Consider the following 72089-nt stretch of genomic DNA (forward strand, 5'->3'; position numbering starts at 1 on the left):
TTTAACCTACTCTCTAGAAAGCTTCCCATCAACATATACAATTTGTTTTAAAATTCTGGCTAAGCCATATATAATTTAAAGATAAAACCCCCCAAAATGTGTAATGCTTCCAAAGCCAAATAAGGTTAATTTGGAAATTCCATGCTCTTCTGGGTAGGTATTGAAGCAGCAGTACTATTTCCTATAATTAACTGGAATGACTAAGTATTCATGTAAATAGCTTTCACCAGCAGTCAAGCACTTGTAATAGGCAAGTAGAAACAAATCCTTATATTTCACCCATCAAAATACAACAAATAACTATAGAATGAACAAAGAAGACAAATATTCTTATTTAATATGAATGTTCTACTTAGAACCGAGAGCATCACTCATTTCCAGAGATAACTTAAATATACTATTTTATATCATTAAGTAGTGTTTGGTATATATGAACATTAGTTTTACAGCAGTAGAGGTACATAAGATTAAATATGTCATTTTTCCTAATGTTGTACTTTCTAATAGAAATTGAGTAACACAAATCCTTCAAAAATATCTCCTTTCAGAGTCCAGGATGAAAAAACTCACAAGCAGAAAAGTCAGTCAGAGAAAGCATACACCTCATTTGAAAGGCACCGTGTTTTATTGAAAATTTTTTTCCATGTTGTATACAAAGTGAACTTTTAAATTAAATCCAAGTACACGTTTACAGTAATTCTAGAGTTGAAAGGCACAGTGCAAGTATAAATGACTACAAATCAACAAAATTGAAAATGATTTAAAAAATTTGGGGCATTTTCTTTAAGTAAAAGTAAATTCAGAGCACTACACCGTCACCAGAATACGCAGTTTGACACAATTCTTTCACATTCATCTTCAAGCTGGATCAATACCATTATTATTTTTTATTATATTGTTATTATTAACCATAATATTGTGGAATGTTCAGCATTTATGTTTGGTAACCAGACATATATGATCTGTATAACCACACTTAGAATTGAATTCGTTCAGAAGAGTTGGTGAGTTTGGTATACTTTAACCTGGAGAGACTAAGAGATGGTAACATAAGATGTGATGGAGGAAGTCTCTAATGCCAAACTTAGTAGAGATCAATTAACACTTTAGACAAAAACCTAAACAAAGGAGATCTGTGGATGCTTTCAAACTATGACATGTAAAATAGCAAATTGAATAGATTTTCTTACTAACTAGATGCTCACAATTTCAAATCAAGAAATTACTAGCCACTCTAAAAATAGAATTAGGGAAGAAATGTGATTTTAGAACAGTCTTCCAGTCTTCCATTTCAACAGTTTTCACCAAGAAGAAAATATGAAATAATTTAATATATTCCAATTTCTGTGAAACACAAACAAGGAAGAAATCTGTTGAAAACATGGAGCACATTCTTATTTCTAATTTAAAATCTCCTTTTAGGTTTTATAAGCTTTGAAAAGCAAGTACAGCTTTAAAGCATCTTAGTGAGTAATTATAGATGAATAATAATGCAGTCTATATCTTAGGAGGCATCTGTAGGCATTTTAATTGGAAATAACCATTCTGAGATAATGCTAGTAGCAGTGTAGAAAAATGAAGTTAAAAAAAATTCGAAGTGTAGGGAATCCTCCTATCCTTTCTGGATCTTATTTTACTCATCTCCTCCACAGAGAATGAGCAGTACCTTCCTGTAGTCTCCAGATGTATCACCCTGGGGACAAGGAAAGCAGAGTTACAGTCAGATAAATGGTTTTAAAATAGAATACACAGCTCAAAGTCATCTAGGTTAACTTTTTCAGTCTTGCCGGGACCTTTCTTGGAGAGGTTTTTTTTTTTTTTAAATGACATTTGTTATTTTTTATTATAAAAAGAACACCTGTTCAATGTAGCAAATAGACATAAAGGAATATAAAAACATCATATATAATTCTAACATCTAGAGATTACTCTGCCTAACATTTTGGTTTTTGCATATCCTTCCAGACTTTTTTCTATGGATATAGATTCCTACATGATGGGATTGTAGTACTCTTCCATATTCTACTTTTTTACTTACTATAGCCTATTTCCTTATTTTAATTTATTAAATACTCTTCCACAACTTCATTCCTTAATGGTTACAGAGTATTCTATTGTACATAGGTAAAATAATTTATTTGATTACCCCCATTGGATATTTATGTTTTTTCCAATTTTTCACTATTATAAACACTGCTGCAATAAACATACTATATAAATTTTTGTGCATTTTTTTTTTTTTTTTTTTTTTGTGGTACGCGGGCCTCTCACTGTTGTGGCCTCTCCCATTGCGGAGCACAGGCTCTGGACGCGCAGGCTCAGCGGCCATGGCTCATGGGCCTAGCCGCTCCACGGCATGTGGGATCCTCCTGGACCGGGGCACGAACCCGTGTCCCCTGCATCGGCAGGCAGACTCTCAACCACTGCGCCACCAGGGAAGCCCAATTTTTGTGCATTTTTTAAGTGATGTATTCAGGATAAATTTTCATAAAGTGGGAATTACCAGATTAATGATCATGTATTTTCTTTTAATATAGGTTGCAAAATAGCCTTCCAGAAAGGTGCTATAATTTTTACATAGAATTTTTCATGGCCTAAATAATAGATCAATTTTTGCTAGTGCTTCATGGGCACTAGAAAAGATGGGATGGGATTCAAAGTTTAATGTATATCTATTAAAATCAATCGTAATACACCCTTATTTATACTTTGTCTCATTGATCTGCCAAAAGAGAAGGATGTGTTAAAGTCTATCTAGCATAGTATTTCCATCAATGTCTTCTTTTGGAGCCCCAAGTCTCTTATTTATATATTTGAATGCAATACTATTTGTCAACTAAAGTTTTATGGTAATTTAATCTTTGTTGTAAATTGTTGCTTTTATCAATATAAAGTGATCTATTACTTTGTCCTATTTAATGCTTTTTCCCCTTAAATTCTTCTTTTTACTTATAGTATAATCCCTGCTTTCTTTTTGTCAAATGTTCTTTTCCCTGGCCTTTTTTTTTAAAACTTCTTACATATCACTGTATTTCAATTGTTCCTTATAAACAGCATGGAGTAGGGTTTTATATTTTTACCTAACCTGAGAGTTTATTTATTATTATAACTTACATTTTTAATCTTACTTCTGTCTTTTTTCTATTATTTACATATTTTCTATTTCTATTCTGTTTCTTTTGACAATTTTTACTGAATGGGCAATGTATTCTTTATTTTAAATTTTTTCCAGTGTTGTGTGAGTGTGTGTATACACATATTAACATATTTCTATATATATACAAACATTTAATGTAAATGTATTTATTGTGCTGTTTCCCCTAGTCAATCAATTTTTTTTTACCCCATCATTTTAGTGTCTGTATAGTATTCCACTGGATAGATTTTCCATAATTTGAGTCATTCCCTATTGGTTAATAAAAATTAAAATAATGTGTAATAAACTCTGTAACCACTAAGCAAGAACTTCCTATTCCCCTAATCCTCCAGCCCCTGGTAAACTCTAATCTACCTTCTGTCTCTATGAATTTACCTAGTCTAAATATTTCATTTAAGTGAATCATATACAGTATTTGTCCTTTTGTGTCTGGTTTATGTCACTTAGCATGTTTCCAAAGTTCATCCATGTATCAGAAACTTTATTCACATTATGTGTGTATATATCACATTTTGTTTATCCATTCACCTGTCTATGGACCCTTAGGTTGTTTCCACCTTTTGGCTATTATAAATAATGTTTACATTGGTGTACAAATACCTGTTTAAGTCCCCGTTTTCATTTCTTTTGAGTATATACCTGGGAGTGGAATTGCGGGGTAATATGGTAATTCTATGTTTAACTTTTTGAGGAAGCACCAAACTGTTTTCCACAACGGCTGCACCATTTTACATTCACACCAGCAATACACAAGGTTCTAATTTCTCCACATCCTCTCCTACATATGTTATTTTCCATTTTTTAAAACTTATAGCCATCTTAGTAGGTACGATGTGGTATTTCACTGTGGTCTTGATAATGATGTTGAGCATCTTTTCACGTGCTTATTGCCCATTTGTATACCTCCCTTGGAGAAATGAAGATATTCAAATCCTTTGTCATTTTTTAATTGGGTTGTTTGTCTTTTTGTTATTGAGTTTTAGGAGTTCTTTATATATTCTGGATAGTAAACCCTTATTAGATATAATTTGTAAATATTTTCTCCCATTCTGTGGATTAGCGCACTTTTATCTTATTATTTTGCCTAAAGATATTCTTAAATATATAATAACTAAGTAAGGGGTATAGTTTATTTTTTAAACTTTATTGGCAAGTTGCCTCCCCGGAAAGTTAGACTAGTTTATAGTGCTGTCATAAGAGACGGTGAGATTTCCCTAAGCCTTTCCCAATGCTGGTTATGATCTCTTTAAACTTTGTTAAGATATTAGGTGAAAAATGATGACTTGTTTTTATTTGCAATCCATTGTATATTAGTGAGATTAAACATTGTACATATTTATTGTCCATTTGTGTCTCATCTTTCATGAAGCTCATGTTTTCTTTGTGTCCAGTTTTCCTTTTGGATTTTTCTCCTTGTTCTTAGTAATTTGTACAAGCTCCTCATATAGGGATATTAACCCTACATTATAAGTGTATGTTACGAATATATTTTCCCATAGCTTCATTTATGGTCACCCTTGAATCTTAAAATTGTTTTGCTTACAGCTAGCTATATTTCAGCTCTGCAAAAAACAGTGACCTCACAGACTGTACAGAAATACAAACAAGTTCCTAAATGCCTCGTAGACATAGTCATAAACTCTGCAGCTCAAATCACCTAGTAGTTAAACCTCTTCAAGCTATGAGTAGGGTCAGAATATTTAATTCACAGATCAAATCCTGATTGAACATTTACTGTGCTGGCAACACCAGCTTCTAGGGAAATGGGTTTGGCTTCATATTCCTGAGCCCCTCCTGGCTTCCTCAAGAAGCAAAGTCCCAGTAATGAGGGGTTTTGAGAGATGTGAATCATTTCGCATCACTCCCATGCCACGTTAGGACTCCTAGAAGTCTGGTGCCAGGTAAAGAATAGCAATCCAGGATGACTATCATGTTTTCCCATATTTTCAGCAGACCTCAGCTGGCCCTGGATGTGGTTCTGGATGACTGATTCAGTTGCTTCTCTTTTACTGTAAGCAGGTAGAAATGGAAATTCTGCTCTTAAAACCATTCATTAAAATATAATCTTTCTTGAGAGGCAGACGGTGGCTGTGTCTCACCGTGAGGACAAGGACACTGGCAGCAGAAGTTCTGGGAAGTACTCCTTGGCATGAGACCTCCCAGAGTCCACCACTACCCCCACCAAAGAGCCCAGGTAGGCTCTAGTGTTGGGTCGTCTCAGGCCAAACAACCAACAGGGAGGGAACCCAGCCCCACCCATGAACAATCAAGCAGATTAAAGTTTTACTGAGCTCTTCCCACCAGAGCAACACCCAGCTCTACCCACCACCAGTCCTTCCCATCAGGGAACTTGCACAAACCTCTTAGATAGCCTCATCCACCAGAGGGCAGACAGCAAAAGCAAGAACTACAATCCTGCAGCCTGTGGAACAAAAACCACATTCACAGAAAGACAGACAAGATGAAAAGGCACAGGGCTATGTACCAGATGAAGGAACAAGATAAAGCCCCAGAAAAACAACTAAATGAAGTGGAGATAGGCAACCTTCCAGAAAAAGAATTCAGAATAATGATAGTGAAGATGATCCAGGACCTCAGAAAATGAATGGAGGCAAAGATCGAGAAGATGCAAGAAACATTTAACAGATATCTAGAAGAATTAAAGAACAAACAAACAGAGATGAACAATACAATAACTGAAATGAAAACTACACTAGAAGGAATCAATAGCAGAATAACTGAGGCAGAAGAACGGATAAGTGACGTGGAAGACAGAATGCTGGAATTCACTGCTGCGGGACAGAATAAAGAAAAAAGAATGAAAAGGAATGAAGACAGAATAAGAGACCTCTGGGACAACATTAAACACAACAACATTCGCATTATAGGGGTCCCAGAAGGAGAAGAGAGAGAGAAAGGACCAGAGGAAATATTTGAAGAGATTATAGTTGAAAACTTCCCTAACATGGGAAAGGAAATAGCCACCCAAGTCTAGGAAGTGCAGAGAGTCCCATACAGGATAAGCCTAAGGAGAGACACATAGTAATGAAATTGGCAAAAATTAAAGGCAAAAATTATTGAAAGCAGCAAGGGAAAAATGACAAATAACATACAAGGGAACTGCCATAAGGTTAATAGCTGATTTCTCAGCAAAAACACTACAAGCCAGAAGGGAGTGGCATGATATACTTAAAGTGATGAAAAGGAAGAACCTACAACCAAGATTACTCTACCCAGCAAGGGTCTCATTCAGATTCCATGGAGAAATCAAAAGCTTTACAGACAAGTAAAAGGGAAGAGGATTCACAACCACCAAGCCAGCTCTACAACAAATGCTAAAGGAACTTCTCTAAGTGGGAAACATGAGAGAAGAAAAGGACCTACAAAAACAAACCCAAAACAATTAAGAAAATGGTCATAGGAACATATATATCAATAATTACCTTAAACGTGAATGGATTCAATGCTCAAAACAAAAGATACAGGCTTGCTGAATGGATACAAAAACAAGACCCATCTATATGCTGTCTACAAGAGACCCACTTCAGACCTAGGGACACATACAGACTGAAAGTGAGGAGATGGAAAAAGATATTCCATGCAAATGGAAATCAAAGAAAGTTGGAGGAGCTATACTTATATCAGATAAAATAGACTTTAAAATAAAGAATGTTACAAGAGACAAGGAAGAAAACTACATAATGATCAAGGGATCAATCCAAGAAGAAGATATAACAATTATAAATATATATGCACCCAACATAGGAGCACCTCAATACATAAGGAAACTGCTAACAGCTATAAAAGAGGAAATCGACATTAACACAATAATAGTGGGGGACTTTAACAGCTCACTTACACCAATGGACAGAACATCCAAAATGAAAATAAATAAGGAAACAGAAGCTTTAAATGACACAATAGACCTGATAGATTTAATTGATATTTATAGGACATTCCATCCAAAAACAGCAGATTACACTTTCTTCTCAAGTGTGCACGGAACATTCTCCAGGATAGATCACATCTTGGGTCACAAATCAAGCCTCAGTAAATTTAAGAAAATTGAAATCATATCAAACATCTTTTCTGACCACAACGCTATGAGATAAGAAATGAATTACATGGATAAAAACATAGAAAACACAAACACATGGAGGCTAAACAATACGTTACTAAATAACCAAGAAATCACTGAAGAAATCAAAGAGGAAATCAAAAAACACCTAGAGACAAATGACAATGAAAACATGACTATCCAAAACCTATGGGATGCAGCAAAAGCAGTTCTAAGAGGGAAGTTTATAGCTATACAAGCCTACCTGAAGAAACAAGAAAAATCTCAAATAAACAATCTAACCTTACACGTAAAGGACCTAGAGAAAGAAGAACAAACAAAACCCAAAGTTAGCAGAAGGAAAGAAATCATATAGATCAGAGCAGAAATAAATGAAATAGAAACAAAGAAAACCATAGCAAAGATAAATAAAACTAAAAGCTGGTTCTTTGAGAAGATAAACAAAATTGAGAAACCATTAGCCAGACTCATCAAGAAAAAGAGGGAGAGGACTCAAATCCATAAACTTAGAAAAGAAAAAGAAGAAGTTACAACAGACACTGCAGAAATACAAAGCATCCTAAGAGACTATGACAAACAACTCTATGCCAATAAAATGGACAACCTGGAAGAAATGGACAAATTCTTAGAAAGGTATAACCTTCCAAGACTGAACCAGGAAGAAACAGAAAACATGAACAGACCAATCACATGTAATGAAGTTGACACTGTGATTAAAAATCTTCCAACAAACAAAAGTCCAGGACCAGATGGCTTCACAGGTGAATTCTATGAAACATTTAGAGAAGAGCTAACACCCAGCCTTCTTAAACTCTTCCAAAAAATTGCAGAGGAAGGAACACTCCCAAAGTCATTCCATTAGGCCACCATCACCCCGATACCAAAACCAGACAAAGATACTACAAAAAAAGAAAACCACAGGCCAATATCACTGATGAACATAGATGCAAAAACCTCAACAAAATACTAGCAAACAGAATCCAACAACACATTAAAAGGGTCATACACCATGATCAAGTGAGATTTATCCCAGGGATGCAAGGATCCTTCAATATACGCAGATCAATAAATGTGATACACCATATTAACAAACAGAAGAATAAAAACCATATGATCGTCTCAATAGATGCAGAAAAAGCTTTTGACAAAATTCAACACCCATTTATGATTAAAAAAACTCTCCAGAAAGTGGGCATAGAGGGAACCTACCTCAACATAATAAAGGCCAGATACGACAAACCCACAGCAAACATCATTCTCAATGGTGAAGAACTGAAAGCATTTCTTCTAAGATCAGGAATGATGAGACAAGAATGTCCACTCCCCCCACTATTATTCAACATAGTTTTGGAAGTCCTAGCCATGGCAATCAGAGAAGAAAAAGAAATAAAAGGAATACCAATTGGAAAAGAAGAAGTAAAACAGTCACTGTTTGCAGATGACATGATACTATACATAGAGAATCCTAAAGATGCCACCAGAAAACTACTAGAGCTAATCAAGGAGCTTGGTAAAGTTGCAGGATACAATATTAATGCACAGAAATCTCTTGCATTCCTATACACTAATGATGAAAAATCTGAAAGAGAAATTAAGGAAACACTCCCATTTACCATTGCAAAAAGAATAAAATACCTAGGAATAAACCTACCTAGGGAGACAAAAGACCTGTATGCAGAAAACTATAAGACACTGATGAAAGAAATTAAAGATGATAGCAACAGATGGAGAGATATACCATGTCCTTGGATTGGAAGAATCAGTATTGTGAAAATGACTCTACTACGCAAAGCAATCTATGGATTCAATGCAATCCCTATCAAATTACAAATGGCATTTTTTACAGAACTAGAACAAAAAATCTTAAAATTTGTATGGGGACACAAAAGACCCCAAATATCCAAAGCAGTCTTGGGGGAAAAAAATGGAGCTGGAGGAATCAGACTCCCTGACTTCAGACTATACTACAAAGGTACAGTAATCAAGACAATACGGTACTGGCACAAAAACAGAAACACAGATCAATGGAACAAGATAGAAAGCCCAGAGATAAACCCACGCACCTATGGTCAACTAATCTATAACAAAGGAGGCAAAGATATACAATGGAGAAAAGACAGTCTCTTCAATAAGTGGTGGTGGGAAAACTGGACAGCTACATGTAAAAGAATGAAATTAGAACACTCCCTAACACCATACACAAAAATAAACTCAAAATGGATTAGAGACCTAAATGTAAGACCAGACACTATAAAACTCTTAGAGGAAAACATAGGAAGAACACTCTTTGACATAAATCACAGCAAGATCTTTTTTGATCCACCTCCTAGAGTAATGGAAATTAAAAAAAAATAAACAAATGGGACCTAACGAAACTTTAAAGCTTTTGCACAGCAAAGGAAACCACAAACAAGACAAAAAGACAACCCTCAGAATGGGAGAAAATATTTGGAAACGAATCAATGGACAAAGGATTAATCTCCAAAATATACAAACAGCTCATGCTGTAAATATTAAAAAACCAAACAACCCAATCCAAAAATGGGCAGAAGACCTAAATAGACATTTCTCCAAAGAAGACATACAGATGGCCAAGAAGTACATGAAAAGCTGCTCAACATCACTAATTATTAGAGAAATGCAAATCAAAACTACAATGAGGTATCACCTCACACCAGTTAGAATGGGCATCATCAGAAAATCTACAAACAACAAATGCTAGAGAGGCTGTGGAGAAAAGGGAACCCTCTTGCACTGCTGGTGGGAATGTAAACTGATACAGCCACTATAGAGAACAGTATGGAGGTTCCTTAAAAAACTAAAAACAGAATTTCATATGACCCAGCAATCCCGCTACTGGGCATATACCCAGAGAAAACCATAATTCAAAAAGACACATGCACCCCAATGTTCATTGCAGCACTATTTACAATAGCCAGGTCATGGAAGCAACCTTAGTGCCCATTGACAGATGAATGGATAAAGAAGATATGGTACATATATACAATGGAATATTACTCAGCCATTAAAAGGAATGAAATTGGTTCATTTGTAGAGACGTGGATGGATCTAGAGACTGTCATACAGAGTGAAGTAAGTCAGAAAGAGAAAAACAAATATCGTATATTAACGCATATATGTGGAACCTAGAAAAATGGTACAGATGAACAGGTTTACAGGGCAGAAATTGAGACACAGATGTAGAGAACAAATGTATGAACCCCAAGGGGGAAAGCGGCGGGGGGCGTGGGTGTGGTGGTGGGATGAATTGGGAGATTGGGATTGACATGTATACACTGATGTGTATAAAACTGATGACTAATAAGAACCGCTGTAAAAAAAATAAATAAAATAAAATTCAAAAATTAAAAAAAAATATGGACACTCCAGAAATATATATATATAATCTTTCTTTGTCTGGGGTCAACATGAAATAATTAACTCTATTTAGAAGGCAAACATTTCCAGCTTCAAACCAGGCAGAGATTTAAACATTTGTGGGAAAGGAAAGAGACTGGAAATATCTGAATTAGAGTACCATCCTTAAATGGAATGATGTCTGCCAAGGAGAGGATAAAATGTGTTTAAATACCTAGGTCAGAACCCCCTCCTTTCATCAGCACTTTCCTCTGGGCCAAGGCAAGGCTGCTGTGACCTACCTTGATGAAGGAGTACAGAGACTTTCCATAGAGCCTCTTGAAGTTTGCCCGGATGTCCAACATGTCAATCTCCGCTCGAGAAACCATCACTCTGATAAGGGTGTTGTCATCAGTGCCCAAGCCCTAAGGAAGAAACAAGATCCCTGCATACAAAGCTGAGCTAGTTTTCAGACAGTGCTCTTTGTTAGTCTATCAAGGTAAACTATGTATCAGTCTCCCGGTGACATCCCTTGTACTCTAACCTTAGAGGCCTGTGGAGTCTTGCACCTCACCATGGAGCTCGAGGGTTTCCCCAACTTATCTTTTCAACACTCAGTGTTCTGACCAGAGGAGACAGCTCTCTGCCCTTCTAGAGACATACCCTGTGTTCTCCAGCCCTCCTGCCTCACATACAGTGATCCACCCACCATGTCTTCCTCCCTTCCCAGCTTTACCATCCTTCCTACCATGTAAAACCCTCTGATGTAAAACTTCCTTTAAGGTCCTGCTCAAATATACCAATTTCTTTATATGTCCTTTTCTGGTCCTCACCCCCAAACAAATATTTTTTTTAAAACACCCTTTCCTCTGTGTTCCTATAATATTTGGATCCTCAACTACCGTCTTACATTCTGTTTTGTTCTTACTGGTGTTTTGCACATAGCTGCCTTCCTCTCAGAGCTAGAAGTTCTTTGAGACCAGGGACTGCATTTTGATCTCTCTTGCCCCTCCCATGGTTCTCAGCCAGGGTGCTTGCACAGAGTACAATGCATGGTTAGGAGCTGGGGCTCTGAAGTTGGACTGCCAGTGTTTGCATCCCTGCTCCATTCCTTTCCTCACTGAGGACCCTGGGCAAACTCCCTATCCTCTTTAGGCCTCAGTTTTCTCATCTGTAAAATGGAAGCTGATAACAGTACCTGCCCCACAGAGCTGTTGTGGGGATCAAATTATACATATAAAGTATTAGGAAGAGTGATCACACATTATAAGTACTCAATAAATATTACCCAGCATTATCATTAGCAAGCACTCAGTGAAGTATTTGAAGAGTTGAACTGAATAGCTCAAGCTGATTTTGGCTAATTTGCATGGGGGATATAAGTAAGCATATGAAGGTGGACACAAGACCCTCAGAGCCATTCAGATGCTAACAATGAGGCCATTTACCTTCATAGATTTATAAAGCCTTTCAGCAAAATATGCAGATTTGTTCCTCATGCACTTTACTGTCAAGAGATAAAAAGAGAAATGAAAAGATTACAGATAAAATCTGCAAAAAAAAAAAGTGACAGTTGTTCCCATTGTTCCTACAAGGTGTGAAGTAGTATCTTTTGATTGCTTTGTCGGAAAAATTTAGCCAAACAATGTTTTATGAGCATAGGCTATGCTAAAAGCATTTTCACAGATGGAAAGTACCCTCAATTTATTGTCAAGTTCCTAGAAAAATAATTAGTAAAGGCCATTAAAGCAAAAGGCAGCATAAAATTTCAAAAAGATTATTACTATCTGTACCATATGAAACTATTAGTTCTAACCATTCACAGACTTGCAAGATGCAGCTAGTATAGGATTAACCTTTCCATGTGCTAAGATATAAAGGCACAGAGGATATAAAATAGATAAAGCCACATGGTACAATAACAATCAGGTTATATATAATATTTCTCGCTTAAAGTTCTGGATCACACGGGACTTCTCTGGTGGCACAGTGGTTAAGAATCCGCCTGCCAATGAAGGGGACACGGGTTCAAGCCCTGGTCCAGGAAGATCCCACATGCCGCGGAGCAACTAAGCCCGTGTGCCACAACTACTGAGCCTGTGCTCTACAGCCTGCAAGCCACAACTAGTGAGCCTGCATTCCACAATTACTGAAGCCCACGCACCTAGAGCCCATGCTCTGCAACAAGAGAAGCCACCACAATGAGAAGCCCGCGCACCACAACCAAAAGCAGCCCCTGCTCGACGCAAGTAGAGAAAGCCCGTGCACAACAACGAAGACCCAGTGCAACCCAAAATAAACTAATTTAAAAAAAAATTCTGGATCACACGTCATGAGTGATTTAAGCAATTTTTTTATCCCTGAAAAAAAATTTCTACAACCCATGACAACAAATTGATAATAAGGAGGAAAGTCTATAAATATTTGTTTCTCCACTCCCCATCCCCTACCAGCTTACCTATGGCCAGCAGAGCTTCTTCGAAGCTACCAGATGTTTCAGATTTAATACTCTGTTCAATATCCTTCTGTGATATCCTTTTGTATTCATCGAACACTACAAACAATAACAAAATGAAATTATAAATAATAAAAAAAGAATAGAGGAAACTAAACTGTACGGAGAGAATGAGCATCTTTTAACTAGACTATACTATTATTCTTTGGCATATTTCAAGAGGAAACTAATTAGCAATGTGGGTGAGAACCAGGATGCATATGGCAAGTGGAATGGAACGGAGGAGAGGAGGAAGGAATATTGTGAATCTTGGAGGACATCAGGCAAGTCATTTCCCTTATGTGGGACCCTGTTTTCACTACATAAAGTAGAGATAACCTCTGGAGAGATTTGCTTTTTTTTCTCCTTGTTTCCTTAGTAAGCTTGGCAATCACCTGTATGTTCATCTTCCTTTCAGCACATCAAAACTAGAGTAATTCCTGTTTACAAGAGCCAAGACATGGAAGCGACCTAAATGTCCATCGACAGGTGAATGGATAAAGAAGATGTGGTGTGTGTATACACACACACACACACACAAACACACACACACAATGGAATATTACTCAGCCACAAAAAAGAATGAAATAATGCCATTTGCAGCAACATGGATGGACCTAGAGATTATCATACTAAGTGAAGTAAGTCAGACAGAGAATGACAAATTTTACATGATATCATTTATATGTGGAATCTAAAAAATGATAAAAATGAACTTACACAACAGATACAGACTCAAAGACATAGAAAACAAACTTATGGTTACCAAAGGGGAAAGGTGGGGGAGGGAAAAATTAGGAGTTTGGGATTAGCAGATACAAACTATTATATATAAGATAGATAAACAACAAGGTCCTACTCTATAACACAGGGAACTATATTCAATATCTTGTAATAACCTATAATGGAAAAGAACCTGAAAAAGAATATATATATGTATATACATATATACATATACATATAACTGAATCACTTTGCTGTACACCAGAAACAAACACATTGTTAATCAACTATCTGTCAATTAAAAAAATAACTAGAGCAACTCAACCTTTTCAAAACTTAGTCACATTTGGTAACAGTTGCTTGCATCTTTTAATAGACTTTAACATAATTAAAATTTAACAAAATTAAAATACTTTTTTACCAAGTATTTTTGAATATTATGAATATATTTTTCTCTCTTGCTGCCTCCTTCTGGAGCCTTCTTAGAGTGGATATCTGCTTTGTGTATCTTCTTAACACTGCCTTCTTTGGGATGCTACTCCACCCCCATCAGAGTGAGTCTCACAGGGCTGTCAATCCAGGAACACCCCTACCCCCCAACATACATGATAAGCTCTAACAAATGAGTGAGCAGTTCATCCAACCAGGGCCAGTCAGTCTTACTCTCCTGGGAATTTTTTAACTGAGCAGATATGATGAGGATGGCCAAAGGCACTGAGTCATCTTTAACTTCAGAGAACACAAGAATCACCTGGGAAACCTGTTAAACTCCTTGCGTGTCACTCTCAGAAATCCTAAGCTAGCCAGTCTGAAGTAGGGGTCCAAGAATCAGCATTTTTAATGGAGACCAGATTTTAGGAAACTCTGCCTTAGAAATAAATCCATGACTCCCTTCTACTGAGATCCCCAGAACTGCCTTGATTTCTAGTCTTTCTGGAGCTGTTCAGCTCTCCCTTCAATTCAATGGACCTCTAGTATTTTCCATTTTCCCTCTTGTCCCCTTCTATATGATTTTCTCTTTTCCTATGTAATTATTCAGTGCATACTGCTTGGAATTTAAAAATCTAATTGTCACATTTTCTAAGACTCAGTGTTCTCCACTGTAAAATGGGGAAAATAATGGCTGCTTCATTGGGATGCTGCAACAAACAATGCTTTTAATGTGCTTAGCACTGCACCTAGAAGATAATTAACAAAATCTTAGTTATTATGAATCCTCACTTTTATTGTTGGTTGGTAAGAAAATTATGATGTTTTCTTTATTCAAATAATGCTTAAAAGATTTTCTTCCAGTGGCTTACAAGCAAATGTTTTATAACTGCCCAACTATTGACTTATGCCTGGAAGCGAAAATTGTTACAAATATATTTGCATTAAATTGGCTTCTGAGGACCTGCAGTTCTTGGAGAATACCACCAGGGAGAGATTTGCCTTAGTAGTAATCAGGCAAGGGAAGGCAAAAAAAATAAGGATCTGAGTCAGAAGTTGGTGCATCTGATGACTGCCCATGACATTTATTAACTGGAGTAATCACCCTACTGTCACTGTGGAATATCTGAAATAATTGCAACTTCCAAATGTGTTGTAATTTTCCATTTTTTTCATGTCTTCAATTTAGCAAACTCATTCTTCTCAAATTTCCCACGAGTTTTATAAATTGTGAGTGACTATAAGGGCATGATGAGTTTATAAAATTAGGATATAGCATAAAGACCTCAAAAGCTTATATAAATGATGAAATATTTTATTAAACCTTTATTGCTGTTTACAAGAAGAAAATAAACCTGACAATAAATATTCTACAATCGTATAGTACATTTTTCCCAAAGAAGTTAAAATCACATTACAAAGACTAGCATTATCAGAAGCAAATTAGAAACTTTACACATAGGAAATAAAATCTGAAATCATACACTATTCATCTTATGCAACATACCCCCTAAAAAAATCACTTCTATTAGCATTTACAACTTGGATGTTAAATAGGAATAAATGTCAACCAACATTTCTATTTTATTGCTTGCTGATGTACTAAAGATTTTGTCTTATGTAACTAAATTTAAATGGAGCTGCTTTAGAAAAAGGACTGACTATGGAGGCCAGTTTCCTACAAACAGGAATTCCAAACTTCTATGAATATATCTGCTAATTATTCATAATTAATCTTTCAGCAATTGGCCCTCATGCATATTGTTGCACCCATAAATTTCCAAGGTAAGACATCTAAGACAGTTCAGTAAAATTAGATCTTTGTACCAAGTAAAGGGAAAAAGGTTATCAATTACAGGTAATATAGTTTTCACTATCTTTCAAATAGTTTCTTTAAACAATGAGGCAAGTGCCTTACCATGCAACAGATGATTTTGATTCCGGGAACAGAGAACAGTTAGAAATTTCACCTCATCTGTCCCCCATTTCTTCTCTCCAGCCTCATACAGGTCCTGAAGCCAAACAAAGCACAAGTTTAAAACACAATGGAGAAAGTGCCAGGACATATGTAAATATTTCCAGAACTTCAAAGAGCAGAGTTAGCTTAGTTTTATTTTGTTGATGATGGCGGTGGAAGTGGTGTTGGCAGTGAGTGGAAATGACTCAGGATTTTTCCTTAGGTATAAAACTAATGGGACTCTATAATATCTCCCTGAGAGTCAGGGCAAACACCAGCAGCTCCCTACATGCAGACTACATGTTTCTGTCTTAAGACCCAAAAGGAATGCCCTAGACTTGGGCTGTCCTATACAGTAGCCACTAACTACATGTGGCTATTTGAATTTTAATTAATTAAATAAAATTAAAAATTCAACTCCCCAGTCATACTAGCCACATTTCAAGTGCTCAGTGGCTACTTGTGGCTAGTGGCTACCCATACTAGACAGTGTAGATGTAGAACATTTTCAACATCACAGAAAAGTCTATTGGACAACACCACTCTGGAATGATCTGTGATTTGCTTGAGACTACAGAAGGTCTCACAGTAGAACCAGGACCCCATTAGTCATAGCTTATATTCCAACCTGGTAGAAATTGATTCTGGTTACTTTAATTATATTATTACTTTTTTTGTTTTTGTTTTTGTTTTTGGTTGTGCTGCAAGGCTTGTGGGGTCTTAGTTCCCTGACCAGGCATTAAACCCACTCCCTAAGCAGTGAAAGCGTGGAGTCCTAACCACTGGACCGCCAGGGAATTCCCTTTAACTATACAGTATTTTTGATAAATCAAAACTACTGTTCATAACACCTCACACCCGTTACAATGGCTGCTATTTAAAACAAACAAACAGAAAATAACAAGTGTTGATGAGGATGTGGAGAAATTGGAACCCTTGTGCTATGTTGGTGAGAATGTAAAATGATGCAGCTACTATAGAAGACAACATGGCTTTTCCTCAAAAAAAGTAAAATGAAATTACTATGTGATCTGGCAATACTACTTCTTGGTATATCTCCAAAAGAATTGAAGTTAGGATTTTAAAGAGTTATTTGTATACCCATATTCAAAGCAGCATTATTCACAATAGCCAAAAGGTGGAAGCAACCCAAATGTCCATCGACACATGAATGGATTAATAAAATGTGGTATATACACACACAATAGAATATAAGGCAGCCTCAAAAAGGAAGGAAATTCTGACACATGCTACAGCAGAGATGAGGCTTGAGGACATTACGCTAAGTGAAATAAATCAGTCACAAGAAGACAAATACTGCATAATTCTACTTATATGAGGCACCTAGATGCATCAAAATCATGGAGCCCAAATGTAGAATGATGGTTGCCAGTGACTGGGGCGAGGGGGCAATGAGTTTCAGTTGTGCAAGTTCAGAAAAAGTCCTGAAGATTGGCTGCACAACAATGTGCATATATTTAACACTACAGAACTGTATGCTTAAAAATGGTTAAGATTGGGCTTCGCTGGTGGCGCAGTGGTTGAGGTCCGCCTGCCAATGCAGGGGACACGGGTTCGTGCCCCGGTCCAGGAAAATCCCACATGCCACGGAGCAGCTGGGCCCGTGAGCCATGGCCGCTGAGCCTGTGCGTCCGGAGCCTGTGCTCCGCAACGGGAGAGGCCACAACAGTGAGAGGCCCGCCTACCGCGCAAAAAAAAAAAAAAAAAAAAAAATGGTTAAGATGGTAAATTTTATATGTATTTTATTTTAAAAAATTTTAAACCCTACTGTTCATTTATAATCAGCAGCTGGCTTGTTCATTTTCTCAAAATTCCCTACCTTGATACATTTTGTCATTCCTTGGGCTTACCTCCATCCACTCAGCTGTTTCTTCACTTCCTTCTCTAATTCCCACACTATTAAAGAGTCAGTTCATAGCACCGTGGAATTTTAAAGCTGGGAGGGCACAAAAGGTTCATCTAATTCAGTGTTTTTCAAACTTGAATCTCAGCAGGCTTGTGACTGCTTCAATCACTAAAACATGGTCGCAGTGACACTGATTTCTGAGGCTAGGTCATAAAGGTCAGGCAGCTTTGGTTCTTGTGGAGTGCTGCCTTTCCAGATGGTCCCTCTTGAAATGCAGCTGCCATGCTCTGGGAAGCCCATGCCACCTGGAGAGGCCACATGTAAGAGATCCTTTAGAAGCCCCAGATGAGCCCAGCCTTTGAGTCACTGCAGCCCAGACACCAGACACATGAGTGATGGAGCCTCCAACCCCAGCCATTTGAGTCACCGCCAGCTACGCAAGTCTTCCCAGCTAAGACCTCTGACATTGCAGAGCGGAGACAAGCCATCTCGCCTGTGCCTTGTGTGGATTAATGACCCACAGAATCCATGGTCATACTAAAATGGTGGTTGTTTTATGTCACTGAGTTTGAGGGGGTTTTTTATACAGCAATAGTAACTAGAACATGTGGGCAAGGAATGAACTTTCAATCTGTCACAGAATGATACTTTTGTAAAATACCATAAAAATGAACTTGAGTAAAGTTTTAGTAATGGGTAGAAGATGGTATCTTTTTGTGTTAATTAAAAAAAAATAACTAGTGAGGTTGGTCATTTTTTGGTGTATTTGCCATTTCTATTTCACTTAGCATAATGCCCTCCATCCACATTGTTGCAAATGGTAAGATTTCATCCTTTTTTTATGGCTGACTAGCATTATTCCATTGTACATATACACCACAATTTCTTTATCCATTCATCTATTGATGGGCACTTGGGTTGCTTCCATATCTTGGCTATTGTAAATAATACTGCAATGAACAAGGGAGTGCATATATCTTTTTGAGTGTTTTCATTTTTGAGGGGTAAATACTAGAAGTGAAATTGCTGGATCACGAGGTAGTTTTATTTTTATATTTTTTTTGAGGAAACTCCATACTGTTTTCCATAGTGGCTGCACCAATTTACATTCCCACCAACAGTGCATGAGGGTTCCCTTTTCTTCACATCCTCACCAACACTCGTTATATGTTGTCTTTTTGATGACAACCATTCTGACAGGAGTGAGGTGATATGTCACTGTGGTTTTGATTTGCATTTCCCTGATGTCTAGTGATGTTGAGCATCTTTTCATGTGTCTGTTGGCCATCTGTATGTCTTTGGAAAAATGTCTATTCAGATCTTCTGCCCATTTTAAAATTGCATTGTTTGGGTTTTTGCTATTGAGTTGTATGAATTCTTTACGTATTTTAGATATTAACCCTTTATTAGATATATGATTTGCAAGTATTTTCTCTCATTTAGTATGTTGCTTTTTCATTTTGTTGATGGTTTCTTTTGCTGTGCTGAAGCTTTTTAGTTTGGTGTAGTCCTACTTGTTTATTTTTGCTTCTGTTGCTTTTGCTTTGGTGTCAGATTAAAATAATTATTGCTAAGACCCATATCAAGTAGCTTATCACCTATGTTTTCTTCTAGGAGCTTTATGGTTTCAGGTCTTACTTTCAAGTTTTTAATTCATTTTGAGTGAATTTTTGTGTATGGTGTAAGGTAGTGGTCCAGTTTCATTCTTTTGTTTATGCCTGTTCAGTTTTCCCAACAAAACTTATCGAAGAGACTATCTTTTGCCCATTGTATATTCTTGGCTCCTTTGTCATAAATTAATGCATGGGTTTATTTCTCAGCTTTGTATTCTGTTCCATTGATCTGTATGTCTGTTTTAATGCCAATACCATACTGTTTTGATTACTATAGCTTTATAATATGAATTGCATGGTTTTAATAAAATCAAACAGACCTGGATTCAAAGAGCACAATTCCATCAGCTATGTGATGTTATACAAGTTATTTAAATCTGTGCATTTGTCTCCTAATCTATAAAACAGAAGTAATAACATCTACTTCACAGATTTGTTGTAAGGAAGAAATGTAAAGTAGTTAACACAATGCCTAGCACCTAGTAAACCCACAAAAAGGTGAGAGTGGGTATATATATATATATATATATATATATATATATATATATATATATATATATATATATATGGCAGGAATACATTTCTCACTAACTCTTCATTTAAATTCATGATTCACCTGGGCTGTGGAGGCTCCTTCCATCATGCCCCCAAATGCTCGCCTTGAGGTAGCTGAAATTCACATAAGCATCCGGGAGATACAGTGTTTTCAATATCTCTCCCTCCTCAAAGCTTCTGGGTTGAAGACAATTTCCTGTATCTCCTTATGGGATGTGCCTCCCTTAATCCTCAGACCTCTAAGGACCCATATACTCCTCTCCTTTCTAGTGAAGGTAAAAGGTTCTTTCCTACAGAATCCCTAGTGGTTCATACCTCACATACTGAATGGGACCGATCTCTCTGTAAGGTTGCATTTTGGTTAACAGTACAGAGTTTAGATCCAAACTGCCTGGCTCAAATCCCAGTTCTCCCATTTATTATCTGTGTGAACTTGAGCAAGGAACTTGACTTCTCTGAGCCTCAGTCTCCTTGTCTATAAGGTGGAGATAGCAATACTTACTTCATACGGTTATTGCAAAGATTCAATGACATACTTCATGTGATGAGCTTAGAACAGTGTTTTGTACCTGGTAAGGACCCAGTTTTTATTAGCTATTATTATTAGTGTTATCTGGCCACAGTAAATAGAACAGGGGTTGGTGCCAGGGCAGCCATCAGAGGGCTGGGTAACAGGGAAGCAATTGTCTCTTGGGGTTTGGTATTAGTTTTACCCAACATGGTACCCACTGTGCCAAGCTGTTTTACATAGATTGTATGAAATGTTCTCTTTGGGGAAGTAAAAGTGAGAGGTCAACAAAGGCAGGTCCCTTTATCTCCAAGTAATTCAAAAGACACTCCATGGTTCTGTGGGGGCAACCACACCATGGTCCCAATGTTAGGAAATCTGGAACCCAGGGATGATTAGAAAATGATGCCCTAAACTACCCCCAAGCCCAAGGTATCTCTGCAAGAAACTTCTGCTATTAAATATCATCTGCGGGAATCTTTTTTCATAACATATTCCAGCCTGGCCAATATACATTGGACTATAAGAGGGTGTCCACCAACTAGGGTCTGTCTTATTGGCAAAAGAGAAGAAAGAAGCTGCAGTTCTACTGACCTGGGCATCCTGTCTCATGAGAGCATCATCCAGACAATTTCCTTCATCCCTGCCACCCTGAGGATGAGAAAAACAAACCCTGAGCATGAGAAAAACAAGTCAAAGAGACTGAGAGAGGATCCAAGAAGATTTGGGAGCTCTGATAAGACAGAATGTGTGGGAACCCAAGGACATGGTAATTAGACAGACGGGGTCCTGAGTCCAGCTTAGGGAGAAAGGACAGACGTCTTTGAACGTGCTTGCGATATTCCCAGAGTTCTGAGCTGACCAACCAGAGGGCAAGCTCGGTGTGGCTCCCTGATGTTGTGTGGGCGTCTCTGCCAGTTGGAGGGGCAGGAGGACAAATATGGCCTGGTGACCGCTCCCTCTGGGACAGTCCCCTCCTCCTTCCTCCCCTCCCCCCACTCCCGTGTCTTCCCTGCTGACTTATGCCTTCCTAACTGGCAAATGTACACTGATCAATTCTGCCAAGTAGGAGCTGGAAAGACAGGAGAATCAAGAGACTCTGGGGCCCACGGTGGGGGCTTGAGGAGCAACTGAAAGTGCCCCATCCCTCACCAACACCAGCTCACCAGGAAGGCAGGACTAAAGCCTTGGAGGAATGCCAAAGAATGGCAAAACTGGTACTACTTTCCTCTGGTTTGTTATGCTATTTTATTACTGTGCTGTCTCAATATGCTATGATCTAGGCATGGCTCTGCAACGGTAAATCTGAGGAAAAGAAAAAATGGGTAGGAGGTAAGAAAAACAGACTGGCATTATTAAGTAAATATCAGAGACAGAGCGAAGTGGGAGTTGGAGATGATTTCTGGGGTTCTGCTTTGGTTGTTGGATGAACAGCAACAGTATGAATAGAAAAAGACGAGCCAGGAAGAAGAGCTGGTTTGGAGGGAAAATGAGTTCAGGTTTAGTTTAGGAGGACTGAGTTGAGGTGCTGACAGAATATCCATCAGGAAACATGCAAAAAGCAGTGAGAAATGAGAGTCTCACACACAGGAAGGAGGTTAGGGATAAAGATTAAATTGTGAAGCCATGTGAAATGTCTTGCAAATCCATCTCTCTTTTCTGGCACCCCTGCTCCCACACTAGCCCAGACCTGCTTTTTTCACGGTATCTGGAATACCGAGGTAACCTCCTGCCTGGGCTCCCCGCCTCTGGTTCAATTCATCTAACATATCGTTATAACATTACTCTTCCTGGGACTTCCGGGGCAGTCCAGTGCTTAAGACTTCGCCTTCTAACGCAGGGGTTGCAGGTGCGATTCCTGGACGGAGCTAAGATTCCCACATGCCTCGCGCAGACAAAAAAACCAAAACATAAAACAGAAGCAATATTGTAACAAATTCAATAAAGACTTTAAAAATGGTCCACATCAAAAAAAAAAAAAGAAGAAAAAACAACTTTAAAACAAACAGAAAATCACCTGGCATGTATCAGGTGCTTGTATGTATAAATGAGAACAAATGGGCCCACATGACTAGCCAGAGTCTTTAAAGGAGAGAGGATAAAATAACAGAGACCCAAGAAAAACACAGGCGAATATTCCCATTTGGGAGGTTGAAAAGATGAGAAAGCCTGGAAAAGTGGGCAGAGAGTAAGTGTCTCAATAACACCCACCCCCCCACACACAAAGGAGGGAGCGACTCACAGCGGACAGAGACACCAGCACGCGCTGGAACATAAGCGATGTGTCAGAGCGAATGTCATCTTCAAGGCTCCGCCCATATTCTAGCAAGAGAGTAAAATCAGAGACATCAGAGTAAAGAACCCTGCCCGGCACCGCGTCACACCCCAGAGCCTTCCACCCTCTTCAGGACCTGTCTACTGAAGCAGCTCCTCGTGAGGTTTTTCAGCCCACACACAGTTTTCCAAAAACTAAACTCTGGTAAAATGGTCAAGATAAGTTTAGCTTGTCATTAGAGGGGAAATGAGATGCTCCTTTTCCTTGAATTGGGCAGTTGAGAAGGTCGGGCTGTGATCCCCACTCTGTGGTTCCTACCGTCCAGGGGTTTGTCCTGAACATGGTCTGCAGTGACACAGAGAAGCAGCTAAGCAGCCTGTGGAAAGGCAAACAGAGTGGGGTTTCTGAACCTGTGTTTGGGGACAAGCAGGGGACTGTCCACAGGGAGAAGTCCTGTATTCGGCAGACGTGGGGAGCCAGCGCTAGAACCAGACTCCCGAGGTTTAGAATCTCCTGATCTGAACACTTACCAAAAAACTCTTACTGTTTTGTTTTCTTTCTACCAAAGTGTACATGTTTATTACAGAAAACTTAGGAAAAAATAACTAAGTAAAATGAAGGGAGGAAAAGAAAACCTCATCATGAATCTAATCACCCAGAAATAGTAATCAATGATAACATTTTGGTGAATATCCTTCCTCATTTCCCCCCATATACACATATTCTTTTTCTTTCTTTGAAAAATGGGATCATAGCATCCCATTTTATGATTTGTCTTTTTCACTTATCCATACACCATACCACTTATTGTAATTTAATAATATCCTTCAATATACATTTTGATGACTACATTGTGTGGGTGTACCATGTTTTGTTTAGCCAACCTGTTGGACATTTTAAGCTAATATAAGCAATACTGTGTGATCTAAACCTTTGTGCATTTTTATTATATTCTTAGGGTAAAAAGGTAGGCATCTTTTAAAGGCATGTATTGTTCTCTGGAGATTTTTTTTTTTTTTTTGCGGTACGCGGGCCTCTCTCTGTTGTGGTCTCTCCCGTTGTGGAGCACAGGCTCCGGACGCGCAGGCCCAGCGGCCATGGCTCACGGGCCCAGCCACTCAGCAGCATGCGGGATCCTCCCAGACTGGGGCACGAACCCGTGCCCCCTGCATCGGCAGGTGGACCCTCAACCAATGCGCCACCAAGGAAGCCCTGGAGACTTTTAAGAGGGGAGTAAGTGGCTATCCCTCTGAGGTGGCTGCAGGACCTACAGTCCAGTCTGAAGGTAAGAAGTTGGGCGAGACTGCTCCTCCAGGCCATTCCCTGGAATGCTAAGATTCAATGGCACCACCACTTTTGAACAAGCACCTTTGATTCTCTGCTTGATAATATGGAACCCCTTTCCAGCTTTCAGGGTAATAAAACCCTGGGTAGCCTAAGTAGAGTGGCAGGTGCACCTGAGAAGTCTTGAAAAGCCAACAGTCATTTGTGTAGACAGGGATCTGCCTGAAGGCAGAGCTTGGAACTGAGGATCCCTCATGGTCAGTGTGTCAGTGGGTAACCACCTGCTGTTAGTCTAGGTCTCAGAGAACAGGGCCTCAGCCAGGGCCACTGAGGATGCTACATACGCAGTTGGTAGGTCTGGTTTATGCGCCGGATCTCCTCAGGCGTCCGGGAGGCCAGGATCTCAATCAGGCAGCCCTCATCCGTGCCTGCTCCCTAAATGCAAAACCCAGAGGAGAGGGCTATGAGTCAGTTTACCAAGTTGAGTCCCAGACACAGGAGGAATTACAACCAGGAATCTGCAGAGAATAAAAACAACTCACCAAGTTCTAGCAACAGGATTTGCTCCTTTTTAACTGTCCGACCCAAATTCCAACATGTTTACTATAATCATTATTAGTCATAACATACATTTACAGGCTGTTTCTATGGGTTGGTTAGGGACAGTTTCTGCCCTCTGGGGGCTGTCTTTCCTTGCCCTCCCCTGTACTTTTCCTTTGCAGGGCAGAATCTTCTGGCAAAGGCTGTTATCTCTTTGTTTTTCCAGAGTCTAGCCCAGAACCTTCCACGAGGCTGAGTATTTATTGACATGGTGGAGGAGGGTAGTTGTATTTGAATTTCATACTTGGTCATGAACAATCAGCAGACCTTAGAGTAGGGCACAGTGGATCCAGCATCTAGGGACGCTGAGAACACTTTACCAGTTCTGAGCAGACAGAGAGGCCCCCAAGATGTCAGTCAAAAGTTTCATATCTCAAAAGTAGCTAATACAGCAAGAAAGCTTCTGGAGCTGCACCAAAAGCACAAGTTTAATCAGTCCCCAGTGAGCCACAGGAAAGAACGATTCCTTAACTTCTGGGGAAACAACTTTTAAATGACAGTGGCTAGAATGCAATGTCATGCTTTCAAGTTCTCATAAATGCAGGAAAATCTTTCTCCTATACCTCCTCCTCCCCACTCTCTAGAGGGGAGGCCCTATCCTCCCCTCTAGAGTGATAGAGGCCTCTATCACTGTTTCTTGAGAAAGCTCGCCAGCAGCCAGCATTTACACAAACAGCACCAAGAGCAGGAAGGGAGGATCACGAACCACCAAGGCCTTTCGCAGCTCCTGCACGTCGTACAGCACCGTGGGCGTCATCATCCCCAAGATCACCTGCTCAAAGTTGCCACTCAGTTCTGACTTCAAGTCGTCCATCAGGTCCTGGGACACAAGAAAGCACGCTGCTTAACTGCTGCAGTAACGGAAACCAGCTACCCTCAGTGGGGTCCAGGGACGGCTGGGGTCTCCAAGACCCTTTCAGGGGCTGGTGTGCGCGAAACCATCTTCGTAATAACACTAAGACGCTGGGATCTGACTTTACACTCTCATCCTCTCACAGTTGTCCAGGGAAGCTTTCCAAAGGCTACTCGGTACGTCTACAGATCTACAGTTATGTGAAAAGGCTATTAAAATACTCCTCCCTTTCCCAACTATCTATCTGTACAAGACCAGATTTCCTTCCTACTTCAAACAAAACCACATATCGCAACAAGTTGAATGCAGAAGCAGATATGAGAATCCAGGGTATTCCATTCAGCAGACATTAAAGAGATATGCAAAATGTTAAAAGAATGGCAATCTTCTCACTAATTTTTTTTCTTTTGGAATATAAAGCTATTTTTCCTAAAATCATTATTTATGTTAACATTTAATATGTTTTTATAGTTTTTTAAATAAGTTAACAAATACCTATTTTTAAATGTCCTTAATTTAATTAAGTTTTAATTTTTAAAATGGTTAGCATCAATAGATGTAACCCACAAAAAAGTCCTCAATAATTTAAGAGTGTAAAGGGGTTCCAACATCAGTGTATTCGCTCACTTAACAATATACCCTGAATGTATTTCCAAGTCAATATTTACCTACAACATTTTTAACAGCTGCAGAAATTTCCATATGTAGAGGCAATATAGTTTCTTTAATAAGACCCCCATTCTATTTTTCTACTATTCTTCTAAACAGGCATTTAGCTGCATCCTTGTGATCGTTCATGATTATTTCTTAATGCTCATTGATTAAAAAGAAATGCAATTATTTGGACAAAGGACCATTTTCTTTTTTTTTTCAAGTGTAAACAGCTCCATGAGTTTTTATTAGACATATTTTTTAATCCAGAAAAATGGAATTATATCAACCGCATTTTTCTTTTTTTTATACAGCAGGTTCTTATTAGTCATCAATTTTATACATATCAGTGTATACATGTCAATCCCAATCGCCCAATTCAGCAGAACACCATCCCCACACCCCCGAGATTTTCCCCCCTTGGTGTCCATATGTTTGTTCTCTACATCTGTGTCTCAAATTCTACTCTGCAAACTGGTTCATCTGTACGATTTTTCTAGGTTCCACATACATGCGTTAATATACGATATTTGTTTATTTCTTTCTGACTTACTTCACTCTGTATGACAGTCTCTAGATCCATCCACGTCTCTACAAATGACCCAATTTCGTTCCTTTTAATGGCTGAGTAATATTCCATTGTATATATGTACCACATCTTCTTTATCCATTCATCTGTCGATGGGCATTTAGGTTGCTTCCATGACCTGGCTATTGTAAATAGTGCTGCAATGAACATTGGGGTGCATGTGTCTTTTTGAATTATGGTTTTCTCTGGGTATATGCCCAGTAGTGGGATTGCTGGGTCATATGGTAATTCTATTTTTAGTTTTCAAGGAGCCTCCATACTGTTCTCCATAGTGGCTGTATCAATTTACATTCCAACCAATAGTGCAAGAGGGTTCCCTTTTCTTCACACCCTCTCCAGCATTTGTTGTTTGTAGATTTTCTGATGATGCCCATTCTAACTGGTGTGAGGTGATACCTCATTTTAGTTTTGATTTGCATTTCTCTAATAATTAGTGATGTTGAGCAGCTTTTCACGTGCTTCTTGGTGATCTGTGTGTCTTCTTTGGAGAAATGTCTATTTAGGTCTTCTGCCCATTTTTGGATTGGGTTGTTTGTTTCTTTGATATTGAGCTGCATGAGCTGTTTGTATATTTTGGAGATTAATCCTTTGTCTGTTGATTCATTTCCAAATATTTTCTCCCATTCTGAGGGTTGTCTTTTTGTCTTGTTTATGGTTTCCTTTGCTGTGCAAAAGCTTTGAAGTTTCATTTGGTCCAATTTGTTTATTTTTGTTTTTATTTCCATTACTCTAGGAGGTGGATCAAAAAAGATCTTGCTGTGATTTATGTCAAAGAGTGTTCTTCCTATGTTTTCCTCTAAGAGTTTTATAGTGTCTGGTCTTACATTTAGGTCTCTAATCCATTTTGAGTTTATTTTTGTGTATGGTGTTAGGGAGTGTTCTAATTTCATTCTTTTACATGTAGCTGTCCAGTTTTCCCACCACCACTTATTGAAGAGACCGTCTTTTCTCCATTGTATATCTTTGCCTCCTTTGTTATAGATTAGTTGACCATAGGTGCGTGGGTTTACCTCTGGGCTTTCTATCTTGTTCCATTGATCTGTGTTTCTGTTTTTGTGCCAGTACCGTATTGTCTTGATTACTGTACCTTTGTAGTATAGTCTGAAGTCAGGGAGTCTGATTCCTCCAGCTCCGTTTTTTTCCCTCAAGACTGCTTTGGCTATTCGGGGTCTTTTGTGTCTCCGTACAAATTTTAAGATTATTTGTTCTAGTTCTGTAAAAAATGCCATTGTTAATTTGATAGGGATTGCATTGAATCTGTAGATTGCTTTGGGTAGTATAGTCATTTTCAAAATACGGATTCTTCCAATACAAGAACATGGTATATCTCTCTATCTGTTGGTATCATCTTTAATTTCTTTCATCAGCATCTTATAGTTTTCTGCATACAGGTCTTTTTTCTCCCTAGGTAGGTTTATCCCTAGGTATTTTCTTCTTTTTGTTGCAATGGTAAATGGGAGTGTGTCATTAATTTCTCTTTCAGATTTTTCACCATTAGTGTATAGGAATGCAAGAGATTTCTGTGCATTAAATATTGTATCCTGCAAGTTTACCAAATTCATTGATTAGCTCTAGTAGCTTTCTGGTGGCATTTTTAGGATTCTCTATGTATAGTATCATGTCATCTGCAAACAGTGACTGTTTTACTTCTTCTTTTCCAATTTGTATTCCTTTTATTTCTTTTTCTTCTCTGATTGCCATGGCTAGGACTTCCAAGTCTATGTTGAATAACAGTGGGGAGAGTGGACATCCTTGTCTGATTCCTGATCTTAGAGGATATGCTTTCAGTTCTTCACCATTGAGAATGATGTTTGCTGTGGGTTTGTCGTATATGGCCTTTATTATGTTGAGGTAGTTTCCCTCTGTGCCCACTTTCTGGAGAGTTTTTATCATAAATGGGTGTTGAATTTTGTCAAAAGCTTTTTCTGCATCTATTGAGATGATCATATGGTTTTTATTCTTCAGTTTGTTAATATGGTGTATCACATTGATTGATTTGCTTATATTGAAGAATCCTTGCATCCCTGGGATAAATCTCACTTGATCATGGTGTATGACCCTTTTAATGTGTTGTTGGATTCTGTTTGCTAGTATTTTGTTGAGGTTTTTGCATCTATGTTCATCAGTGATATTGGCCTGTAGTTTTCTTTTTTTTGTAGTATCTTTGTCTGGTTTTGGTATCAGGGTGATGGTGGCTCATAGAATGAGTTTGGGAGTGTTCCTTCCTCTGCAATATTTTGGAACAGCTTGAGAAGGATGGGTGTTAGCTATTCTCTAAATGTTTGATAGAATCACCTGTGAAGCTATCTGGTCCTGGACTTTTGTTTGTTGGAAGATTTTAAATCACAGTTTCAATTTCAGTGCTTGTGATTGGTCTGTTCATATTTTCTATTTCTTCCTGGTTCAGTCTTGGAAGGTTATGTCTTTCTAAGAATTTGCCCATTTCTTCCAGGTTGTCCATTTTATTGGCACAGAGTTGCTTATAGTAGTCTCTTAGGATGCTTTGTATTTCTGTGGTGTTTGTTGTAACTTCTTCTTTTTCATTTCTAATTTTATTGATTTGAGTCTTCTCCCTTTTCTTCTTGATGAGTGTGGCTAATGGTTTATTGATTTTGTTTATCTTCTCAAAGAACTAGCTTTTAGTTTTATTGATCTTTGCTATTGTTTTCTTTGTTTCTGTTTCATTTTTTTCTGCTCTGATCTTTATGACTTCTTTCCTTCTGCTAACTTTGGGTTTTGTTTATTCTTTCTCTAGTTCCTTTAGGTGTAAGGTTAGATTGTTTATTTGAGAGTCTTCTTGTTTCTTGAGGTAGGATTGTATAGCTGTAAACTTCCCTCTTAGAACTGTTTTTGCTGCATCCCATAGGTTTTGGATCATCGTGTTTCATGGTCATTTGTCTCTAGGTATTTTTTGATTTCCTCTTTGATTTCTTCAGTGATTTCTTGGTTATTTAGTAACGTATTGTTTAGCCTCCATGTGTTTGTGTTTTTTACATTTTTTTCCCTGTGATTCATTTCCAATCTCATAGCATGTGGTCAGAAATGCTGCTTGATATGATTTCAATTTTCTTAAATTTACTGAGGCTTGATTTGTGACCCAAGATGTGATCTATCCAGGAGAATGTTCCATGCGCACTTAAGAAGAAAGTGTAATCTGCTGTTTTTGGATGGAATGTCCTATAAATATCAATTAAATCTATCTAGTCTATTGTGTCATTTAAAGCTTCTGTTTCCTTATTTATTTTCATTTTGGATGATCTGTCCATTGGTGTAAGTGAGGTGTTAAAGTCCCCCAGTATTATTGTGTTAATGTCGATTTCCTCTTTTATAGCTGTTAGCAGTTGCCTTATGTATTGTGGTGCTCCTATGTTGGGTGCATATATATTTATAATTGTTATATCTTCTTCTTGGATTGATCCCTTGATCATTATGTAGTTTTCTTCCTTGTCTCTTGTAACATTCTTTATTTTAAAGTCTATTTTATCTGATATGAGTATAGCTACTCCAGCTTTCTTTTGATTTCTATTTGCATGGAATATCTTTTTCCATCCCCTCACTTTCCTTCTGTATGTGTCCCTAGGTCTGAAGTGGGTCTCTTATAGACAGCATATAGATGGGTCTTGTTTTTGTATCCATTCAGCAAGCCTGCGTCTTTTGGTTGGAGCATTGAATCCATTCACGTTTAAGGTAATTATCGATATGTATGTTCCTATGACCATTTTCTTAATTGTTTTGGGTTTGTTTTTGTAGGTCCTTGTCTTCTCTTGTGTTTCCCACTTAGAGAAGTTCCTTTAGCATTTGTTGTAGAGCTGGTTTGGTGGTGCTGAATTCTCTTAGCTTTTGCTTGTGTGTAAAGCTTTTGATTTCTGCATCGGATCTGAATGAGATCCTTGCTGGGTAGAGTGATCTTGGTTGTAGGGTCTTCCCTTTCATCACTGTAAGTATATCATGCCACTCCCTTCTGGCTTGTAGGGTTTTTGCTGAGAAATCAGCTGTTAATCTTATGGGAGTTCTCTTGTATGTTACTTGCTGTTTTTCCCTTGCTGCTTTCAATAATTTTTGCCTTTAATTTTTGCCAATTTGATTACTATGTGTCTCTCCTTAGGCTTATCCTGTATGGGACTCTCTGCACTTCCTAGACTTGGGTGGCTATTTCCTTTCCCATCTTAGGGAAGTTTTCAACTATAATCTCTTCAAATAATTTCTCTGGTCCTTTCTCTCTCTCTTCTCCTTCTGGGACCCCTATAATGCGAATGTTGTCGCATTTAATGTTGTCCCAGAGGTCTCTTAGGCTGTCTTCATTTCTTTTCATTCATTTTTCTTTATTCTGTTCCGTGGCAGTGAATTCCACCATTCTGTCTTCCAGGTCACTTATCCGTTCTTCTGCCTCAGTTATTCTGCTATTGATTCCTTCTAGTGTATTTTTCATTTCAGTTATTGTATTGTTCATCTCTGTTTGTTTGTTCTTTAATTCTTCTAGATCTCTGTTAAACATTTCTTGCACCTTTGCCTCCATTCTTTTTCTGAGGTCCTGGATCATCTTCACTATCATTATTCTGAATTCTTTTTCTGGAAGCTTGCCTATCTCCACTTCAGTTAGTTGTTTTTCTGGGGTTTTATTTTGTTCCTTCATCTGGTACATAGCCCTGTGCCTTTTCATCTTGTCTATCTTTCTGTGAATGTGGTTTTTGTTCCACAGGCTGCCAGATTGTAGTTCTTCTTGCTTCTGCTTTCTGCTCTCTGGTGGATGAGGCTATCTAAGAGGCTTGTTCAAGTTTCCTGATGGGAGGGACTGGTGCTGGGTAGAGCTGAGTGTTGCTCTGGTGAGCAGAGCTCAGTAAAACTTTAATATGCCTGACTGTTGGTGGGTGGGGCTGGGTTCCCTCCCTGTTGGTTGTTTGGCCTGAGGCAACCCAACACTGGAGCCTACCTGGGCTCTTTGGTGGGGCTAATGGCAGACTCTGGGAGGTCTCACGCCAAGGAGTACTTCCCAGAACTTCTGCTTCCAGTGTCCTTGTCCCCACGGTGAGCCACAGCCACCCCCTGCCTCTGCAGGAGACCCTCCAACACTAGCAGGTAGGTCTGGTTCAGTCTCCCCTGGGGTCACTGCTCCTTCCCCTGGGTCCTGATGTGCACACTATTTTGTGTGTGCCCTCCAAGAGCTGAGTCTCTCTTTCCCCCAGTCCTGTTGAAGTCCTGCAATCAATTCCAACTAGGCTTCAAAGTCTGATTCTCTAGGAATTCCTCCTCCCGTTGCCGGACCCCCAGGTTGGGAAGCCTGATGTCGGGCTCAGAACCTTCACTCCAGTGGGTGGACTTCTGTGGTATAAGTGTTCTCCAGTCCGTGAGTCACCCACCCAGCAGTTATGGGATTTGATTTTACTGTGAATCCGCCCCTCCTACCGTTTCATTGTGGCTTCTCCTTTGTCTTTGGATGTGGGGTATCTTTTTTGGTGAGTTCCAGTGTCTTCCTGTCGATGACTGTCCAGCAGCTAATTGTGATTCTGATGTTCTCACAAGAGGGAGTCCAAAGGACCAATTCCTAAAGACATTTGGTCACATTTCCTCCTAGAACAGGTCAGAGAATTTACGAACCTGCTTAAGATCAACCAACAAATACGGAGCTGATTTGGTTTCAAGTTCTCAGATTCTCACAAACCTGAGTCAGCAACACTATATTTCAATCTATTGTGCATATTTTTCTGTTGCATCCACACGTATCAAATGGATGAATGAGCAAATAAATTAGCGTTCAGTCACTCCATTAAGATTGTTCATCTAAACAAACTGCTGTCAGATCAGCTTAGTTCTGAAGCTGAATAATCAACCCCAAATGTGTGGCAACACTTTTTCTCTAGCTCACACATCTCATGCATGTTCATTATATTTCTTTGGGCATGGAGAAGAGATTAAAATGCCCAGAAGATACTCTGAGCAATCTGAGGGAGGAATCCCATTGGTGCCCAGCCAAGATTTGCATGTAGATGCTCCCGGGAAAAGCTGAGCCAGCCGTGCCCCACCCAGCAGCTTAATGCCTGCCTTTGAGAGGCAGCCCGTCTGACTAGCTTTTATAAAATATCCAAGAGTAGAAATACTTATCATGGAGTTAACAGCACTCTGAGACCTGGAAGCACTCATTGATAACATTACCTCAATAAAAAGATTCTCTAATCACACAGATGGGCTTCAGTGATGTGGAAAGATTAGGTGAATGACTCTGGTAAGTGAGCTGTTGAAAACGAGACTGAGACAGGGTTGCTCAGGGGTGTGGGATTCAAAGAGGAAGGGGAAAACATGGTGAGTGAACCACCTTTGAATGAATAAGCCACTAAAATACAAACACACACACACACACACACACACACACAGAGCCCCATTCTAGAACTGGAGGGGGTGGCTCTCAATTAAGGATCATTCAAAGGAATGAATATATACTACAAATGGGTTTATGTAGAAGAGTTGGATAGACCCTAAATCCTCGGAGAGCTTATTTAGAACAAACTGGATTTAAGCATTTTAGTCAGTTTGGAGGATCTTCATTCACAAGAGGCCTAAAGGAAAGGCCAAGGGAAGCAACACTGAAAGCTGAGCCCTGCCCAGTGCTCCAAAGAGCAGGGGGCTGAGTCCATTCCACAACCAAGTCCCTGAAAGGACTTGTGGGGGAAGAGACTAAACTTAGCCTTGAATTATGTGAATCAAGAGCTCCCTGAAATCACTTCTGGCTATGGACAGTGGAGGAACTCTTGAACGTGTTGAAAGTGTTTTTTGTTTGTTTGTTTTTTCCAAGAACATCTTTAAACAAGGCAAAGGATCCATCTTTTAAAAACCAAGGGCCACTACTTCAGGGTTCAAGAAGGAAGGGGCCCCTGCTCCCTTACTGCTGACAGGTCCCTTGTCAAGCCAGAGAGCTGCCACCTACCCTGCCAATGGCGGTCTTGTAGGCCATCCTGATTTCCTGGCGCTGGGCCGTGTTGCGATAGGCCAGGACATTGATGATGGCATCTTCATCCGTGCCTGGTGAGGAGCGGAGACAGGGAGTGAGTGTGATTTGAGAGAGGAGTGAGAAAATGGGTTCCTCTGTGGACACTGGTGTAACCCAAACACAGACAGAGAGCTTTCTAAGAAAAGAAGTTCTTGTTCAGAGGGTTTGTCTATTTTGGAGGGAAAACAGACACTAGATTAGAGTCTCAGTCTCTCCTTTCATTAGGTTTTCTTTTTTTAACATCTTTATTGGAGTATAGTTGCTTTACAATGGTGTGTTAGTTTCTGCTGTATAACAAAGTGAATCAGTTATACATATACATATATCCCCATATCCCCTCCCTCTTGAGCCTCCCTCCCACCCCTCTAGGTGGACACAAAGCATGGAGCTGATCTCCCTGTGCTATGCAGCTGCTTCCCACTAGCTACCTATTTTACATTTGGTAGTGTATATATGTCCATGCCCCTCTCTTACTTTGTCCCAACTTACCCTTCCCCATCCCCGTGTCCTCAAGTCCATTCTCTACGTCTGCATCTTTATTCCTGCCCTGCCTCTAGGTTCATCAGAACCATTTTTTTTTTTTAGATTCTGTATATATGTGTTAGCATACAGTATTTGTTTTTCTCTTTCTGACTTACTTCACTCTGTATGACAGACTCTAGGTTCATCCACCTCACTACAAATAACCCAATTTCATTTCTTTTTATGGCTGAGTAATATTCCATTGTAAATATGTGCCACTAAACGAAAGAGTTAACTTCTCTGAGCATTAGTTTCCTTATCTATGAATGTGAGTGATCATAGTATTTTCCCTCTTTGGATCACCCATATTTATCTTCCATGTTCTTGCCTTTCTCTCCTCACTTTTATCTCTTTATCGTCTCCTCTGAGTTTCGAAACAGTTCAAACCCGTCTTTTAATTCATGATTTGGCACTTCACAGGGTTTAAATTGGCTGCTCATTGTATCCACTGCATTTTAAGGTCTGTATTTGTGTTTTTCTTTTCTAAGCTCTCTTTCCTAATCTCTGATCAGGAAACTTTTTGTAACTGCCCATGAATTCCCATGATGCAATATCCTACCAAAACTTTTCACTATGAATTACAATTAAAAAAATTTTTTTTAAGATTATTTTTGCTCTTTTAAAAAAATTTATTTATTTATTTGGCTGTGTCGGGTCTTAGCTGCGGCATGCGGGATCTTTGTTGCAGCATGTGGGATCTTTCGTTGTGGTGTGAGGGCTCTTCATTGTGGTGCACAGGCTTCTCTCTAGTTGTGGTGTGCGGGCTCTAGAGCGCATGGGCTCAGTAGTTGCGGCACGTGGGCTAATTTGCCCAGTGGCATGTGGTATCTTAGTTCCCCGACCAGGGATCGAACCCGCATCCCCTGCATTGGAAGGCAGATTCTTGTTTTTTTTTTGTTTTTTTTTTTGCGGTATGTGGGCCTCTCACTGTTGTGGCCTCTCCCATTGTGGAGCACAGGCTCTGGACGTGCAGGCTCAGCGGCCATGGCTCACGGGCCCAGCCGCTCTGCAGCATGTGGGATCTTCCCGGACCGGGGCACGAAACCGTGTCCCCTGCATCAGCAGGCGGACTCTTGACCAGTGCGCCACCAGGGAAGCCCTAGAAGGCAGATTCTTAACCACTGGACCACAAGGGAAGTCCCTGAATTACGAATTTAAAACGTCATAAATTTTGTTTGCCTGTTTCTTGCAGCAGCTTTTACAGGCGACTTTCACAGCTGGATGTTCATGTATGCTGGGTGAGTTTTCCATTTTCCCATATACTGTATGGGAAGATGTGATGAGTTACAGGAGAGTGTATTGAAATATTTCAGGGAGAAATCAAAAAATATATAGATTTACCAGAGTTATTCTTTGCAAAATTAGAGATCTAGAAAAATGTGAGGTGTACAGAGGAAACTATAGGAGGTTTTTTTTTGTTTTTTGGGGTTTTTTTATTTATGGCTGCATTGGGTCTTTGTTGCTGTGTGCAGGCTTTCTCTAGTTGTGGCAAGCAGGGGCTACTCTTTGTTGTGGTGCACGGGCTTCAGCAGTTATGGCACGTGGGCTCGGTAGTTGTGGCTCGCCGGCTTAGTTGCTCTGTGGCATGTGGGATCTTCCCAGACCAAGGCTCAAACTCGTATCCCCCACATGGGCAGGCGGACTCCCAGCCACTGCGCCATCAGGGAAGCCCACTATAGAGTTTTAAGTTTACATAACTTAGTGACCTACTCTCTGTTCTCTCGGGGGAAAAAAAAAGAAAGAGTGTAATAGATACAACCATCCTTTTTCCAGGAGAACTCTCAGCTGGGGGGAGAAGGTTCACTGCCTTTTGCTTTTTTATCCAGTTTCTGTGAAAGGCACCACCACTCTTCAGGTCTGTCAGGCTTGAACCCTCAAAATAGCTTTGATTATTTTACCCGCTCTCTTCCTTCACATTCAGATTTCCTGTCACATCATGCAAACTCTAGCTCTAAAACCCTTTTTGTATCTGTCCCCTCTTTTTAATACCTGTGACAACCACTCCAGTTCAGGGTTTCTTCTTAGACAACTTAAAGTCTGCTAAGTAGTAGTCTCACTTCCTAATTGGTCTTTCCAACGTCTTGCTAGATTCATTTTCCTAAAATGACAAACTCTCACAGTGTCCCTCCCCTGCTCAGGATACACAACGGCTCCCCACCATTTGCTGGATTTACTATCTGCACTGCTATCTGGCATTTGGGACTCTCCACCATACCCCATTCACTATTGTAAATATCCACATAAAAAGTTACAGGCAGCCAAATCCAGAGACTTAGCTCCTGAGTTCCTGTACTTGACCCAACTACACTGCACTCCTTTCTCCTGACCTCCTTCATTACCAGTCTATGGGTTTATGTCTCCCTAACCCACTCCATCTAGCATCCTGATTCTGGCATTTTTTGTTTCCTGGACAATGCCTCTGGGTCATCCTCGCATGTCAGTAGCATCCTCAGGACCCACCCCATGGTACCTGCCTTCCCAGAAGTCACCTAAAAAGTCAACTCCTGCTTTGTAAGTACACCCTGCTGCAAGCCATGTATTTACATGGCCTGCAGCTAAGTGCCTCAGCTAAAATGCAAAACAGGGCAATGCTCACACTCACCCCTTTGCTCATGCTGTTCCATTCACCTGAAACCCATTCTCTCTTATCTATTTATTTACTTACTGAATAAATTTAACTCATCTCCCAAGGCCCATCTCAATTTCTACATCCTCCAAGAAGTTTTGCCTGATGCTCCCAAATGACATATGATCTCTCTGACTCCTAATGGGATCTTACTTGTGCCCCTCCTGTCGCTATCATATTATGAACCGATCATGTTTCTGCGCATGCCTTGGCTGCCTAGCATCCATGGACGACTGAACCACAGGACTAGGTTTATAGTCCTTGTCTCCTCTAACCTTCACTGGCCCACACAGCGAGCACTGAAAATGGTTTGTTGTATCGAATGCCTCCTGACTCTGAGAATTCCGAATGCCATGTGGTCTACATTCTGAATTATGGTGTTCTTGCTATCCACCAAAGAATTAGGATACACCTGAAAAAAAAGGGTGGGCCGAGTACCTTTTCCATTTTATTTATAAAAAAGGAAAATGATAGATTCAGGGTAACGTCCTGTTCAGAGGTGGGCAGCAGCACAGCACAGTGGCTTAAGCTCCGGCTCTGGAGTCGGACTGCCTGGAATTGCCTAGAATCCTGACACGTACAACCCCAGACACCTCGGGCAAGTTAGCTCATCTCCCTAAACCTCAACTTTTCTCATTAGTTAAACAAGCTGCTGTCAGAATTAAAACATAATCTATGTAACACATTGTGCCTGACACACAGTAGAGCTTAACAAACGCTCACTATTATTGTTATTATTTTTTTTTTGCGGTACGCGGGCCTCTCACTGTTGTGGCCTCTTCCATTGCAGAGCACAGGCTGCGCACGCGCAGGCTCAGTGGCCATGGCTCACGGGCCCAGCCGCTCCGCGGCATGTGGGATCTTCCTGGACCGGGGCACGAACCCGTGTCCCCTGCATCCGCAGGCGGACTCTCAACCACTGCGCCACCAGGGAAGCCCTATTATTGTTATTGTTCCTGTTAGTAGCATTGGGGCTAAGATGAATTCTTCTTGGATAGAAAAACTGGGAAATAACGCCTCATGGTCAAACGTTTTTATCCAAATCTTGAGGAGATTCTAAATAGCAGCTATGAAACAGAGAGCACTTCTCTGGCCAAATGTCCACTCAGGCAAGTTTGGAGGCAGGGTCTAGGTCAGCATAGCCTGCAGTGCCCAGGCATGGCTGTGCCCACCCAGTGGGAGGCCTTTGCCCATGGGAGCTACCAGAGGGTGGTGCACTGGAAGACAAGCCCTTCTGGTCACGTACGCACAGCCTTCTCACCTAAAATCCCACATGCTACACGGGGGTACTGGCCTAGCTGTGCCTATTACAGCAGCAACAGGTGGGGGGCTGACTCAAGGGAGAGAACGTGGACTTAGAGCTGGCACGCTCTGCTGAGTGTGACTCATGGCTCAGTTCCACTTACTCTGTGCCTTCCTACGTTACTTCTCTGAGTCTCAGTTTCACATCTGTAAAATGGGGTGAAAATAACAATAGGACCAGCTGCTTTCACTACATCACAGGATTATTGCATGTATTCGTTCAGATAATATTTGTCAAAGTGCTTTGTAAACCTTCTGGCACGACATGCATACATGGGTTAACTGGAAAACAAATACATTTCTCAAATTTGATATATAAATTCATAATACCGGAATGTAAAACAGATTTAAATTATCAGGGAAGTCCAGAATGAGTTCATAACATTTAAAATTCTTAGTAAAAAACCCTCCCGTCTAGTTTGCCTTGAAAAGTCAACTTGTTCCCATTGTGTTTTCTTAGCGTGAGATGTACTCACAGTTGCCTGTGGACACAACACCCTCTGGGTGACTCTGTCATGCACAGCACATGAGGGGTGTTTACTTCCAGTGGGACACTTACCGAGGCCTTTCATGGCCTTCCTCAGGGTCTGGGCATCTTCGGTGGCACTGAAGCCTGAAGCAGCTTTGACGGTGCCTCCCTTGGCTGCCTGAGTGCACAGAGAAAGATGGTGACTGAGAGGCACTTCTCACCAGCATGGCGCCATCTCACACAGCAAGTTTGCTGAGCACCCACCATGGGCCAGACACTCTTCCAGGTGCTGGGACACGGCAGTGACTGTGGGAAATGAGGCTCTTGCTCCCCTGGAGCTGATGTTCAAGTTCAGCAGAAGCAGACAGTAAACGAGCCAACAAACAAATATTCCACCAGGCGGCTGGTGGTGAGAAGGGCTACAGGGCAGACAGAGAGGTCCTGGAGGGGCTGCTTTGAGGAGTGACATTCAGGCTGAGGTCTGAGTGACAGGAAGCAGCTGACTGCAAAGATCAGGGGAAAGTGTTACAGGTAGAGGAAACAGCTGAGGCAAAGGCACCGAGGCTGGAGCTGCCTTCTGGGGGAGGAGTGGGACAGAGGCCAGCGTGGCTTGAGTTGGTGGGCAAGCTGGGGAGTCATAAGATAAGTTACACCGTTACCTACAAAGTAATCTTGTCTCCCCTGAAAGGGGAAAATCAAACCTGAATTCAATCAAGCCTCTAAGGCCAAATACCAATTTATGGTAAATAGGAGAAAGAGGAAAATGTTAACCCACCCCACAGGGCTGTAATCAGCACAATCCAGACTGTGAGAAACACTACTTGATGAACGGTCTAGTTTCTTCAACAAATAAACTGCAAGGAGAATTAGAAAAGAGAGAGATGGAGGGACTTCCCTGGTGGCACAGTGGTTAAGAATCCGCCAATGCAGGGGACACGAGTCCTGGTCCGGGAAGATCCTACATGCCGCGGAGCAACTAAGCCCGTGCGCCACAACGACTGAGCCTGTGCTCTGGAGCCCACGAGCCACAACTACTGAAGCCCACGCGCCTAGAGCCCATGCTCCGTAACAAGAGAAGCCACCGCAATGAGAAGCCCGCGCACCGCAACGAAGAGTAGCCCCCGCTTACCGCAACTAGAGAAAGCCCGTGCGCAGCAATGAAGACCCAACACAGCCAAAAATAAATAAATAAAATAAAATAAATTTTTTTAAAAAGAGAGAGAGAGAGGGATGGAGGGGAAATATAGCTTAAAAGAGATTAAAAATGCACATGAATAATCATAATGGGTGAACTTATTGGGATCCTGAATCAAACAAACAGTAAAAAAAAAAAAATGACATTTCTGAGACAGTTGGACATTGAACACTGACTTGATATTTGATGCCATTAAGCAACTAGTGCTAACGGTTTTACGTATGATAATGGTATTGTGGTTATATTTTATTTTTTTAAGAGTTTGAATCTTATACACATTGAAAGAGTTTATAGATGAGAGGATAAGATGTCTGGAATTTGCTTCAAAATAACGGGTTGGGGGAAGTAAGTGGAGGTAAAGAAGAAACAATGCTGACCATGAGTTAATAATTACTGAGTTATTATTATGTAATACAATAATTACTGACCATGAGTTAATAATAATTATAGGTACGAAGGGGTTCTTTTTAATATTTGGTCTACTTTTGTATGTGTTTACCTTTTTCCATAATAAAAACTTTAAAAATGAAAAAGAAAGAGAATCAGAGAGGTTGAAAGGGCAGAACAAGAGCCTTCCCAAGCCGGTGAGGAGTTTCTGTTTTATTCTAAATGCAGTAGGAGGCACTGGCAGGTTTTCAGCACAGGGATGGAGTAGATGATCTGATCTACATGTTAAAAAGATCACTTGGGCTGCTGTAGGGAGATACAGAGACCAGTTGAGAATCTGGGCCAAGATCCAGGGATATGATGGTAGACGAGGGTGAAACAGTAAAAATGGAAAGAGACAGACAGATTCAGCACATGTTTTGGAGCAAAGGCGGCAGAACTTGCCAATGGACTGACGTGGGAGGTGAGGAAAGAAAAGAAGCAAGTGTAACTCTAAATCTTTTCCCCTGAGCAGCCAAGCAGAGAGTGGCATCCTTTACCCAGATGGGGAATGCTGGAGGACTACCAGATTTGGGATGGCAGTGGGGAGTGGGATTTAGAAGTTCTATTTTCAAAATGTTAAGGTTGGGATGTCCATTAAACATCCAAGTGGAGTTGTCAAAAGGATGGTTGGTTATACAACGTAAATCTAGAGGGCAAGTCTAGAGTAATACATTCAGGACACATCAGCGTTTGGATGGTATTGGACGAAATGACCTAGGGAGAAAGTGAAGAACAGGGGTCCTAGGACAAGCCTGGGCCTCTCCAGCAGAGAAGGACTGGAATGGATAACCAAGAAGGACTGATCCTTGATGTATAAAGAAAACCAGGACCGTGTGTTGTCCAGAGGCTGAGGAAGGGGGAAGATGTCAGCACCTGCTAAGGTAGGTGTGAGTGGAGGACTCAGAAGGGATGGTCAGATTGGGCCCCACGGAAGGTCCTGGTGATCCTGACCAAGGCTTCTGCAGTGGAGTGGAGGGGACAGAAGCCTGACCAAGTGGCAGAGGGAAGGACGGGAAGTCATGAGGAGGAGACCGCAATCTAGACACTGGAGAGGAGGACTCGCATCACCGGAAACGACCAGCACGTCTTAAAGTGAGAAATACTCTGATGTGTACAAGGGACAAAAAGTTAGTGAATCTGACCCTCTGCGAATACAGACGACACATTAAAAACACCAACAAGCAAAACATGGGTTAGTAACCAGTAGGTACCATTCAGTTGACTTACGACTTAGAGATAATGTACTGATTAAGATCAAGGTGCCCTGAGTATGTCTAATGTATTTACTAATTTATTAATGTTATTTATGTACGTGCGGCAGCAAAGAGAAACATACAAAAGATACAAAAGATAATACAAAAGATAAATAAATAGATGAAGAAATTCAGTGACAGGACACAAAGCATAGAAAATTACAGTAAAGAAGGGGGTGGAAAGGAAACGGAAACGGAGACCTTAAGGGCCTGTGTAATTATTCGACATGAGCCACAGATTTCTCTGTCTAGAAGCCAAACAAGAGGGAACTGTAATCAATAATGAGACTCACAGTGTCCGTAAGAGGCAAAGAGATCAATTGCACCGAATTGCATCCTCAAAGAAAGATACGTTGAAGTCCTAACCCCCAGTACCTCAGAATGTGCCCTTATTTGGAAATACTGTCATTACAATGAATTAATTAATTGTAATTAATTAAAGCAAGATGAGGTCCTACTGGAGTAGGGTAAGCCACTAATTCAACATGACTGGTGTCCTTCTTAGAAAACAGCACGTGAAGACAAAGCCACTCAGGGAGAACACCACATGATAATGTGGTGTTGACTCCAATGTCTGCCAAAAAATGCCCAAGATTGCTAGCAAACCACCAGAAGCAGGAAAGAGACAAGGAAGAATTCCCCTACGGATTTCAGAGGGACCATGGCCCTGCCAACATCTTGATTTTGGATTTCTAGCCTCCAGAAATACAAGACAACATATTTCTGTTATTTTTAACCACCCAGTTTGCGGTGCTTTGTTACGGCAGCCTCAGGAAATTAATGCAGGCATTTTACTTGTTTTCTTCTACTATATATCTGTAGTAATAAGCAAGCTGGTGATTTGCTGTCAGAATTTCAAATGCCCTAGCTCAGCCCTTGACCTCACCAAGACAGCCTTCTGAGTCAAACGTTTCACAATGTTCTTCTGGAACTCCAGTATTGAAAAAATTTTGGATGGTACTTAAACACTGCATTTGACTTTTAAAGCAAATTGCATTGCTGAGGGACACTAGTATGGGATTAAAATTAATATCTAACAAGATGAATCGATAGAGGAATGTGCAAAGATAATTCAGCTTATCTATCAGCGTCTTTTTTCCAGAACAAGATAAGCCCGGAAAATTTGTTCCTGTTAGCTCTAAGGTATCCTTATTGACTAAATTCCAGGGAATAATGTATCATTATCTGTTCCAGGAAGGCAGGGGATTCCACCCCAGGAAGGCTTCTTGTAGCAGCAGGCAAAGGAAACAGGCAGAAGATGTAGGGAAGAATGATGAAAACAAATAGCTAGAAATCAGTGATACATCACAATCAATGAAATGTAAAATAATAAATAATGATGAACATAAATGTCAAAAGATGGGAATACGATACGATGAAATACTTAGCAATACAAAGGAACAGAGGAACAAACTGCTGATACAGCACCAGGGATTGATTGCAAACAATACAATGCTGACAATAAAGAGCACACACTCTATGATTCCATTTATAGGATGTTCTCGAACAGGCAAAACCAATCTATGGTGAAAACAATCAGAACAGTGGTTCCATTTCTGGAGTGGAGTGGAGAGCAGGGTGGGGACTGATCTGCAAGGGGCATGGAGGAACTTCCTGGAGCGATGAAATGTTCTATCTTGATAAGAGGGGTAGGTTACACGATACATACCTTTGTCAAAACTCATCTACCGGTAACCTTAAGAGCTGTGCATTTCACTGTATGTAAATTATACCTCTAAAATTTTTTGGTAAATATTTGAATACAATGGCTTTTAAAACATATGTTCCTTTTAGAAATGTGTCATATGGTCATTGTAGAGATTTGGAAAAAAATTTTTTTTAAGAATTAAGAAGAAAATCTGGGGGGTAGGGGGAGGGATAAATTAGGAGCCTGGGCTTAACATATACAAACTACTATGTATAAAATAGATAACCAACAAGAACCTAAATGTATAGCACAGGGAACTATACTCAATATTATGTAATAACCTATAAGGGAAAAGAATCTGAAAAAGAATATATATATAATATATATATAACTGAATTGCTATGCTGTACACCTGAAATTTACATATTTTAAATCAACTATACTTCAATAAAATTTTTTTAAAGAATTAAGAAGAAAAATACAACACCTATAACTCCACCATCGAGAGTAAATAATTTTAATATGCTATAAGATGTAAAATAAACGTGTTAGCATAGCAAAGACTAGAGTGAATACATTAACTGTTCTTTATGTTCTTATTACTACTATTTCAAAACCACTGTCATACAAGTAGGGTCTAAAATAAAGTGATGGAAAATAATTGGGAATTACAATGGTGTGATTATATTGTATGGTTTTCCTTTCCTTTAAAGATGCCCTTTATCTGTCCAATAAATAACAGTCATAATGGAAAAAACAGGTTCTAGGAGGAAAGATGAGAGCAACTGAGGTAATTTTCCTCAGTGGAAAGCTCACTAAAGGGTCACTTGGTTATACAAGTGAAAGGCTGCGAGCTTGTTCAGAACAGGAAAAGTGTCCCATTAATTATGGGTCCCCAGAGCCAAATACCATGCACAAAGTAGGGGCACTGTAAACATCTCTGAATAAATGTTGTACATGTCCTGGGAGAATCCATCAAGAACAAATGGATTTTTAAGGACAGCATAAGAGATTTGGTGCAGACACGAGTAAGCCCTTGACTGTCAGAGATGATGAAGAAAATTCTAGAATGTCTAATGTTAAAAAAAAAAGAAAATGTTAAGAGTATATTACTCTTTGTTCAGGATAGTTTACACATCCATCTTCCTAAAGGAAAGTGTCTAGAGTTGGCGGAATGTCTAGTTCCTCTCCAAGTATGAGATTCTACTTCTATTATTTCTTCCTAGAAGACCAGGGATCAAGCGTCACCTGCCTATTCAGAAACTTTATTTGGGCAGGAGAAGGAGAGCAGGTGGCCAGCCTCAGTTACAGCCATGTTTGTAGCTGAAAGGCTCAGCTTCCACAGCAGCAGTGAGCTTTATGGAACTCTCAAAGGGATCCAATTCCCTGCCTGTCCCTGAGATCAGATAACCAAGCTCTGAGGAGTCCAGTCACAGCCAACAGCAGGAGGCAGATGACAAGTGTTTCTCAGCTGATAAGCCTGAAATGATGGGGTTACACAAAGTGTGGACAGCGGTCATCTCCTAGTGGAGGAAGCTGTGGGATTTTGAGTTTTTCCTTCTTATTTGCCTACAATTTCTAAAATGAACATGTAGTGTTTCTGCAGAGAGAAAACTATAACTTGTTTCTGTATCTCAGGATGTTAGAAGGATTCAAAGGAGTCCCTCTTTGAATTAATTTTCAGGGTCAGGTTACCACCCCTGAAATAAGTTAAAATGGTGTTTTCGAAAAAAGAAACTGCCTTTCCATTTCCTCATCCCTCTCCTCTGACGAGCAAACAACCCTTTGTATAAGGCAACAGTCCCTGAGTACACATCCTGTACCTGTCTGTAGCTGGCACCAGGGAGGGTGAGGCATGTCTCCAACTTACCATGACTTTGACTCTATGTCAGGATCAGAGTTCAATCAGCCAAGCAGAAGTTTCTCTGTGATAAAAGCAGAAAGGACATTACTGTGATAAGAGAAGTGTCATTAAAATCATTAATCAGGATAACGTAAAATTTGCACAAAGTTAAGCCACAGGGAAATAACACCCCATTTCATCAAAAGGCCAGCTATTGATTAGGCAAAGAGACAAGGGCCAGGCTAATCATTAAAGAGAAACTGTTCTAAGGGGCGAGTTAATTACTCCAGCAAAATACTGTCCTACCTGCTCTTCTGTTTGGAGATAACACATTACAGAAATGATTCCTCTTGCTTAGTTAGGGTGAGGTACATTTCTTGTACTCAAGCCAAACCTAGATTCTGAACTGGAAGCTCTAGTGGATCAGAAGAGGTGCCTCTCAGAGAGAAAAGAGAATCCGACTGCATCAGGGAAAAGCACTGCACTCCAGCCTTTACCCTAAATGAGGAAGGGTGTGTGTGTGTGTGCGTGCACATTTGTGTATAATGACAGGCCACTGGTCCAACCAACATTAGACTTTTCATTTCCCAATGACCACTTTCACTGCCACCATCTCAGGACTTAAAGGTGCTTCTTCCCTTTAAGCTGCACCCTTACACGCTCAGCTTGGCCCTTAGTTCTCTTCAACACCCCCTCCTTCAGCAAGAAGACTGGAGCCATCACACATTTATTCAGTCGTTTAGAATGCAAGAAAAGTCTTTATTGAAGGCAGGCCTCTGAGGAGCAGGCCAACTGGCTTCCTGTTTCCACATCCAGGTCTTATGGAAAAGGCTCCTTTTCTGAGCATGTAACGTAGTTAGATCCTTGATACTCAAAGGATCATCCCAGAACCAGAAGCATGGGCATCACGTGGGAGCTTCTTACAAGTGCAGAATCTCAGGGCTTCCCTGGTGGCGCAGTGGTTGAGAATCTGCCTGCTAATGCAGGGGACGCGGGTTCGAGCCTTGGTCTGGGAGTATCCCACATGCCGTGGAGCAACTAGGCCCGTGAGCCACAACTACTGAGCCTGCGCATCTGGAGCCTGCGCTCCGCAACAAGAGAGGCCGCGATAGTGAGAGGCCCGTGCACCGCGATGAAGAGTGGCCCCCGCTCGCCGCAACTAGAGAAAGTCCTCGCACAGAAATGAAGACCCAACACAGCCAAAAATAAAGAAATAAAAAAGATTTTTTTTTTAAATTTAAAAAAATTTTAAAAAGTGCAGAATCCCAGGCCCCCACTCCAGACCTACTGCCAGAATCTGCATTTTAACAAGATTCCCCGAACATCTGTCCACACAGTGGTTTGAAAAGCACTGGCCTAGATAACCCTGCCAGAGAGCCCTTTTCAATCATTCTCCCAGAATAACTACATCCTTCTTGCCCCACTTTGTCACCAACTGAGTCATGTCTGGCCACGTTCATTCTTCATCTTCCACTTCCTGAGGCTTAGCTCATTCTTCCCTGTTTCCCATCACTCTCTACAGACTTATCTCCTATGACCTAGGGGTCAATCCCTTCCTACGGGGAATGTCCACTGGCTCTGGGGCACAGCCGGAGCAAATGTGCAGAGGTGGGAATGAGCAGTGGCTTCAGGGACAAGAAGGTGACGAGGCTGCTCGAGCAGAGGGCTCCTTACAGGGAAGGCTCAGAGATACGGGTGGAAAAGCAGGTGGGGAACTGATTACCAAGGGCCCTGTGTGTGCACCTGAGGAGTCTGACTTATACTGTAGGAATGGGAAAACAGTGAAAAGGCTTGGGTTTTGCACAGAAATGATGTAAGACAAAATATACTTCAGCAAGTTACTATACTAGAGGGTACACTAGAGTCAGAGACAAGGGGTCAGGAAGGCTCGAGGTATTAGTACAGGAACAAAGATCTGCACTAAAACAGAGGCAAAGGTCTGGGTAGGATGTGGCCCCTGGAATAGGATATACACATGAGATATTTGGAAGGAAGACTTTATTGGATTTAGTGGCTCCTAAACTATATGGATTTATTCATTTAATCACTAAATATTCATAACACAGTGTCTATATCCCAGACACTGTTCTAGTTGATAGAGATAATACAGTGAATAAGACAAAGAACCTGCCTTCATGGAGCTTACAATGTACCAGGAAAGACAGACAACAAACAAACAAATGAATACGTAAGACAATTTCAGATACCAGTAAGATGAAGATATAACAGGATAATGGTATAGAAGAGGGATTGGCAAACTTCAGCTCAGGGGTCAAATTCTATTTTTCTACAGTCTACAAGCTAAGAATTTTTTTTTTACATTTTCAACAGTTGATCAAAAATCAAATGAATAATATTTTATGACACATTAACATTATATAAAATTCAAATTTCAGTGGTGGCTTGAGCAAAGCTTTCTGGAAATACTGAGAGTCATTATTCAATGAGCAAGAAATGTTTTACTAAAGGAAAAAACTGTATCACACTTGAACACAGGGTGCTTTTAGCCAGACAATTTATTTTAAAACTTGGACAGCACACAGCATAAGTCCATTTATATAAAGACAGCTGTTGTATATTTATTATTTACTAGCACCAACTGCGTTTCTAAATAGATTTTAGAAATGAATGCAGTAAATGGCACCCTTTGATTCTTTCATTAGATGTCAGGTAATACGTGTAAAGTGAACCCACACACATGCTTACTAGCACAGTATCTGGCACCTCAATAACTCTTGGCGAGAATGGGGGAAGGAATCGAACACCCCCCTCTCTCAATACAGAATTGCTGTAGGCCTCTTCTTAACTGTGCAGAATAATCAGCCTCCAGAGGATGAAAGGCCCTTCTACCTGAAACTCTATCCCTAAAAGGCCACCCACGCGTCCGCAGGCCTGCAGAGCCAAGGATTCTTTATAGGAATCCTCTTCTGCCTCAGCCTCCTTGATTCATTTGCTCTTTCTCTCTGAAGGCCAGCCTACAGTCACATAACCTGACCAGTATGACCAAGTTCACAATGACACAGACTTTGTATTGGGGTTGTACAAGCTCCTTTGTGGCTCACAAGGGGGCAAATAATTAGCAGCTTGCCTCAGTCTTTACATCTGTGACATGCAGACACACTCAGTTTTGGGTGTCGCTCAAATGACGTTAAAAGCATCAGGACTCTTCAGGATGGAAAGATGAAGGCTGAAGGGACCATATGTTTGCGATGCCTTTTTAAAAAAACCTATGGGTTATGCAGTGGGTGGGAAACTGCATCTTCTTTATAATATGGGAACTCCTCACCTAGGGCTCAGGGTAGGATTCCTGAAGATTTTAGGACATAGTTTTAGAGCAACTGAAAGAAAGCTGGGAACTAAATGTAAGAGACTTATCCCAATGGCAGTTACATAAATGAATAATAAGTTATAAATAAGTTCAACATATTTCAAGTAAGATTACATACACTTTCAGAAATAATTTATGATAAATTCATGAAGAAAAATTAGGTTTGTCGAGAACACATCCCTACTGTTTTCCTCTAGGATGTCCAGAAGGATAATTATTATACTACCCTCCATTCTGCCCTATTGTATCACTGCCCAAAATTGGCAAGCCAGGTACTGACTCAAGCATAAAGTTTCTCCTGTCCTTACGGCAGACTGCAGGTATGTGAACAAGGCCCTGACTCCTGGTAATATTTCAGTAGGCCATATAGGCAGCAGTGTGGTGCATTCCTCCCCACTCACCCAGAATTTGGAAAGCAGGCAAATTAGACTGACTAGTAAAATCAGTAAATAATCATCAAAACAAAGATATGCAAACTCATCTCAAGGAGAAAGAATAGCTCCCGAGATGAAGCTAGCTTGCTGAAGGGTATTAGACATATTTAAAGAAAAACTGTGTCCATCAACAATGCAAGCTCAACCCAAAACCATCAAAGAAGAGTATTTTGAAATATTTATCAAAACCCTGGCCTCAGGAAAGGGTGGCTTGGCCCCACGATCAATGGTTCAGGCGTCAGACATTTCCCCACTATGAAGATGAATTTTATCCATCTAAAACTCTTTGTTTTGATTCCTTGGTTGCCAAGCAAACTCTGGACTCGAGTTTGGCTTCCCATGTGGACCTGTCTACAAAGCACTGGAGTATGAGGATTTTTGTCTAAGTAACAGTTATATTTCTCAACATAAATAAATAAATTAGCGTGCACAAGCATGTGAGTGCATATGTGTGATAAGCCTACAAATATGAACCCGTCCCTGAGAGGTGAACCCCTTCCTGATGTGCTAACAAATACAATTTCTCTGGTACTGCTGGATGCAGCACCATGATGAATTCACCCCAGTACAAGATGCTCTCCTTGAGACCCCGACATAACTTGGCAGCCTCCATTCAGATTCATAACATTGACTCACATCCCAGGACAGGCAACCTCAACCTTCATTGTGAAGGGATCTGATGTCCTTGTGACACATTCTTACTGAATCCTTCTCCTCCCTGGAAGATCACATGTGAGTGAGTCATTCACCATTTTTCTTTGGTACATGGTTTCATTTTACATCCCACAGGATGACAAATTTAAACATTTAGTCTGTGGATCTGTGGAGTGCAAGTGGGCCCCACCCAGGCACTAAAGGTTTTTAAAACTGTCTATGAAATGGGAACATGAAAGCAACTCTTTTTCCTTGGAACTTAGATTCTTCTAAAGGTAAAGGACGGACTTCCCTGGTGGCACAGTGGATAAGACTCTGCGCTCCAAATGCAGGGGGCATGGGTTTGATCCCTGGTCAGGGAACTAGATCTCACATGCATGCTGCAACTAAGAGTTCTCATGCCACAACTAAGGAGCAGGCGAGCCGCAACTAAGGAGCCTGCTTGCCACAGCTAAGACCAAGCGCAACCAAATAAATAATAAAAACAAAGGAAATTTTGTTGCTGGGATGGCGTTTTCACTTTCAAACATTTAATCCAAGGCAAAGTGTGCAAGCTAAATGAATGGAAAGTTGGAAACCTATTTGCTAAGCAATTACAGGGAAGAATCTATTCCAACCCATCATCTGGCAAGTAACTTATTAACAGTCTTTTGTCCAAAATTTAGCCACTTATTCATAGCGTTGTTGGGAACAGTAATAATAATTTCAATCCACAAATAATTAATCCACAAATAATTAAAAAACAGGTTTTACATATAATTTAAAACATCCTCACTCCTTCTCTACCATTCCATGTATATCATGTATACCATGGCATACATCATGCCAAAGTCTATTAAAGTTTTCTCCTCTGATTCCTTTGTCCAAAAGGCAGGGAGAAGGAGGGAAGGAACATTTATTAAACACTCCTCTACATGATCTTAATCTACCCAGTAACCTTTGGAATCATGATATTATCTCCACCTTACAAACCAACTGGGTGATACAATAATGAAAGCTGGCTATGGTGAGTTCTATATTGTATTAAGAGATAAGATTAGAAAAATAAAAAGAGCAATGAGGTGGCCTTAATGATTGCTGGAGAGCTGGTTGGGACCTGCACTCTTAGTTCTATGCTTGCTTTGTTACATGTCCTTTCTACTTCACATAATACCTCAGTGTCCCCAGTCACAAGCTTCACGTAGGGCACAAATCAACGCATATTCTAATAAATTTTATAAGTGTTTCTCTGGGTACTGTATTCAGCTTCCATAGTATAAGGCTTCAAATTTTCCTAAGTAATTTTCTTTCATTATCTGAGTGACTCCAAATGCTACCTGTGGACTGGAGATCTCTGGAATTCTGGTTGGCTGTTTTATTTGTTGTTGGTGGTGTTTTTAAATTATTCTGCCTTTTAATTGCAGACAAACTGTTTGGATTCCCCTCGTCCTCTCAGGCTAGTGACCGTAGAAACAAGAAGCTGATGCACTGGTAACACCAATTATTGCTCTTAATCATGGAACTGATAGAATAGTTTCACTGATGTTTCATGTTCATTCATTCAACAAATATGATCTGAATGCCTGCCCCAGGCCAGGTACCATTCTAGGTGCTAAAAGGCACACCTTCATCACCCTGTCTATTCCCTTCATACAGAAAATTATCCCCTGTGCCTTGTCTGTTCAAGAGTAGCCTATGAGTAAAAAAAATCTTGCAGGTGGTTGGCAAGAACTCTGCTGAACTTCCTTCCCATTGCAAGGACTCTACAACCTTTCTGAAGGCTCATCTCCTAGCCTTTAATCTCCTCCCTCTGGTCCTGGGGCTCACTCCTCCGTGGGGCAGCCTCTGCCACTGCTCAGTGGCTCAGCATCAGGAAAGTTGGCCTTGTATTCCTTGTCATGTGTGCTGGAGCTGGAGGGACTTTATTTTTAAATAAATATTTATTGACCATTTAGTTATACTGAGTGCCTAGGTCCTTTATCAATACTCTATCTTTTTGCCTTCTCATTGTCCAGTGAACTGGGCATGATAACTTAAATTTTAGAAAAGTTAAGCATGATGCCCAAAGTCACTCATGTAGCGGGTGGTAGGAGCTGTGTTTTCAGTCACAGCCGTGACCCTAGAGACCTTTATACTATACCATGTTAAATGCAGGCATGTGTACACACGTGTACCATTATGCATTAGGGCAGGCGTAATGCTAGAAGCTTTTAGAGTAATAATGGAATCAAAACGTTAAATTGTCACATCTTTTGCTGAGCTGAATGCTTTCTTCTTCTTCATGTCTTTAACAAGCTGGATGCAAGACAAAACAACAACAAAAACGTTCCTCTCCCAGACTTATCCACTGGAAACTAGACCACACTTTGACTGGCAGACAGCTTCCAGTCAACAGTGTTGATTACAAGACTGTTGGCTATTTGAAGAGACCACATTTCTAACCCCACACACCCCTCCCTTAGTTCAGCCGTCCAGCCTTTCCAGTGGGAGAACAAGGCAACGTGGCTCTGTGACAGTGTCTCTTGGAGCTGACATGTGGCCAGAGTTGAGGGCTTTATGTCCAGCTGAGAGGGACATAAGGAGTCCATCCAGGCGCATTCTGTGCCGCTCCCCCCATAACAGGGCCCAGAATCCTGTACTCAGTGCAGGGGTTCCAACCACAATATGAAAGTACCGCAAGTGCAGCCTGCTTCAGAGACTGACTGATGCATCACACGCTTGGGATAGTTTGAGTCCAGTGTCAAAGGTTTGAAATAATGGACCCATTTGGTTATGTTTATCCTAATGTCAGCAATATTTAGACCCTCCAGTGTACACCAGTAGGGAGAGAAAGAAGGGATGCTAGAAATAGCTCTTCCGGCTTATGCTACGAACCGAAAACAGCATGGGCTTTCATTCAAAGTCTAACATGGGTTTGGCGCAGCTCTGACATGTTTTCTCAAGCCCCAGATGGCAGTTTACTTACGCTATTAGAGGCAGTGCCCCTCCAGAATTAAATCACAACTATTCTTTTGATCTCCCAGAGTTGATTTTCCCCCATTTCAGATCAAAACATCTAGCAAACCACAGGTGAGAGGGCAATCCAAGGCCATGATGTAAGTACACAAAGAAAGCGGGAGTAGAAATGGAGCAGAAATGCCTGCCCCAGAAAGAGCTCATTTCCACCAGTGTTGGATTTTAAGGGTAGAGAAGACAACAGAGAACGCCCAGCCCACCCCTTCATGTAGACAGGAGACAGCCCTGTCTACAGGTAAGTGGTGGGTTTGCCTCTGGGTAACATGCATGGTAATAACGTGTTGGATTCATTCACTGACCCAAGGTCTGGCAGGTGCTGGCAGCATGGGTGGGACAGGTTCACACTAGTACAGGAGAATCCGTGCCATCCTTCTGATGGGAAACAGCCATGGGAAGGTCTAAATCTGAGGGCGGTGCAGCCAACGCCACAGTCCCACTGGGGTTTACTTCTCACCCACATAGGAGAATATATTCTCCACCCTGAAGTAGGCAGAGATTTCTTAGATAGGACACAAAAAAGCACTAGCCATAAAAGCCAATATTGACAAGATTCATCAAAATAAAAAAGGTTTGCTCAATAAAAACACTATTAAGAAAATTAACAGAAGAGCCATAGATTGGGGAAAAATATTCACTGCACATACATCTGACAAAGGACTTGAATCAAGAGTATATAAAGAGCTAATAACTAATAAGAACCTGCTGTATAGAAAAATAAATTTTAAAATAAGCCTGCAGTTGACTCAACTAGAAGAACAAAAATTAAAAAAATAAAAAATAAAAAGAGTATATAAAGAACTAAAAATCATAATACAAGGATGAACAAGGCAATTTTTTAAATGGGCAAAACACTTGAACAGACACTTCACAAAAGATATATGAATGATCAATAAGTATATGAAAACATGCTTGTTATTGGTTATGCAGAAAACACAAATTAAAACCACAATGAGATACCATTTCACATCCCCTAAAATGGTGAAAAAAAAAAAAGGAAAACAAAAACTGGACACCATTAAATGTTAGAGAAGATATAGAGCAACTGAAACTTTCAAACACTGTGAACTTGAGAGAACTATTCGGCAGTTTCTAATAAGGTTAAACATGAATCTACCCTTTGACTCAGGATTCCATCTCTTATTTACCCAAGATAAGTGAAAACCCATATCCACAAAAAAACTTGAGCAAGAGTGTTCACATGAGCCCTATTCACAACTGCTCCAAACTGGAGACAGCTCAAATGTCCATCAACAGATAAATGGATAAACAAATTGCAGAATATTCATGCAATGGAATACTATTCAGTAAACTACTGATATAGTGATAACATGGATGAATCTCTAAAATATTATTCTGAGTGAATGAAGCCAAATAAAGTGTTTATATGAAATTTATATGAAATTCTAGAAAAAAAAAAGCTAATGTATAATGCCAGAAAGCACAAAAATGGTTGCCTAGGGTCAGGGGTTGGCGTGTGGTGGTGAGGCGGAGGGGATATACCTGCCCAGGAGCATGAGGAAAGGAACTTTAGGGGGTGACTGAAATGTTCCTTATCTTGACTGGGGCAGTGGTACCCAGCTGTATACATTTGTCAAAACTCATTGAACTCACCTCACACCCATTAGGATGGCTACTACTAAAACAAAACAAAATGGGACTTCCCTGGCAGTCCAGTGGTTAAGACTCTGTGCTTCCACTGCAGGGGGCGCAGGTTCGATCCCTGGTCAGGGAACTAAGATCTCACATGGTGCGGCCAAAAAACAAAAACAAAAACAAAACAAAACAGAAAATAACAAGTGTCAGTGAAGATGTGGAGAAACCGGATTCCTTGTGTACTGCTGGCAGGAGTGTAAAATAGTGCAGTCACTTTGGAAAACAGCATGGTGGTTCCTTGAAAAGTTAAAAATAGAGTAATTACTACGTGATCCAGCAATTCCACTTATGGGTATATGTATTCTAGGTATATACAATCTGGAGATATATATATATATATATGTATGTATCTTTCAAAAACATTGAAAGCAGGGACTGAAAGAGATATTTGTATATCCATGTTCACAGCAGCACTATTCAAAATAGCCAAAAGATGGAAGCAACCCATGTGTCAACTGACAGATGAATGGATAAACACAATGTGGTACATACACACAATGGAATATTATTCAGCCTTAAAAAGAAAGGAAATTTGACATGTGCCACAACATGGATGGATCTTGAGGACATTAGACTAAGTGAAATAAGCCAGACACTGTATGACTCCACTTATACTAGGTACTTAGTCAAACTCATAAAACAGAAGGTAGAATGGTAGTGCCAGGGGGTGAGAGAAAGGGAGGAAAAGGAGTTACAGTTTAGCAGATACAGAGTTGCAGTTCCGCAAGATGAAAAGAGTGGTGGTGATAGTCACAAAACAATGTAAATGTTTTGTTTACATTGTTTTGTTTGTAAACTGAACCCTTAAAAATAGTTAGGATGGTAAATTTTACCTTACGTGTATTTTACCACAATTTTTTAAATAATTTTTTTCCAATAAAAATTGAATTTTATTTTATTTTTTTATACAGCAGGTTCTTATTAGTTATCTATTTTATACATATTAGTGTATATAGGTCAATCCCCATCTCCCAGTTCATCCCACCGCTGCCCCACCCCGCTTTCCCCGCTTGGTGTCCATATGTTTATTCTCTGCATCTGTGTCTCTATTTCTGGCCTGCAAACTAGTTCATCTGTACCACTTTTCTAGGTTCCACATATATGCCTTAATATACGATATTTGTTTTTCTCTTTCTGACTTACTTCACTCTGTATGACAGTCTCTAGATCCATCCACGTCTCTACAAATGACCCAATTTCATTTCTTTTTATGGCTGAGTAATATTCCATTGTACATATGTACCACATCTTCTTTATCTTACATGTCTTTTACCACAGTTTTTAAAAAATAATTTTTTAAAAGTGAACTCCTTAAAAAAAAATAAACCTTCTTGAACTAAGCACTTAAGATCTGTGCATTTTATTGTATGTAAATTATACTTCAATAAGATAATAAACATGTCTACAGCCAAAAGTACATGATTAGGATAACACACACCTATACAGCTTTGTAGGCTGACAGTGGCCTCTCAGGGGAAGCCTGCTGCTGTTCTCTTTCATTTAGCAATACCCACTCAAAGGCAAAATCCAACTCAGTGGAATCCAAAAATCCATACAGCTTTTGCACAGCATCATGGGTAAAACCATGGCTCCTCAGGGATAACAACTATTCAAAGAGAAAAATCTGTTCGGCATGGTTAAGCTTTGCCACAGGTTACACTGTTTTCCCAATCCATTTTCCAAGTTATTTTAGAATTAGAGGCCCTCAAGGAAATGTGAAAGGTCACTTAATTCCATGTTCCCCTTCAGAAATACCATAAGTAAACTATTCCAGGCAAGTAAGACTCTAAGACAGGAACCCCACTAGCTGTTCACCTAGGATGATCACAAGCTACTGGTGCTGATCTCCAGTTCTTGTCTCTTCTATCACCAGAGCTTCTGTATGTCCATCTGCACCTGGGTTACCCAGACCCCTCCTTATGAATCACAAACAACAGGTCGCATATTTTGAGACCCAAATTCCAAGGTTGACCAGTACTCTTGATCTCCTGTCTTGTCTCAGCCATCATAAGTCTTAGGGGTAAACAAGGGGAGCACCTCATCAGAAAAAAGAACCCTGGATCTAATCTCTTATAATCTTTCCCAGAGAAACTAAAATCCACTCCATCGTTCTTTACAAAATCCTTGTGATGCAGGAAGGGAGGAGACAGACGGGACCCGAATGAGAAACTATAGTACTGGAGGGGAGTGATGGGTAAAGAGGTGGTGAGAAAGTCTGACGTGGCCAGGCATCCTCTTGTCCTGCTAGGGTTTGTGTGCCTGTAGGCAGGAAAACAGATATTATGCAGCCCAGGCCTTTCCTTACCAACACCACCACTTCTGTTCGCCACGAGGGAAGAAAACACTCTTCCTAAATGAACAGGAAAAGCAACTAGGTTTTCCTTCACAGATTTACACTGCTTCAACCTTGGAGATCTGGAAGTGAGCAGAGAATAAACACTGCTCTCTTAAATGTCACATTTTCTTCTGGCACCTTCACACCCTGCAAATATGCAAGGTCTAGCTCTGTGGGCAGTTCCACCCCACCCCCCACCCCGGATCAGACGCTCCCTCAGTGGGCCAGCGCAGGGTTCTATTTCCAAATCTTTCCAGAGTTCAAGCTGACTCTGAAAGAATACAAAAACAGAACTGTTAAAATTCTCCCACAGTGGATGTCTGATTCACACAGGGAACTTGCTATTTCTGATGCCGCCTCTCCCAGTTTTTTCATTAAAAACCTCACGAAGGGGGGGCGGTGGTGGGATGAATTGGGAGATTGGGATTGACATATATACACTAATATGTATAAAATAGGTAACTAATAAGAACCTGCTGTATTTTAAAAAATTAAATTAAATTAAAAAAAAAAAACAAAAAAAAACCTCATGAAGGCACGGGGAGGCAATGGAAGAAACTCCGTGACAAAACCCAAAGCTCTAGGACCGACATGAGACAATGTCAGAAGCTGAGAGGAACTGAAACTAACTTGAGGCAGATGGAGTGAGTGTGTGTGTGTGTGAGAGAGAGAGAGAGAGAGAGAGAGGGAGATAGTGGGGAGACAGGTTACACACCCCCATCAGCTGTCTGATGTGGGGATCCATCCAGAAAACCCCAGCCCAGCCCAGCCACCTGAGTTGAGAAGCTGTGAGGTGGACGCTTAACTCACCCTATTCATCCCCAAACCAGACAAGAGGCAGAGTAGAGGCAGGGAAAGGTGACCAGTGAAAAGAACCCTGGCGGAAACGCATCATTTATATATCAGAGAACCGGGCATTGTGGGTAGGAAAAGATGCTACCTCGGAGAGGCAGAAAGAAACAAAGAGAAAACCAGCTAGAGGTGGGAATTCGATCAGGCACTGTACAAACAACCTTCTCTCCTGCTTAAAGCTGATGTCCTTGGTGGCACAATGGTTAAGAATCCACCTGCCAATGCAGGGGACACAGGTTCGAGCCCTAGTCCAGGAAGATCCTACATGCCGCAGAGCAACTAAGCCCACGCGCCACAACTACTGAGCCTGAGCTCTAGACCCTGTGAGCCCTAACTACTGAAGCCTGTGTGCCACAACTATTGAAGCCCGCGCGCGTAGAGCCTGTGCTCTGCAACAAGAGAAGCCACCGCAATGAGAAGCCTGAGCACTGCAACAAAGAGTAGCCCCCGCTCTCAGCAACTAGAGAAAACCTGGGTGCAAGCAAAGACACAGTGCAGCCAAAAAAAAAAATTTAAATTAAATGAATAAAAAAAAATAAAAAAAAGCTGATGCCAACACAAAATGGTGCACAGAATGGGACCAAAGTGTCCCGTCCACCCTATCCTTGACAGGCACAGTCTATACCTGTGCCATGCAATGCCACAGCCACGAGCCACAAGTGGTTATGAGTAACTGAAATGCAGCTAGTGTGACAGAGAAAATAACTTTAAATTTTGTTTAATTTTAATTAAGTTTAAAGTTTTAAATTGAGGCAGTATAAGATATTCTTCCATAACACACAGCTGCAATGTTTTGGTGGGGTCACATTTCACTTTAACCATTGCACTGTGCAGTGCGCGTGTCAGGCACGTTGCATCTGTTCTAGTTTTACATCTAATCATACCGCCAATCCACTTGGTGTCAACGGATTGATTCACTTTGACTGATACTATCTATGGATTGATTCAACATTTTCAATGTGTTTATTTGAATATGTCTTGCAGACAGCATGAATTACAGTGATATCTATGTAAACTGTAATTTGTAATCACATTTAAATACTTATTTTAATTATAACATTTTCTAGTGTGAAAAAATTGCTATGGACACATCTAAAAATTTTAAATGAAGGCAGCTTACTGATGTGGAATTGAGAGGAGAGGCAGAAGCATTATGACTGGCACAGTAAGAAAAAAGAGATTCAATTGGCGTAAGAGTTAGTGAATTAACTGGGACAGGTACAGTTTTAAAAGTGATATGCTGGGACTTCCTTAATGGTCCAGTGGGGAAGACTCTGCACTCCCAATGCAGGGGGCCTGGGTTCCATCCCTGGTCGGGGAATTAGATCCCACATGCCGTAACTGAAAAGATCCTGCATGCCACAACTAAAACCCAGCACGGCCAAAATAAGTAAGTAAATAAATAAATAAATATTTTTTAAAAATAAAAAATAAATAAAAGTGATACGCTTTTCATTTTAAAGTCTAATCAATTCTTAAAAAGATGAACCAGTTTTTTCAATGTGGATGCAAATATTAAAGGAAAATTATGTTTTGGTACTTAAGTTTTTTGGAAAACTTTTATGTATGGTTGAAATAATGTGAGTATGTGAATCTACATGAAAACTAAATTTTATTAAATCTAAATACAGATCAAGTATTTCTGATGAAACTTCAGCAATAGAATTCAGATGTTCTGTCAGTGTAAAATACACACCTGTTTGTTAAGACTTAGTACGAAAAGAATACTGTAAAATATCTCATTAATCATTTCTTACACTGATTATACATTGAAATGATAATACTTGGAATCTATTGGGTAAGATAATTGATATTATTAATTTCACCTGTATCTTTTTATTTTTTTAAATGTGACTACTAGATAATTCAAACTTACATTTGTGGCTCACTTTATATTTCTATTACATACCTTGTGTAATAATAATTGTGATAGCTATTGTTGAGCACTTATAATGTGTCAGACACTGTTCTAAACACTTTACGTGAATGATTACCTCAGATTATCTTTTAGATCTCACCAAGAAAATTATTTATCTTCTTGGTGCCTTAATTTCCCCATTTGTTAAAAAAAGAAAGAAAAACACATTATGGGTCTATGACAAAAGAACGAAAGCCTCAGAATATTTAAAGGCAAAGCTTATCCCTGAAAATAACCCACTTAATTATTCATAAGAAACACTCAGGGAACCATTGGCAGAAGAACACATTCTAAATAGGAGGAGAAAATGATTAGCATAATAACATCAAGAAATCCTTTGAGACTAAAGAGTTTGGCTTAAATATTCTGTATTCAGCACATCAAGGCTGAGATTAATTTTCTATGATCACCCTTTTCCTCTCTCCCGAGTGGCAAGAGATTTTTTTTTTTTTTGGTTTAGTTTTATAAGAAACTTACTTTTGAAAAACAGTGACTTTTTTTTTTTAATTTGTTTTTGGCTGCATTTGGTCTTCGTTGCTGCGCGCCGGCTTTCTCTAGTTGTGGCGAGTGGGGGTTACTCGTCGTTGCGGTGCGTGGGCTTCTCATTGCAGTGGCTTCTCTTGTTGCAGAGCAAGGGCTCTAGGCGCGCGGGCTTCAGTAGTTGCGGCTCACGGGCTCAGTAGTTGTGGCGTACGGGCTTAGTAGCTCTGCGGCATGTGGGATCTTCCTGGACCAGGGTTCGAACCCATGTCCCCTGCATTGGCAGATGGATTCTCAACCACTGCTCCACCTGGGAAGTCCCGTGGCAAGAGATTTTATTTTTAAAACACTCATGTGTATTTAAGAGGGCTTACCAAATCACATCTAAATAATATTCTTTTCATTACTGTTTGGATTCAACTATTTTTTTCCCCCATAAAAATAAATCCTCCAGCAGGAGTCCTTCTAAAAGACATGGAGACTATCTGCAGAGATCATAAAAAATCTAATATTAACACCTTAAGAGGAACTTCCCTGGTGGTCCAGTGGTAAAGAATCCACCTTACAATGCAGGGGACGCGGGTTTGATCCCTGGTCGGGGAACTAAGATCCCACATGCCACGGGGCAACTAAGCCCATGCGCCACAACTACTGAGCTCACAGCGCCTCAACTACAGAGCCCGCAAGCTGCAAACTACAGAGCCCACGCACTCGGTAGCCAACGCGCCACAATTTGAGAAGAGAAAAACCCCGCACCACAACTACAGAGAAGCCCAGGAGCTGCAATGAAAGATCCCGCATGCATCAACAACAACCCCAACGCATGCTGCAACTAGGACCCAACGAAGCCAAAAATAATAATAATAAAAAAATAACACCTTAAGAGATCACAGAAAAGATAAAACAGAAAATACTGGGTAACTTTTAAAAAATAACCTTTATTTATTATAAAATGTACATGGCAGAAAATTTATTTTTGGTTTTATTTCTGTTTTAGCAACCTCAGGATTTTGTAATTGTAACAATGACGTATGGGCCCAGGATAGTTAGCATTAATTTTATTTGTCACCTCTGTTTCTCTCCAGTTGTTATTATTTAAGTTGCCTGCATGGTCTGATAAACTTGTTTCCCAAACCCAGTGAGAATGTGGGCAGAGGTAGAATTTTCCAGTGCAGTGCTAATAATTATGGATCATTCCTACAAATGGAAAAGATCAACTTTCATAGAATTTTAGAGACTATAAGGTCTTAAGTAATCACATCTATTTCCCCCTTTGATTTTATTTTGTAAATTATTAAGTCAACTTTAAGCACTGAAAAGGTCATTAAAAAAAATGTAAACTTACCATCAACTTTCACTTACTGTTTGTTCTAACCTTTTAGCACAGTTGTAATCACAGTGTGTATATCATTTTATGTTCTACTCTCTCCTCTTAATTTTCCTAATTCTACACAATCATATTTATTATTTTACTAAATTTATATTCTTCCACTGTATTGATATAATTTATTCAATGTCCCTCTACTATTGGTTGTTCAGGTTTTTTTATGCTATGACTACAATCTTTAGAGTTAGCATTGTAGATTTTATTCTTCTTTTGACCTATTCCTTGTGATATCTGATAATTATATTTCCAGTTGTCCTCCAAAGTTAAAAGGATATCCAAATCCCAGCCAGCCATAAGCTTGTTTGCTTGCTTTATTTATTTATTTACTATTTATTTATAATTTAATATTTAGGACGTATAGTATTGAACCTTACCGTTGGTTTAACTTGCTTTTTTGAATGAGTAGCAGGAACACTCTCTTCTCTTTTTCCACTTGTATCCTTCTTTGTGAATTATTTGTTTGCATTTTTTGCCCATTTTTGGGATCTTGCTGCTTCACTAACACATTTCTAGAAATTATGAATATATTATAAAATTTAATATTTTATATCAAGAATTTATTATGTATCTTTCCAATTTCATATTCTCCTTTTAGTACAGCCAAAATTTGAGAGAAAAATTGTAAATCATACCTTTGTACTTTGTACTCTTCCCGTCCTTTCCTTCATACTCTTCCCTCTTATTATTACTTCAATGGTTAGAAAAGTCTCTTTTTTGGTGAAATGTTGATAATTGTTGAGCTGGGTGAGGAATAGGTATATGGGGCTTCATTTTACTGTTCTCGCACTTTGGGTATATGTGGGGAAAAGTCCATAATGAAAACTTTTTTAAAAAGTCTCTCTTCCCCATTGCTAGAATAAGTGCTTTATTTTATTTCTACTAGTTTTTCTCCCACCCCTTTCATGTTCCATTTGAGGAAACTCTTGCCCAGGAGGTTAAAGTCACTCGCTTACTATATGACTCATCCAGTTTCCTACCCACTAAACTTAGCCATCACGTCTTCTTTTTTAGGCATGGGGAAAACACCCAATGACATGGCTATTTGGAAACAGCTAGAATTCAATTCAAGAAAGTCTGGCTGGAAGATCCCAAGTAGCTGGTGCTTTATCCCTACAAGCTTACTCCAACCCTGCTCCACCAGCGAGACATGAGGACACCAGGGGTGTGCTAATAAACTAACAGCCGGCTCTCCAGGGAAAGAAACCCCTGGTTTGTCTCCATTTCTTTGGTGTAAATATTTCCAACATGACCAATTTCAACTTACTTATGTGGTGTCACTGAACTTGGAGCTGGGAATAAGTAGACAGCATTACACCATTATATAGTATTTCCACCACACAGACATAAGAGACCATATATAATAGTAAAATGTAGTAAAATAATTGGAAAGTGATGGGCTGTTTTAAATAAAACTTATTTAAAAATAAATATATAAATACATAAAACTTATTTATAAATATATCTATTTTAATGCAATGTATTTATGCCTAAGTTCATTTAACTGAATTTTTTAAATTGATTTTATTTATTTATTTATTTATTTTTGGCTGTGTTGGGTCTTCGTTGCTGCATGCGGGCTTTCTCTAGTTGCGGCAAGCGGGGGCTACTCTTCCTTGCGGTGCGTGGGCTTCTCATTGCGGTGGCTTCTCTTGTTGCAGAGCAAGGGCTCTAGGAGCACAGGCTTCAGTAGCTGTGGCACGCGGGCTCAGTAGTTGTGGCTCCCGGGCTTAGTTGCTCCATGGCATGTGGGATCTTCCCGGACCAGGACTCGAACCCATGTCCCCTGCATTGGCAGGTGGATTCTTAACCACTGCGCCACCAGGGAAGCCCTAATTGAATTTTAAATCGTGGCTATATTTAACAATCAGCTTGCAAAACCCCTGAACATTTAACAACCATCTCTGATGGATTGATACAAGAACGCTCCAGCACACCACTGGGAGAAGAGAGATGAAGGATGATTTTCTTTTTAATTGTGGTAAAATATGCATAACAAAACTTACCATTTTAACAATTTTTAAGTGTACAGTTCAGTGGCATTAATTACATTCCCAATATCATGCAACCATCACCACATCCCAAACAGAAACCCTGTACCCATTAAATAATAACACAATATTCCCCCTCACCCCAGCCTCAGCTAACCATCATTCTACTTCCTATCTCTATGAATTTGAATTTGGCTTTTCTGGGCATCTCCTATATGTGGAATCACATTTGTTCTTGTATGTCTGGATTATTTCACCTGGCATAATGTTCTCAAAGTTCTTCTATCAATATGTTTGAACACATATCAGAAATTCATTCCTTCTTAAGGTAAAAGCAGGAATTTAAGACCAATATTTAAGGCCACCTATAGTACCCAGACAACCATGCTTGGCCTGGAGGGAGGGTGTGTGGATGCCACTTCATCTTCTCACTTCTGAGGAATAAGCCTTCCCCAGATTCACTGAAGTACAGAAAACCCTGGGAATCCAGTCTACCCAAAGCATGGCTCTGGTGGGGAGGTCACAGGGCAGCTTTAATAGGGAGCACAAAAGAACCTGAAAAAGGTAGGTGCCACGTGCATGATTAAAATCCCACGATGTTTATCTTTTCAATAAATCCAGACCAGTATTTCAACCTAAAAGAAGTTCATACAACCTAGTGGCTGTGAAAGTGTGGTTCCCAGACCAAGAACGTCACCATCAACTGAGAATTTGTTAAAAGTGTAAATTCTCAGGCCCAACCTCAGACCTACAGAATCCAAAACTCTGGGGCTGGGGCCCAGCAATTTAGTTTTTAAGAAGCCCACCAGGTGATTCTGATGCATTCTCAAATTTGAGAACCACTGCTTTAGAGTAATGATTCTAGATTCCAACTACTGATGCCTAAAATGGTCCCTAAACCATCCCATGGGCATTTTATAAGTGTAGATTCCCACTCATGATCTTACATCAAGAATAAGGTAATGGGGGGAAAAACAGGCAAAATTTTATTAATGGAAGTGGGGGGTATCATAACATTAACACCGTTTAATATATACAAGCATAGCTATGCATAAATATGACTCAGGAAATATGTTTGGCAAAGATTATTTAAACAGCAGAGTTCTCAAAACCACCCACTGCAAACATGCTTTACTTTTGGCAGGCCTGATCTGTTAATTTATAGGATCTGTGAAACTCCAAATTCAAGTCTCTTCCTACATGTGAGTGCTAGTCTAGGCTATAAAGGAGGACATTCAGCATTGGAGGTAGGAGGCTGGGAATCCAGAACAAGGGCGGAGCTCCAGTCCCTGCTCCAAGATTCAACCCCACTATGAGAGCCAGTTTATTCTGGCATAAATCTGAGATAGTTGTGTCTATTGTGCAGGATTTCTGCCAGGATTAGCAATAATGTCAATCCCCATCATACCCGCCTTCCTCATTAAGAGAACCTTCATGAGTTGACAGACTGGGTTTGGTAAACCAGGAAGGTGAGACTCCCCAGGAAGAAATAATGACTGGTCCAAGGCAAGCCCATTCCAACCGCCACAATGGTCTATGAGTGGCCATGTGACACACTCTGGCCAATGAGAAATAAAGGCAAACCTGCCAAGAGGCTTGGAGACAGAGCGTCCCCCAGGCTAAAAAAGATATCGAGTCAGCCTACCAACTTCCTCCTTCCTTCTGGCCTTGGATGATGTCAGGACTTGGCGTCTGGAGCTATGGCTTGAAAAAGATTCTAATTAGTACAGAGGGTAAAGCACCTAGCACGGTACCTGGGAAAAGTCCTCAAACTTTAGTGTGCACGAAAATCACTCAGGGAGTGTTTAGAAAAATGGATTTGGGGGATGCTAGACTCTAGAGCTTCAGTCAGTAAATCTTGGGTGGGGCTCAAAGACCTTATGTAATCAAGTTCCAATAAGCACTCCTGCTTATCCTCCTCACACCCAGTTCCAGGCCCTGATTCTCATTTAGGTAGTCCCTGCATGAGACACCCCCCCCAATTCCAAAACTGCCACTTGCTGTGTGGGCAGGCACTCATCGTCTTTACTTAAATAGTTATTTTGCCCCAATCAGGTACTAGGCATTGTGAGAGGAACAGAGATGAAGAAGATCTTGCTCTCAAGGAGCATGTAAGCTAGTAAGAGAAACAAAACAGGTATATAACCAATCCAATGACAAAGCAGCACTCGGCAACTATTACAAGACCTTCAGGGTAGCAAGAGACTACAGACTAAGTCGTCCCACCACCACCCAAGAGAGTCAAAAAGCTCTCATTTGATTAAAGCTTAGAAAGGCAGACAGGATTTAAACAGCAAAGAGGTCTGTAGGCAAGGACAGTAAAAACGAAGCCTCAGCTCTGATTATGAATGGTAAGACTTATTTGGAAATGAGTATAGTTGACCCTTGAACAATACAGGCTTGAACTTCCCCAGGGCCACTTATACCTGAGCTTTTTTCACTAAATTCTACTGCACCAGTACACCATCCACAGATGGTTGGATCTGCGGGTGTAGAACCAAGGATACTGGGAACCAAGGATAAGCAGATAGACTGTAAAGTGATACGTGGATTTTCAACTGGGCAGGAAGTGAACAACCCCCGAGTTGTTCAAGGGTCAAATGCATGACGTGTGGAGTTGGGCTGGTTTAAGGACATGAAGAGAGTAGAGATAAAGGCTGGAACAGTCATTTTCAAAAATGGGTCGTTCTGTGGGGCTTGGAGGTTGGACTGAATTTTCCAGGCCATGAAAAATAGCACATTCATTCAGCATCCCTTTGGTGAGCACCTACTGTGCACTGGGCCAGAGGACGGAGGGCACATGGCCCTGCCCTCAGAGGAGCTCGAAGCTGAGGAGAGGGCACAGGCCTGTAATCAGGCACAAAAGTGTGAACATTCCTGTGGTAGGGGAATCACAGGGAGACAGGAGCACCCAGGGGAGACCCCTCACCCAGATTAAGCCAATCAGGGATGAAGACTATGTCCAAGCCAAACCTTAAAGAGTTGGCCTAGTGTAGGGCAGGGAAGCAGGGAGTCTTGTGTTTCCAAGGCTGAATCTCTGACTTGATTTCCTTCCTGGTACCCAGAGCTTCCTTTTTATTTAAAAACATTTATCACATAACTGTGCTAAGCATTGGAGCAGATGCAAAAGAAAACAGGGATTTGTAACCTAGGCCAGCAGTTTGTACTATGGGATCCCTGGACTCTCTAAGACCTATCCCCCAATAATTGGTCCTGTCTCCCATGGGCCTACAGAATGGCCTTAATTTCTGAGGGCCATAAGCCCTTCTTCTCCTAGCCCACCTCCAGGATGGTTCCTCCTCCAGGAAGCCTCCTCTGACCACCCAGGATGGAGTTAGGTATACCCCCTCAGTTCTATGGCAGCCTGTGCATAGTGTATCAAATCATTTATCATGCAATCTTACGATTTTTTAAATTGTTGATTTGCTTGTTTGTCTCCCTAAGGATGGGGTCTGGGTATTTTATCCTTGAATATCTAGCATATGTCACACTGTATAATAAATGAATGAACCTTTTTCCATTTGGCGGGGGCCACTGACATCCTGCCTACCACCTGAAGACCCTTCTCTGAGGTGCCGAGCTGCCTCTGTTGCCCCTAGGTGCTGCCCCAAGTCTTGCTCCCATAGGGATGCACCACCAGCATCATGACACAGCACATCATCCTGGTTTGATGTCTGCTCCAGTCCTCACCTAACAGCTGGGACTCCCTGCCTACTTAGAATGACCCAGGCGACATCAAATCCATCTTGGACCAGTGGTTTGGACATAGCCTCTACCTCTTTACCTCTGAAAAAGTCCAACGCCGTAGTCAGCTTAATCTACCAGCCCTGCCTTCTCACGCTGATTCCCCACTTTTAACCCATTATATAGTATAACAGAGTAGTAAGCACAGGAGATAGAATCAGACTGCCAAGTTCAAATCTTGGCTCTACCACTTGCTAGTATGTGATGTCGAGCAAATTCCTCAATCCCTTTGTGCCTCAGTTTCTGCATCAGTATAATGGAGACGACATTAGCAGGACCCACCTAACATAGGTGAAAAATTTTTTAAAAATAACATGCCAGGTGTTTGGCACAGGGTCAGGCTCATAGGGACACTAGGTTTCAGCCTACAGACAGGCAGAGACCTCACAGATTGAGCTGCAGAAGGAGGTCCAGGCTCTGAAGCCAAAGCCAGGTCTCTGAGTGCCCATGACCTGATATCACTGTGAGGACTTTCTCTGACAAAGCGCCCTGCCCCAGCAGGTCTATCTAGTCTACAAGCTGTGACTTATCCCATCTACCTCCTCTCTCTGCTTCTGCAGCTAAAAATACATAGAACCATCGGACCATTTAAATGCAGAACTTTCCCCACCATGCAAGTCAAGGCACCTTACAATATTTTTGCAACCAGTTAAAGTATAGCCAAATGAAATGTATGAGCGATTCTACTTCATCTCATTGGAAACCAAAGCACATTCCATGCTAGCTCTTTGTATACAAATAAGAAAGTATATGACCATATATTAATTTTAAGGTTGGGAAAGTTGATAATTGTATATTCTTCATTTCTGTTTCATTCTCCCTCTTCACAAGCAGTGTTAAATGGACAGGTGCTATCTGTAACTCTCTGTTTTAAAAAGCTGACAATACATGAACATGATTAAAAAAAAAACTCAAATAGTACCAAAAAGTATATGTTGATAAGTCTGTAAGTACTTCAACTCCCTCCAACTACATTGGCAGTCATAATTTTCCTGTGTATCCTTTCAGAAGTATTTATGCATTAACAAGTACCTAAGAATATAAATAGCCACCACAATTCTTATATACAGAAATGTTAGCATATCTTGTAAACCTGTATTTTGCTTTAAATATATATATATATATATATATATATCTCCAATATCATTCTATATCTGTTCCTATCAACCTGCACCACTTTTTAACAGCTGCATTGTATTGTACTGCATGGATGTTCCATAACCTAACCAGTCCCTTCCTGATAGATATTTAGATCGTCTCCAAACTTTTGGTGCTACAGACAATGCTGCAATGTATATATCCTTGTACATATGTCTCCACACACATGTCCAAGTATATCTTTAAGATAAATTCCTAGTATTCAAATTGATGGAACAAAAGTAAATGGATTTTAAAATTTTGAGAAACATTGCCAAATTTCAGGGCAATTCTTAACACAGTGTCTAGGCATCCATGGTTGGGATTAGAAGGGTGTCCATAAACCCCTTGAGACTGTATGGGAAAATGTCAAATGCATGTTTATTCTTCTCAAGAGAAGATTCGTGGCTTTAATCAGATTCTCAGGGACTTCCCTGGCGGTCCAGTGGTTAAGACTCTGCGTTTCCACTGCAGGGGGCACGGGTTCAGTTCCTGGTCGGGGAACTAAGATCCCACATGCTGTGTGGCACGGCCAAAAAATAAAAATAAATAAATAAAACAAGAAATGATTTTCAAAGGGGTCTGGCAAAGATGAGAACCAGTGAGTCAATGGGTCCTTGTACAGCATCAAAAAGCAGCAATAACAGAAGCTGAAGCTAAGCAGGATCCAGAAAATGCCTTCCTGAGCCCCTTGGAGAGGAGTGAGAGGCAGGTGCTGGGGGCTGTTGATACCCCCGGGCTTGTGTCCACTAAGGACCTCCTCCAGAGGAGATGGCTCCACTACACATGAATCAGGAGAACTTGTTCCCATTCACCACAGGGCCCCTCTACACCAGCTCCTGGTAATAATTTAATGTTACCTGTTGGGTGGTCGGGGGAGGTGAGTGCCTTAACCCAGAGGATTGAATCCATAGTGACTGGGCATGGAGGTCTTTCTGATGACTTGACTAAAGTCCACTCATGGGGCCTCCTGATCTGTTTCAAGTCAGGCTGTTCATGCTGTGTTATATCCAGGCCTTAAAGGGTTAATGATGTTGAGGGGGAAAAGGTGCAGGTCTTTTCCAGAGTTATTTACAGTCTGGCCTTCGGCTGCAATTTATCCTTGCTGCTGATTGCGGATAAAATATTCCACATGAGTTTTATGTCTAGCAGTCCGGACCAAGAAGCAGAATGTCAATTTACTGACCTCAAGCATCTTGAACCTTTAAAATAAATTCTTCAGAGGTGGTGGTGCAGGTTCCCACAGCAAAGCTCTCTGTCCAGTTCAAACATAACTGAACACTAACAAGTTGTTCCCAATAAAACCAGTGACAGGCAGATTCCTGGGTCCCATTCTGTCATACTGATCAGAACTTCTGGGGCAAGAATCTGTGTGCTGTGCAAGCTTCCGGAGGGATGTACCTGAAGTTTGGAAACTATGGCTTTAGAAGTCATCTTAGTTTAACCTTGTCCTCTTCCCAGCTCCATCAGAAAGGGGCTGTTCGGCCTCTGCCCAGATATCTCTGGTGAGAGACTCCCGCCAGCTCCAAAGTCACCCAGCCTACGGGATTCAAAAGCCACTTCCTTACGTCCAGCCAGAACCTGCCATCCAAAAATTCCTGCCCAGCTCTGCCCAGTGCCACAAAGAGTGAGTCTATTCCCTCATCCACAAGCCAAGCCCTTCCCGAATTTAGGGCCATTCACCTGTATCCCCACACTATTGCCAGGTCCAGTTCTTCCCACCATGGTTTACATATCAGCTTGACCAGAAGAAAGTTGAAAGGGCAAAGAAAAACACTGGTCAAGATTTAGTTAATAAGCCAGGAAGCCACAAATCCAAATGCCAAATCACTCTGAACCAAGCACTGACAGAGCCACAGTAGGATAGAGAGGATAACAGAACAGGCTTTAGTATCCAGCAGCTGGATTTAAATCTGTTTGCAAAGGGTCTGACCTTGACCAAGGACCACCACTTGGAGCCTCGGGATCCTCTTCTGTAAAACAAGCTTAATAACCCCACCTCAGGTTGAAATAAAGATTAAACAAGTAAACTAGCACGGCTGTTACTCAAAGTCCCTCCAGGGAGGATACTGCAGCATCCACCAAACTGCCTCCATAAGTAGCCCTAACTGCAGTAAAAGCAAACTCCCAAAGGTTAGGTTTGGGTCAAATTGCAGCCCAAAGCCCAGGCAAAAAGTTTACAAGTGTCTGTTTTATATGAAGAAGGTATCTAAATTTTGAATCCTACTACAAAGTATATCTGTAATTGTTTTTGTACAGAAAGTGTTTTTATCCTCAAATACCTGGATAAAATTGACACACAAGGAAAACTCCCCCTCTTGTTTATTCTGAAGCTACAAGTACTCCCTGGAACAAGGTCTGTTATCCCGGTGCCTGCCCCTCACCTCCATCTCCCTTGGAGAAGAGCAGGCTTAGTCTACAAGCAGATGAGCAAGGCTGGGAAACAAATGAGCGGCTAGACATAAGCAAAGAAATGGGCCGCAAGATACAGTCTGAGGATGACCAAGCGGCTTCTCACCCTACAGATACTGAGGGCTGGTGTGCTCGGACTTGACTGCAATGTTACCCTCTAAATAGCTTTCAGAGAAAAATTATCCCTAACCAAATGCAAGAACATCTAGGAGGGAAATTCACAGACACCTTTGATCCAGTAGTTGTGTGTATGTCTGTGCCTGCACGTGTACCCCCAAAGCAACAGAAATCTGATCTAAGCTGATGTAGGGGATCCGGCCTTGGCCAGAAAGGGCTCTGGGAAGTCAGCCGGTCCTGGGTGGCTATGGTTACCCATTTCCTCATCCCTGTCCCCTTCCTCTGCTGCTTGCTCTTCCACCTCTGTCATCTGAGAATTCCCGGGCAACTAAAGAGCGAGGGCTTCCCTATCAAGAGAGTTACTTGCAATGTAAGGAGGAGGTGGAGGGTTCTAGAACTGATGGACAATGGGATGGATCATTGTGGGGGGGGACCCTCTTCATTCTTCCCACTGTCAGCTGGAGACAGCAGATGCCCACTTTTCATGAAAGCTGTGGGTTACTCAGGACCCACATGCTCCCAACAGCTTACAGAAGACTTGCATCAATTTGGGAAGCACTTAAAGTTGGGCAGATTGTTGAAAAGCAATAACCTCTTTGGTCCCGGAGTCTCCAGCTGGTTAAAACCATGACTAAAGAGTGAGGCTGTGCCACTCAGGTCATGGATCTCATAATAATATCAGATTCCCATGTGCCAGGCATTGTGCAGAGGAAGGTACACACGGAGAGAAAGGGTAAGAGACTAGGAGAAAGGAGTACATTTCTTAAACGGAGTAAAGAAAGAATTAAAAAAGCAAAACTTGGGTGTTGGACTGAGTCAGCTCCAGGCAATATTATTCAATCCCTTGTTTGTAATGCCTAAATCCAGCACCGTGCTTGGCACATGAACTCAATAAATAACTGCGGTGGTCTCTAACTGGTGTACATCCTGAGCTGCATAAGCTGCTCTGGAGGTCCTCCTGGAAGGTGCGGGTGGATAAGGGCGGTGTTTGCCACTCTCTTGCCCACCCGGAGCGAGTCCGGCTCGCTCCACCCTGTGCCTGCCCGGGCGGGCCCGAAGGCCGGCCGCGGGCACCCCCTCCTGGGAGCGGCGCGGCGCCGGACCCGCCACCCCCGCGAGGCCTTCCCGGGCTGTTGCACCCCTTCCGGAGCCCGGGACCCCCTTACCCCTGGGGCTGAGACGGGACAGCGCTCCTTCTCTGCGGTCACCGAGATCACACCCTGGCGGGGCCGGGCAGCAGGTCTTATCCCAGGCGGACCCGCCCCGCTTCGGGGTGGAGACTGAGCCCGAGTTCCTGGTTGTCCCTCTCTGCCCACGAGACCGGAAAAGCTACGCGGGCGAAGCGCACCTGGACGCCGGGGCCAGGACCGCCGCGCCTGGCGCCCGGGGAGGGGCTG

At 40.8% G+C, this 72089-nt stretch overlaps 1 protein-coding gene across 1 annotated transcript; it reads right to left on the bottom strand.

Annotated features, from left to right (window-relative positions):
* Nucleotides 1-585: 585 nt before the first annotated feature.
* On the bottom strand, nucleotides 586-39046 carry ANXA4 (annexin A4). The gene is made up of 11 exons (XM_079721064.1): nucleotides 38982-39046; nucleotides 33910-34004; nucleotides 25604-25717; nucleotides 24642-24732; nucleotides 22981-23060; nucleotides 21333-21389; nucleotides 16157-16250; nucleotides 13051-13146; nucleotides 12041-12099; nucleotides 10895-11017; nucleotides 586-1693 (listed from the first exon to the last, which is right to left on the bottom strand). Exons 1-11 carry the CDS (start codon nucleotides 38992-38994, stop codon nucleotides 1634-1636), a joined length of 882 nt encoding a protein of 293 aa, XP_079577190.1. The 5' UTR covers nucleotides 38995-39046; the 3' UTR covers nucleotides 586-1633.
* Between the last annotated feature and the right edge of the window lie 33043 nt (nucleotides 39047-72089).

The sequence above is a fragment of the Hyperoodon ampullatus genome (assembly GCF_949752795.1).
Source record: "Hyperoodon ampullatus genome assembly, chromosome: 15".
Taxonomy (NCBI): Eukaryota; Metazoa; Chordata; class Mammalia; order Artiodactyla; family Ziphiidae; genus Hyperoodon; species Hyperoodon ampullatus.

What these genes read in the sequence shown, in the direction of transcription:
- ANXA4 (XM_079721064.1), bottom strand. An exon ending in AAACCAGACCTACCAACTGC is followed by an intron (nt 23,061 to 24,641) that starts GTATGTAGCATC and finishes CTCTCTTGCTAG; the next exon opens with AATATGGGCGGAGCCTTGAA. An exon ending in CTCTGTACTCCTTCATCAAG is followed by an intron (nt 1,694 to 10,894) that starts GTAGGTCACAGC and finishes CCTTGTCCCCAG; the next exon opens with GGTGATACATCTGGAGACTA.